The sequence below is a fragment of the Eptatretus burgeri genome, chromosome 11 (assembly GCF_056783735.1).
Source record: "Eptatretus burgeri isolate ZD-2024b chromosome 11, Ebu_testis_v1, whole genome shotgun sequence".
Classification (NCBI taxonomy): domain Eukaryota; kingdom Metazoa; phylum Chordata; class Myxini; order Myxiniformes; family Myxinidae; genus Eptatretus; species Eptatretus burgeri.
Window position 1 is genome coordinate 77,429,962 of NC_140971.1, and position 70,000 is coordinate 77,499,961.

The window sequence follows — 70,000 nt, forward strand, 5'->3', positions numbered from 1 at the left end:
GAGGTCATGGTGGAGACGCTCGTCGCGGGACCCGAGATTTTGTGAAATCCTCCTTTCCCCGAGCATCAGCAACCCCCTCCTGTTTCCCCCCACGCTGAGATAGTGCGACAAAAGGGGGCCCCCTTCCCACCCCCTACCAGACACTCCGCGAGGCCCGTGGAGTTGAGGCACCACCGCCGCTCCGCGTCTCATCATCAGACGGGTAGGCCCGACACGGTCTCGGCCCCAGGCCCGCCTACCCCCCTCATCCTGGAGGGTGGTTCTCTTTTCTTTTGCTTTGGGAATATGTGTTGTCGGCGCCGTCTGTGAAGTAAAATTGTATAAGTGTTGCCGAGTGCCCGGTAGTCGGATAGATCTGCATTGTTGCATTTGCTTTTTGTCTTCTTCTTTTACATGTGCTTTTGGTGGAATTGTATATGTGTGCTTTCCGTTCATCACGAAATAAATGTGCTTATTGTTGAACTGTTTTCCCGCTTCGCTTCGTCATTTCTTTCATTGAATCCCCATCTTGCTTCACGTAAAGGGTTGGTCGTGGGCTAAGACGCCCGATAATTAATCGAACCGTCGAGGCCGACGAATAACACCGCTCGGTTATCCCGATAGTACGGAACGGGTCGCTTAAGTGGCCCATGTCCGAAGTCGACCTGCGGCGAGGTGCGATCGCCCGGTCTACCCTCCGTGTGGGTACTTAGGTAGGTCGAATTTGGCGAGCAACCCTATCCCACGCGGGGGCCGATTGGCACGATCGCGGTGAGACCGAAAGGTCCACCCGTGACTGGTTCCCGGCGTTAGTCCGAGAGGGTCACGACTGGATTGTCCGTCCGGTGGGCGACGTGCCGCGATTCGAGTTACGTGGCCGTCAGCACGCCGGCGGGCGCGAAATCCGCAACAATATATATGTATATATATGTATATATGTATATATATATATATATATATATATATATATATATATATATATATATATATATATATATATATATATATATATATATATATATATATATTGTTGCGGTCTTCGCTCCCGCGTGCCATTACGTAACGGAACGCGTCATATCCAGTGTGACCCTCTCGGACTAACGCCTGGAACCAGTCACGGGTGGACCTTCGCTCACCGCGATCGAGCCAATCAGCCCCGCGTGGGATAGGGTTGCTCGCCAAATTCGAACTACCTAAGTACCCACGCGGAGGGTAGACCGGCGACGCATCACCCCGTCGGACACGGGCACTTAAGCAAGCGACCCGTTCCATACTATCAGAATAACCGGCGGTGTTATCGTCGACCTCGACGGTTCGACACTATCGGGCGTATTCAGCCCACTACCAACCCTTTACGTGAAGCAAGATGGGGATTCAATGGAGGAAAAGACGGAAGCGAAGAACAGTTCAACAATAAAGCACGTTTATTCTCGGCACACGGGAAGCACACAAATACAATTCCACCAAATGCACACAAAAAGAAAACACAATTCCATTTTACACAAAAAGCAAAGAGAAAAGTGAAAAGACAGTGGAGAGCTAATTCGGAGTACCGAGCAGACGGCAACAGTTATAGAATTCTACTTCAGAGAGGGCGGCGAGAAGACATACCCAAAACCAAGGAAAAGAAATACCCTCAAGAATGAGGTAGGCCTGGGGCCGAGACCAGGTCGGGCCTACCCGTCTGGTGATGAGACGCGGAGCGGCGATGGCCCCGCAACCCGCGGGCCTCGTGGACAGTGCCTGGCAGGGGGGTGGGAACGGGGCCCCCTTGGTCGCACTATCTCAGCGCGGGGGGAAACAGGAGGGGGGGTTGCTGATGCTCGGGGTATAGAGGATCTTTATTATGTGCGACGAGCGTCCCCACCTCGGCCAGGTCGCGCTGCCGGCCTCCCTCGGGCGCGCAGCGCCTTGCACGACGCGAGCACCCTTCGTCCGACTCGCCGCCTCTCCACAGCTCGTCCCCTCCGTTCCGACTCTCCTTCGCCTCGTTCCGACCTTTACGACTCCCTTCTTCCTCGTTCCGACTTCTTACTCCTACTCTTTTACTGACGAACACCGTCCTTTTATCCCCCCGTAACTTCGCCTTTGACCCCCTCCCTTTGACCTTTCAACTCGCTCCCCATTGGCCCGACAAAAAGTGGGCGTGAAGGCTTTTTGATCCACAAATTTGCATATATCGATCGCCCTGGGGGCGGGGCCAATTCGCCCCTCGCTCACCGATTGGACGGCAAAAAGTGGGCGTGTGTCGTTTTGGATCCGTTTTTGAAGCAGAAAATCCGTGATTTTGTACACGCTGTTCAACGTGCGCCCGACACGAGTCCAGCATCGGTGCCCATGAGTGGCGCGAGACGACGGCGATGCGATGGTGGCGAGTTGTGACGGTAAAGGTCGTGGCGGTTGTGGTGAAGCGGTGTTGTGGTTGGTGGTTGATGTTGTGGTTGTGGTGATGGCGATCGGTCCAAAATAAAGATAGTAAAAGAAAAACGGCTATCCTGAAGAGTCGCAGCTCGCATAAATGACATGTATTCCCACTAGACAACGGGTTCGGGCCTAACTACACATGTACTTACCGAGATACCTCACCTAAGGGACCTGAATGGTGGTTTGCGAATCTGGTAACCACAACACTACCCCCTTCCCTTTTTACAGACTCGTCCCGAGTCGTCAAATTTTCGTGTGCCATCATGTGTAGTTTTCCCCTAGTACACTTTACCTACGGATCCCTGAGTGCGACATTCATGGTATTCGTGTCCCCAAAATAAATAACCTAAGGGCTGCGTAACTATCTAAACAAACTCACTCACACGGACGACTTAAATAAAATTGCCGGCGCTAAGACATACATGCCGGGGGCGCACTCATATTTACAGTACATCTTACCTTAACTTACAAATTTTACACTAAACCATGGCCCAGGATCATTGAACTCTGCAAAAGAAAAGCAGTTAGCAGGGAGCCAGGCTGCCCACATGCAGTCTCTGGCTCAAAACAATGCAGGTGACAGGGAACGTGGCTGGCTGCTCACACGCAGTCCAAGGCCTTCCCTTTTGAACTGAACTCAGTGAACCACAACGGTGCATGGGCCGCACAAACGTAGTCTCCGTGCCAGCTCAAGTGGCACACGCAATGAGCACAACGAATGGATGCATGGACACAAACACGGTGCACGGGCCGCCACTGCAGGCCCGTGTTGTAGCTGCCAACAGGGCAGTTCTTGCAGCTTGCAAACTGTTGCCTTGCGGATCCTGGCGCACATGGAAATGAACAGGGGGGGGGGCAAAACAAAAATTGAACGGGGCTGGTGAACATGGGCAGTGGGCATGGCATGGCAAAGGCAGCAGGCAAACACAGCCCGCAGAAGAAGGCCGTTGTAGGCAAACACAGCCGGCAGATGAACTGGCCGGCACAGGCCTTGAAGAAAACAGCCAGCAGATGAACTGGCCGGTACAGGCCTTGAAGCAAACACGGCCAGCCGATGGCACAGGCCTTGCAGCAAAACAACAGCTGCCGATGAAGTTGGCCGGCCTCCGCCTTGAAGCAAAACATGGCCAGCCGATGAAGTTGGCCAGCCTTTGCCGTTCAATGGAGGTTGGTGGAGGGAGTGCGGTGGTGCTGGCCACTTGGAAGGCGGGCTCGGACCTACCTACCTGTCTCCCTCCCAACTATCGCCTTTGCCTGTCACTGTACATACCCACTCCCTTAATTTGTCACACCCCAATTTAGCCCCAACTTATTTTTTATTGTTTTTATTTTTACTTCCCCACTATAAATCGTCCCCTAACCCCCTTTATCGTCCTTGTTCGGCTAACCTATTCTGTCACCTAGCCTACTCCCAACCCCTACGTTCCCTTCCCGGAGGGGAACAAGGGAGAGCTAACGTCCTGTGCCGAGGCCCAACGAAGCCTCAGAATGGCCTCCCCAGAGTTCGGCGATCTAACCCAAAGTGGGTCCAGCGGCCCACAACGACAGCGAGGGGATGGATGGTGCGGAGGGGTACATCTCCTAATCTACCCTAACCATTTAACAGTTAAACTACCCCGGGGCTTTCAACAAGCGCCTCTCGCTTAAACTATTGGTTCTAACAACCCAGATTCCCGTCGCCTGTGTTGGTGTCCTTACAATTTCGGGCCTCGCCCCCCAATTTTCTCTCCGTGCCCTCACACGGTCTCCTGGCTGGGACACGTGGCTCCCTTTGGCAGGCACGACCCTCTGCCGAATCTCCCGCTATGGCACGCCCTGGCGCTACACTGAGTCCGAGCCTACCAGCGCCCTAACACCGGGAGTGCCCCCCTGGTACCTCCCCGGAAACGCGCACGTGGCAGGCCGGCCTCCCGGGCCCCTTTCCGAGGGTCACCCGTGCCCACAACACTGCCAACGCGGCTAATGGCGCCCCGGGCCCCCGCACCAAGCAGGCGCACCCGTGCCCACTACTCTATCCCGGCCCCCCATGGGCCCTTGGCCTACCGCGGCCGACTAGCCTGGTGCCCGGGGTACCCACTCAGCGATACTCACCTTTCGCAGCCACGCTCCCAAGCCCGTCAACAGGGCTCCTGCACCCCTCCAAATGGGTCTCGAGCCTACTTTCCCACCAACAACAAAACAACCTCCATTTTTCAATTTGACTAACCCAACTAACTCACTTTACTCTGACCCCGGGGTCCCTTGGGCGGGAGTCACTCCTCCCCCCAATCACTCATCGCACCATGCATTCCCCAATCGCTCCACACACACAGACCCGCTGGCCTCACTCACTCAACAAGCACATGCTTCCACTTCACTCACCAACTCTTCAACACACACACCACTGAACTCTGCCATCCTCCTAACTACCTCCCCTAACTAACTCGTGCTCCCACGTCGTCCCTTAAACTACAGCACGTTCCTTTTAACTCTACGTAGCTAAGCTACGTCCCCTCTACACATTCACAAGTCTGTCACTGTCTCCAAATTAATCCCATTTTATTTCCCAACCTAAATCTGGCTACAATCCCTCTAACTAATCCATTCCACGGACTCCATGAGGACTTACCCCTGCCCCATGAAGTCGGTCTAGCTAAGCTAACCCTTCCCCCTAACTAGTTTCCATCCTGTGCCCAGGTAAGGGGGTCTTCCACCCCTTGCCCAGGAATCCTGTACACCCGAAAGTGAGGCTTGCTGTTCTTTTTTTTTTTTTTCTCTTTACATGCGCAGCACCTGCGCGGCAACTCAGAGCTCACGCACTTTGCACCTGTCCGTGACGTCATGCAGCTGCACGTGTTCCTCGTCCCTCCTTGGACGCTACCATCCGGCAGAGATACCCCTCCTGCCGGATTCCAACCACACGTGCAGCCATGACGTCACCGTGCGCATAAAAAAACACAAGCCCCATGTCTCGAGGGGTTTCCCACGCGAACACATGTGCTTTGCCCGTTGGAGCTGAACACACGATCGCGTGGAGAACCCGTCCGGTCCAAATCCATTTACCTGCCTAAACTTTGTCCGTCCGCGGGATCGGCAAATCCACCGCGTGCGTTTCCGGACCGGGACTTCACTCTCGCAAGCGAGCACGCGGTGGTCTCGTGCGTTGCACAGCACGAACCGCGTGCTCACTGCTGGGTGAACCCGGCACGGTCCTCGAAACAACTACAGCCGCTACTCGGCTTTCTTTCCTCTGTCGCCGTCGTCGTCTCCATTCCACACACGCATACCTGCGTGTTACGACGCACACAGTCCACACCATCACATTCACACCGGGAGACGCGGCTGCGTGCTCCCGCATGCCAACCGACATCTCCCTCTCATACCGCTCTCTCACACACACGGTCTCCCTGGCACACAGCGACCTTGCACACGGCCGTTCACTCACGCGTGCCTCACTACTCTCACACCGTGCCTCACCCACACACGCGGGGGCACTCACCCGCGGTACCTCACTCATACACACGGCGACACTCACACACGCGGTCTCTTCCACACACGGTGCCTCACCCACACACGCGGGGGCACTAACCCGCGGTGCCTCACTCACACTCCGTGCCTCATCCACACACGGCGTGCTGGGAAGCACGTACTCTGGCACCATCGCCACCACACCACTCACACGGGGGTCGCTTCCACACACGGGGACGCACTCACACCTTGCACCACACACACAGGGACAACCACACTGGGGATTCGTGTCCCCCCCAAGGGTCTCCGGGGCCTCTATACCCCCAAGCTCTCCGTGCACCCGTCCACAGCACTCGTCCCCTCAACCTCGCAAAACACGACCGAACTCACCTGGTCGTGACTCGCCTCAAGGGGCATACTCCCTCCCCTCGTTCCTGGAGGAGGCCATCCCGCTGCTCGCACCGGGTCCCTGCACGCCCGCGAGCTCAACCCCATTGTCCTCCACTACCTCCGTGTGTGCGTGCGCGTCACTTACCCCGTCTTCATCGTGTAGTCTTCCCTCTATCGTTCCCATCTCCCGTGTCTCTGCCAACTCTTCACCCTTTACCTCCCTTGTCTCAACTATTATTTCTGTTGTCGTCACCTCGTGTCTCGTCTCACACGTTTTGGTCTCCCCATTTAATTTTTCCCTCTTGGTCACCGTCGCGACCCTCGCCCAACACGTTCCACGAATTATTTTTTTACCCGCCTCCACCGCGGGCCTGTCAGCCGTTGCACCCCCACCCAGCTCGTTTGCTCCCACACGTGGAGTCGCCATTCCCAGCTCCCTGGTCACGGCCTTCATGCCCGCCTGCAGGCTTCGGCCCATGTTCTGCGTCTCACCCCGTAGCTCTTTCATTTCTTCTTTCATGTTTGCTTCCATTCCGTTTATTTGCTGTGTATTCGCATCCATCGTCGTTTTCACTTCATTTGTATTTGTATCCATCTTTTCGATCATTTTCGCATTCGTCTTTTCGTTCATGCCTTTCATTTCGTTTTTTATTTCATTTGTCATTGCCGCCAGCATGGCGAATAGCTGGGCCATGTCGGATGCACTCAAGTGAGCCGTTTCGGCAGGGGTTGGGGAAGGGTCTTGGTGGAGAGGGGGGGGGAAGGTGTCATACACCGCGGCCGCTGCCGCACCCACCTCGGGCCCTGGGTTCAGTTGGGCGAGTCCGTGTTCCTGCACAATCAACATTTCCTGCTCGGGGATTCCATCCTGGGCCATGGACTCTACATTATTACACATACATTTCCCTAATACCCCCGGCTCCCGCTCGCCTTGAGACGCCATCTTGCTTCTCGTGAAGGGTTAATTTCGCTGCCGTAATTTGAGGGAATCGGGGGTCGCTTCTCTCACCCCTGGACCGATTCCCGTGAATTTCGCTGGAGACAGGAGAGCCTGTTGTCCCGCTCTCCAATACCAGTGCCGCGAGGAGGGCGATGGATTTGTATCCCACTCCTGACACCAGTGTTGCGGTCTTCGCGCCCGCCGGCGTGCGACGGCCACGTAACTCGAATCGCGGCGCGCGTCGCCCACCGGACGGACAATCCAGTCGTGACCCTCTCGGACTAACGCCGGGGAACCAGTCACGGGTGGACCTTTCGATCTCACCGCGATCGAGCCAATCAGCCCCCGCGTGGGATAGGGTTGCTCGCCAAATTCGAACTACCTAAGTACCCACGCGGAGGATAGACCGGGCGACCCCCCCTCGCCGCAGGTCGGACTCGAACACGGGTCACTTAAGCGACCCGTGCCGTACTATCAGAATAACCGAGCGGTGTTATCGTCGACCTCGACGGTTCGATTAATTATCGGGCGTATTCAGCCCACTACCAACCCTTTACGTGAAGCAAGATGGGGATTCAATGGAGGAAAAGACGAAGCGAAGCGGGAGAACAGTTCAACAATAAAGCACATTTATTCTCGGCACACGGGAAGCACACAAATACAATTCCACCAAATGCACACAAAAAGAAAACACAATTCCATTTACACAAAAGCAAACACAAAAGTGAAAACACAGTGCAGAGCTAATTCCGACTACCGAGCACACGGCAACACTTATACAATTCTACTTCACAGACGGCGCCGACAACACATACCCAAAACCAAGGAAAGAAATACCCTCAAGAATGAGGTAGGCCTGGGGCCGAGACCAGGTCGGGCCTACCCGTCTGGTGATGAGACGCGGAGCGGCGATGGCCCCGCAACCCGCGGGCCTCGTGGACAGTGCCTGGCAGGGGGTGGGAACGGGGCCCCCTTGGTCGCACTATCTCAGCGCGGGGGAAACAGGAGGGGGTTGCTGATGCTCGGGGTATAGAGGATCTTTATTATGTGCGACGAGCGTCTCCACCTCGGCCAGGTCGCGCTGCCGGCCTCCCTCGGGCGCGCAGCTCCTTGCACGACGCGAGCACCCTTCGTCCGACTCGCCGCCTCTCCACAGCTCGTCCCCTCCGTTCCGACTCTCCTTCGCCTCGTTCCGACCTTTACGACTCCCTTCTTCCTCGTTCCGACTTCTTACTCCTACTCTTTTACTGACGAACACCGTCCTTTTATCCCCCCGTAACTTCGCCTTTGACCCCCTCCCTTTGACCTTTCAACTCGCTCCCCATTGGCCCGAAAAAAAGTGGGCGTGAAGGCTTTTTGATCCACAAATTTGCATATATCGATCGCCCTGGGGGCGGGGCCAATTCGCCCCTCGCTCACCGATTGGACGGCAAAAAGTGGGCGTGTGTCGTTTTGGATCCGTTTTTGAAGCAGAAAATCCGTGATTTTGTACACGCTGTTCAACGTGCGCCCGACACGAGTCCAGCATCGGTGCCCATGAGTGGCACGAGACGACGGCGATGCGATGGTGGCGAGTTGTGACGGTAAAGGTCGTGGCGGTTGTGGTGAAGCGGTGTTGTGGTTGGTGGTTGATGTTGTGGTTGTGGTGATGGCGATCGGTCCAAAATAAAGATAGTAAAAGAAAAACGGCTATCCTGAAGAGTCGCAGCTCGCATAAATGACATGTATTCCCACTAGACAACGGGTTCGGGCCTAACTACACATGTACTTACCGAGATACCTCACCTAAGGGACCTGAATGGTGGTTTGCGAATCTGGTAACCACAACAATATATTGGTCCCCGTGGGGCTGGAACTATGAACCAGAATAGCATGAAGTTCCTTGACATTGCAAGAAGTAGTTGTCATAGGGTGGCTTGTTCATCGTTTCAGCACCCACGGGCTCATCGCTGCACTTAGTTTTCCAATTCTGGTGGAATGGCAAAGGAGATTGACCATGTGCTCATTGATGGTCACTGGAGGATGATCCAAAAACAGCAGGGTCTACCCGAGTGCTCAGTTCCTCGAAACCGACAACAGGCTTGTTGAAGCAACTCTGAAGTTGCAGCTTAAATCCAGGAGAATGGTACCATCCCAGTCTATGCTGGATGTTGGCAAGCTCAAAAATGAGAGGGTAGCTGAGGAGTTTGCAAACAGGTTGAGTGGGGATTTGGGGGGGTCTGGGTGCTTTGGGGTATCCTGAAGAGTTGTGTATGCCTGGTGTTGGTTTAGTAGTTTGGGTGGTCGGCTTGGGATCCCAGGATCCTGAGTTCAAGTCCTACTCGCTGTTGAATTAATACCAGGGGGGGTTGACTCTGCCTGTCATTCTTCTGAGGTCGGCAAAATGAGTTCCAGCTTGCTAATATCCTGTGTCAGAGTGGTGACCTGTTGGGGATTGTGCCCAATAGCCAAGGAGACTGCTTAGGTAGCACCAACGCTCTGCATTGAGTATGGTCCCAATGGATGGATGAAGAGTTGTGGAGTGCCTTCAAGACTACCATCCTTGATGTTGCTAGTAGATGTCTTGGAATTCACTGTAGGGCCAAGAAGAATTTTGTCTCTCAAGGGACACTGGATACCATTGGCCAGTCGCAGGGCCAGTCATAATGGTAGACCTGAGCTGTTCAGGAAGTTGAGGTGTAAAACTGTATGTGTACTGAGGGTGGACAAGGAGGCCTATGTGTGAGGAATCTGTGAGGGGGTAAAGCATCACCTGTGGTCAAGTGATTCTCGTCCTGCTTACAAGGGAATTCATACATTGCATTCCTCCAAACCCGTCCCTTGATGTACTGCAGTTAGAGTCGAGGGTGGTGGTCTCTTGACAGAGGAGTCCGAGGTGAAGGCCCACTACTTTGAGCGACTGTATCAGGCTGATCCATCAGTTGAGTTGGTTGTCAGGGGTGTTACTATCCCAGTTGCTGACCCTCCAATCAACTGTGATCCGCCTTCTTTTGTGGAAACCAAGCTGTGGTGAACTGGTTGAAATGGGGAATAGCTCCTGGGATACGTGGCATCCATGCCAAACTTCTCAAGGCTGGTGGGAATGCTGTACTCGTGTCATTGCATTCAGTTCTGTACTTTGTTTGGAACACAGGCATAATCCCAACTGACTCGAAGAGGAGCCTTGTTGTCCCTCTATGGAAAGGGAATGGTGATCGCCAGGACTGCTACAACTATGAGGGGTGATGCTGCTCTTTGTGCCGGGCAAGGTCTTTGCTAGGATAATTATTGATAGGGTTCGCCACCACCTGTTTAAGTACCAGCGCCCAGAGCAGTCAGGCTTTACACAAATGAAGTCAACGATTGACCGTATCCTTGCTCTTCGGATCCTCACCGAATGCAGATGAGAGTTTCGGCAGGGGCTGCTTGCAGCCTATGTTGATCTCTGTAAAGCGTTCGATTCAGTGAATCGGGATTACCTCTGGAGGATTCTTGGTCTTCGTGGGGTGCCACCAAAACTGATCGATCTGATGTCTGAACTATACTCTGGCACTGAGAGTGCTGTGAGATGTTGTTATTCCATCTCTGACGTATTTCCAGTTGTTATTGGAGTTCATCAGGGGGTGTGTATTAGCCCCCACACTTTTCAGCACTTGTATGGACTGGATTCGATGGAGGATGTTGGAGAGATCAAGCTGCATTGCATCGTTTGGGAACGTCAAGATCTCTGACCTTGATTTCGCAGATGATGCAGTCATCTTTGTGGAGACTCTGGATATCCTTTTGGGGGCCCTCGAGGTGCTGAATGAGGAGTCGGATCCGCTGAGATTCCGGTTTTCATGGGTCAAAACAAAGATCCAGGCTTTCACTGATATCTTGGATGCTGCTATCTTGTATGTACGTGTTTGTGGTGAGGATGTTGAGGTCATGGAGAGATTCACTTACATTGGCAGTGATATTCATATCTCTGCTGGCTGTGAGCCAGTGGTTAATGGATGTCTGGGTCGGGCCTGGGTCATCATGGATTCAATTAATCGTGGGGTGTGTCACTTTCTGTGCCTGTGCAGGATGACGAAAGTCCGAGTCTTCAGATGGCTATCACTGGTCTGACTTTGTGTCCAACGAGAGGTTGATGAGACTCAAATGAGATTTGTTGCGTGTATAGTCCGTGAGCATCAGCTGCAGCTGTATCGATATGTGGCTCGTTTTCCTGAGGCTGATCCTGCTTACCAGATTCTCTCAGCGAGGGAGCCTTGTGAATGGAGGAGGCCAATGGGGCCGACCAGGTGCCAGTGGGAGGTCCCTGGAGTACCAGCGGAAAGTGGACGCAGAGACGCGATGCTCCAGTGCATGCTGCCATACCTGACGTGACCTAACCACTAAAGGTGGACGGAAGTTGTTTTCACCGTCTTTGTTTGTTTGAGTGTTTGTGTGCAGGATATCTCAAAATGTTGTGAACAGATTCGGATGAAATTGCGTTGGCAGGTTGTGTGTGTGACGAGGACAAATTGTTGAGATTTTGTTGACGATCTGGATCCAGATCTGACTTCAAGAATTTTTTAAGTGATTCTTCACCATTGAGAGATCGGGCCAAAAATGATATGAAGCACGATATCTCAAAAAGTGGTGGACGGAGTCAGATGAAACTTGGTGGACACATTAGGTGTGTGAGGAGGAAGAATTGATTTAATTTTGATAAAGATCCGAATCCGATCCGGATACGATAATTATTTAATTTTAAAGGTGATTCTTCACTATTGAGAGATCAGGTCAAAAATGATTGATAGCATGATATTTCAAAAAGTTATTGGGCCTGAATGGTTCTGCTAGGTCAGGCATTGTGTGGCAGAGGGAGGTATGCGCTCTCCTGAGTGCCGGTCTCGTTACCTCCGCCACCGAAGGTGAAGGAGGTTATGTCTTCACCCCTTTCTATGTGTTTGTCTGGGTGCAGGATATCTCAAAAAATTGTGGACAGATCTAGATGAAATGTTATGGACAGGTTCGGTGTGTGACAAGGACGAAATGATTAGATTTTGGTGAAGATCCGTTCCGGATCCGACGAGTAGAATTTTTAAAGTAATTCTTCACCATTGAGAGATCGGCCCAAAAATGATATACAACACGATATCTCAAAAAATTGTGGACAGATTCGGATTGAACTTGGTGCACAGGTTGTGTGTGTGACAATACAATAATTGATTCAATTTTGGTGAAGATCTGAATCCGGATCCAGATCCGATAATTTTTTAAGTGATTCTTCACCTTTGAGAGATAGGGCTAAACCGATATGTAGCCCGATATCTCAAAAAAGTCGTGGACGGATTTGGATGAAACTTGGTGGACAGGTTGGGTGTGTGACCACGACAAACTTGATTTGATTTTAGTGAAGATCCGAATCCGGATCCGACTGCTAGAATTTATAACTGATTCTTCATCATTGAGAGATCGGGCCAAAAACGATGTAGTACTGTATGGCATGATATTTCAAAAATGTATCGGTCCCGATATGTTCTCGTGGATCAGGCATTACGTGACGGAGGTATGTGCACTACCAAGTGCCCATCTAGTGAACCTCCGCCACCCAAGATCGGAGGTTACTGTTTTCACCCCTTTCTGTTTGTTTGTTTGTTTGTTTGTTTGTTTGTTTTTGTGAACAGTATTACGGAAAAACTCCTCTACGGATTTCGACGAAACTTGGTGGGGGGGGGGATTAGGTATGGTCCAAGAATCATGCCATTAGATTTTGGACTTGGTCCCGCCCCCCCCCCCCCCAAAAAAAATTATTTGAGAAAAAAAATTTTTTTTTGCATTTCTACATGTTGTTTTAAGTGATTTCTAGCCCCCCCCAAATTGTTGGAGAAAATAACTATAACTGTCAGCACTGGACGTCATATTTAATGAATAAGATATAAGGTTCACTTGAGTGACCCAACAGTATTGGCAGCGGAGGTTTTGCACTCTCCCGAGTGCTCCCCCTCTAGTTTTAGCTGTTTTCATCATGTTTTGCATATTTAAGAAGAAGAAAAAGAAGAAGTCCAAAAACAAAGTGGACAGAGACTGGCTTTGCATGTTCAGATGCTTTCTTGTTTGTCTTTCTATTAAAATGACATTTACACCATCAAGCTGGTCTCGAAGCCCGGTCATCAAACTATTTCTGATATTGAAAAAGACCATTATGCCTTTATCGCACAGACAAAACAACTCATCCAGGGATGGCTCTCTGGGTGATACAACACATCCAGCGATGGTGGCGATGCAATCAATATACATTAGAACATTATGCTATTGTAGTCGTTGTGCCGTCGCTTTCAAATAAACAATTCGTGATGAGTATAGACCTGTGGAAATTCGTCATAATATAAAATGTGACTCCAAGTCCTCAACCCCACCCCCCTAACAACCCCAAATCATCAACTGACTCTCCCCACCGCAATTCCTGAAAGCCTCAAACCTGCTCTTCCAACTCTTGCCCAACTCCCCCCCCCACCACCACAACTCTCTGTCCCACCCTCCCCCTTCCTTCTTCAAGCCCTCAACTCCCCCACCCTCCACCACAGATTCTCAACACTCCCTCGCATTCTCAAAACCTCAACCCCTTCTCCACCAACTCTGTCCCCTCTCTACACCTCACACCTTGACTCTGTCCTCCTCTCCCCCTTTCATTTTCAAGTTCACAACTTTGCAACATTCCCACCCAACCCCACGTCATCAAATCCTACTCCCAACCCCAAGTCCTCAACTTCCCCCCACCCCGTGAAAGCCTCAACCCTACCCTCCCAACTCTAGCTTCTCTCTGCCCCCTTCCCACCCCAACTCTCTGTACTCAACTCTCATTCTTTTTGTTGTCCGTATGAAACATGGAAATTTCTCATCCACTGGCAATTCAATTCAAAAAGGGTGCATCACATCCTATTCACATGAGCATTAATCATGTGAATTGAATTAGTCACAAATGATAGTCTAAACTCTAAAATGAAAGGAGCACAAAGGCAAATGCCGAAACAATTAAAACATGTCTGTGCTGTTCTTAAAACAACCCCCTTCTCCCAACTGTACACTCAATTCGGACACTGAAGATATCTTCAGAGACAAAGAGGATCTACCCGGTTGCAGCATTGGTGGGTTGAATGCAAACAACATGAGATACGCAAATGACTGCATTGAATGCAGAGTCAGAAAAGGCTTAACAGGAAATTGTAAACAAAATGAAAGTGAGGAGTGAGGAGTGAGGAGTGAGGAGCGGAGTATGGATTAGGAATGTATGTGAAGCATACCAAGACAATGGTGATAAGAAAAGATGGAGTTCCAGAAATGAAAATTGAAGTCTATGGACAAGTCCTGGAACAAGTGAAAAGGTTCACATACCTGGGGCACATTATTACAGACGATGGGACACGTGATAGTGAGATCCCAAGGAGAATTGAGATAGCCAAGACCAGCTTTGTGAGAATGATGGTCATGTTAACGTCAAGGAATCTGGCAGGAAGACTAATGGGGACGTCCTGGAAATGGCTGTAGACAAGAGAAAAATTATTGCATCCTTACAATAATTCACGGACCAGTGTTTGTGTGTTTATTTATTTGTGGGTCTGCTTGTCGTGCTACTCCTATAGTTCTGGCACAATTACAGAGACTTGCTACAGAGGATCAGCATGCCCCGATTAATGTTTTGGGGTGTTTTATCTAACAGCTCTTGGTAGTGGGGCGGGGGGGGGAGGGTGGATGCAAATTCCCTATGTAAATGTGTATCGTGTAGTGCCGCCTCCAGGTGGGAGATGGTATTACAGGTCTTCACCATTTACAGTGCAGTGTTTCTGTCCCCACATTTTTCAGTGCAGTGAGATGTTTTGAATTACTAGTACATGCGTGGCCGTACGTGCGTGGCCTTGCGTGCAAAAAAAAAAAAACTTTCAAACCGCTTGCCAGAAACAACAACCACACAGGCCGTTCCTTCGCTCTTGCGTGCCCGTACGTGCAACAACAACAAAAAAAACTTTCAAACAAACACACAGGCCGTTCCTTCGCTCTCGCGTGCCCGTACGTGCAACAACAACAAAAAAAACTTTCAAACAAACACACAGGCCATTCCTTCGCTCTCGCGTGACCATACGTGCATGTCTGTACGTGCAAAAAAAAACTTTCAAACAACCACACATGCCGTTCCTTTGCTCTCGTAAACGACGACTGGATTGGGGCATTGTGTTTATCTATAAATGCGCATAAGAAATCGAGAAATTATTATAATACAGTAAGTGATCACTATCCGGAAGCCCATACGTTGTAACCCGTAATGGGGAACGCTGAGGGTGGACAAGGAGGCCATAACTTGGGAACCACTTGTCCGATTAATATCAAACCTTGAAAAGGCACATCCTCAGGTCCCCAGCAATATACCTTGCAAGTTTCAATTAGATCGGACCAGTGGTTGTCGAGAAACAGGGGTCACAGACACAGACACAAACACAGACACAGACACAGACACACACACATTGCTGGAATTATAGATAGATAAACAGTAGGTATGTTGTTGCTTCATGCACCCAAAGTCATGGGTAAAAGTAAATTATATAAATAAATCAATAAAAATACGTTTAATTTACAATCTCGTGAGATTGTGTCATCTTGCGGATCGTTCAGTAAAAATAGTGATAAATTAAGTTAAACGACAGCTTCAAAAAGCATATTAGGTCATTCGTAATCAAAAAAAATAAAAATGTAACCGCAACTCCTCGGAACAAAGACCTTGATAATGAAATGGTTTTTATGGTCCCTGGTTGAGTACTTTAAGAGTAAATTGTCGGCTCGACAGACAGAGAAACAAACACAACTTAGAACGGAACTCAGTCGAGTACTTACCTCCGCAAGGATGAACAGTTTACGTTGTGTAACCCACTGATAGGCCTGATTTGGATCCGAACCTGAACCAAATTCTAATCAGCTTGTTCTTGTCACCGAACCGACTTGGCCACCTCGTTTTATCACCATCCACCCACAACTGTAGAAACATCATGCTATATATCGTTTTTGGCCTAATCTCTCAATGGTGAAAGAATCACTTTGAGAAAAAAAAATATAAAAAACTCTGGATTCAGATCTTCACCAACATTGAATCAATTTTCCTTGTCACACACCAAACCCGTCCACCAAATTTTGTCTGCATCCGTTCACAACTTTATGAGATATCCTGTTCACAAACAGATGGACAGACAGACAGAGGTGAAAACTCGGTGGTGGAGGTAATTAATTAGCGTGTTATTATACGATTGGATTATTTTATGACGTCATTATCTGGTTATTGAGCGACATGGTGTTTGAATGAGTAAATAAAAGCCTGGTTGTATTGCCCTCACTGGTGTGGGTTCGATTCCACTGGATGTTCATTCAGAGCGAGGGGTTGCAGTTATATCAGTTCCCTGTGATGGAGTGGGTACCTGCCCAAGGTTGGTTTTGAGTCACAGAAACGTTCACGATTTGTTGGTGTCTCAGAGCTCTTCCGAAATTATGGAATTCCCGACCTCCCCCATCCCATTACTTCTCATGCACTGAATTCCTTCCCTGTCTGGCTGTGTGACGTACAGGGAGGTTTCACCCAAGCCAATCCCTTTCTTCTGACATGTTAAGGCACATAACTCACAATTGTCTTAAATCATGGTACTGACAGGTATTGCATTATTTTAACTCTTCCCATGACTAGCGTTCTTCCCTCATTTCCTCTACTCGGTCCCTGGTAGTACAGGTTTTACCAGCTGTCAAATCTTTGCAGGGAATGGAGAAAAAGACGATATTTTCAAAATTGTTGCAACAATGGTCGATTGTGATGCTTTATTGGGGCAATAATTTTATCATCTCTAAAATCGAGCTGTTTTCGTTCCATCACACCCACCAGATCACACCCCACCAGATCATACCCCACCAGATCACACCCCACCAGATCACACCCCACCAGATCACACCCACCAGATCACACCCACCAGATCACACCCACCAGATCACTCACACACACACACACACACACACACACACACACACACACACACACACACACACACACACACACACACACACAATAGAAATTCTACACCCACTTTCAATTTTTTTTCCTTTTGTTGCCTTATACCCTGGAATTAACTTGCATGAAATCAAACTTTTTCCACATTTATTGACACATCGTAACACACAACTTACACGTGAAAAACAAATTCTACAAATATTAGAAAATTCATTAAAAATACAAAACTAGAATATCTTGGAAACCAGGTGGTGTATCAGCAACAGGGGGTGTTCCGGAAGCTTGGTCTGCCTCAATCACTCCAGAATTTTCTTTGCTGTTAAGAAATATGATCATTTTGGAATTTGACACTGTTCCTATACTGTTTGTATAATAAGCTAATGTTGTCTCTGTCTCCCCCCCCCCCCCACATTCCCCCATCCCACCACCAGAAACATGGAAATGCTCCTCAGAGAAAATAAATTATGTAAAAGTTCCTTAAAATTAATCCAAATCGCCAGGAAAATTACAGTATATATAACGAAGTTGTACACAAGAGATTGCATCTTCACGCATATAAATTACATGTTCACGCTTCACGCATATTTCAGACATTAAATCCTTCCTCTTCTCAAATGGCCTGATTTCCGATCATCAATTTGGTTTCAGACCAGGTCACTCAACCCTGGATATGTTGCTTCTGCTCTCCCAACAATGGATGGAGGTCCTCAATGCCAGACAGGAAATCCGAGCCGTATCCCTGGATACATCACGTGCTTTTGACATGGTCTGGAACCCTGCCCTGCTCACCAAACTCTCTTCCTATGGTATCCAAGGCCATCTCCACTCATGGCTCGCAGACTTCCTCTCCTGTCGCAGTCAATGTGTGGCCCTAAATGGAATTCTTTCATCCCCTCTTCCTGTCCAGGCTGGAGTTCCTCAAGGTAGCGTTCTGGGCCCTGTTCTTTTTCTGGTTTTCATCAATGATCTCTCCGACTCTCTGGAAAATCCTCCATATCTCTTTGCTGATGACTCCACCCTCTGCCGTACCATCTGTCATCCCTCAGACCGGCAAGCAGCAGCTTCTTCGCTCACTGCAGATCTGAATAAAATCACAAACTGGTCCAACACGTGGAACATGTCTTTCAATCCAGACAAATCTCACACTCTCACTATGTCTCTCCGAAAGGACAGTTTGGAAAAACCCCCCCATCCACTTTCTCAACATTCTTCTGGAAGAAGTCCTTTCTTTCAAGCTTCTGGGTCTCACTATCTGCCATGAACTTTCCTGGGAAAGCCACATTTCAAACCTCGCCCCCAAAGCCAGTCGCCAACTGGGAATCCTCCGTCATGCAAAGTCCTTCCTAGGACTTTGGACCACCTGAGCTCCTGACCACTTACAAAGCTTTTGTCTGTAGCCTTATGGAGTACTGCTCTCCCCTCTGGGCTGGTGCTCCTGCCTCCCACCTTTCTCGGTTTCACGCTGTGGAAACCAAGGCATTTCGGATCATCGGCATCTCCCGCAATGAGGCTGAGTCTTTGGGCCTCTCACTCTCTCACCGCAGGCTGGTCGGTGGTCTTTCTGTCTTCTACTGTCTCCTCTCCAGCCTCCCCCCCTGCTCTCTCTGCGATTTGTCCCCACCACATTTCCGCAGGGCACTCAAGGTCCACCAACAACCCCCTTCTGGTAAAACTACCAAAATCACGAATCACTGCTCACCTTCACCCTTTCATTCCTCTTTTTTCCCACCTTTGAAATAAACTCCCTCACTCAATTCAATCCCACTCTTCCCCCCAGGCCTTCAAAACAGCTGTTCACCACCACCTCTTATCATCCCCAACCCAAATCCTCGATATTTCCTTCCCCCGATAATCCAACCAAACCCACCTCCTTCAAATTCCCTGCTTTCCTTCTTGAAAGTCCCTGTAATGTGCATCTTGTATTCCCCATGTTCCCCGCCCTATCCCTCTCCCTTCCACAGATCTCCTAATGTCTCTGTTCCCCACTGTTTTGTCCTTCCCTCTCCCACCCCTCTTGACTCATGCCCCCCTTGCTGTGCGTTGTGTGTTAGCTCTCACACGAGTCTCGACAAGGTATACAAAAAAAAAAAAATAAAGTGCATCTCGTGCAACCTTTCTTACCTAAACCTTCCCCAGTCGATGGACTGGACGTGGTGGGGGCAGTCCCGTGGCCTCCATGGTCTACCGATGTGCCACCTTTGGAGTTATTACGTCAAGGATCGTTTTCCAAGCTTCTGTTGCTGACATTGAAACATTTCGTGCAAGGATAACCAATTGCATCATCAGTGTTCTGAGGGTTATGTTGGCCAACACGTTGGTTGAAGTGGATTATCGCTCGGACGTGCTATGTGCCACTAAACGTGCACATGTTGAGGTGTACTGAAGAACACAAGAAACTTTATGAATTATGTGACGGAATACAAAAAAACCGCATCATTTTATCACTTTTGGTTTGGTTTTCATTGAATTTTAAAACCGAACAAGACTTTGTGGACAGCCTGTACTTCATTCATAAGCCGAAAAGTATCTTCGTGTAATCCATGGTAAGGTTACCCAATCTAATGTTTTGAATACATCAATAAGTTGTTAAACTCATTTTACTCTGTTCTTTTCTTTAAACACTAGATACATACAGCAACTCAAGACGTTCTGTTTTTAACCTCCCATTGTTGAGAGGTTAAACCTCCCATTGTTGAGCTCTTTCGAGCAGTGTAAGAATCAAAGGCTTCCTTTTTCTTTTTCTCTTTTTTTCTCTCGTGCTATTTTACCATGGGCTTCCGCTAATGTAACAATACTTTTTATACTTCCAAGAAAACTACCATTTGATATGGTAGAGATTTCTCAGAGGTGAAAAGACTATTTTGAAGAAAGAATGTCCAGAGATAAACATTGCATTAATTACCAAACTTGATTCTCTCTTTAAAGGACCATTATTGGTCCATTGAAGTAAACTTTTTCAAAGAAGTTTGTGTTGGTAACATATTTTGACATGTGATGACATCTAATGTCATGCTTTAAAATGAAATGTTTGATGTGTTGATTCACACACATATATTTAACCGCACTGTGAGGTTTCAAGGCTTTCAGTGGAAAAAAGTTTTTTTTTACAACTAAAACGACACTCGGTCGAGCACACCCCCGCCACTGATCGACAACAGGTATGCCTCCTGACCTTAACCAAAATCTTGTTCTTGTCACCTACTGTACCTAACTAAGCCTGGTGTTGGCTTAGCCATTAAGTTGGCTGACTTACGATCTGAGGGTCTTTGGGTTTCAGCTGCTTTCATGCCGTTAAATAATTCCAAGTTGACTCAGCCTGTCATCCTTCCGCGGTCTGCAAAAAGAATACCAGATGACTGGAAATGGGGCACTGCATCAGTGGCACAGCTGCACTTCCATCAATGATGCAAGCAGCAGCCACAGGCTCCATACAAAACAATTTTAAAAAAGGACTCATCCACCAAGTTTTGTCATAATCCGTCCACAACGTTTTGAAACATCATGCTATGTATCATTTTTGACCGTATCTCTCAACGCTGAAGAATCACTTGAAAATTTTTAAACTTCTCGTATCCGGCTCCGGAACCGGATCTTCATGAAAATCGAATCGATTTGTCCTTATCACACACCCAACCTGTCCACCAAGTTTCGTCCGAATCCATCTATTACTTTTTGAGATATCCTGCTCACAGACAAACAGACAGGGGTGAAAACAACCTGTGTCCACATTCGGTGGCGGAGGTATCCAGATAGAAACAATTTAGTCTAATTGTGTTCCCGTCTTAAGCTATCGCTCATGATGAGAGATTACAATATTATATAGCATATTAAGAATATTCTTGTAACTCATGGAAAAGTACGTATGTCTACTACTGTATTTGTCTTGCATATAATTTATGTGCAAGCTCCTCCGTGAGGCACAGATATATTTAATGTAATTTAAAACTTCTTTTTTTCAGAAAAGGTACTAAAACACCGCTCCCCAAAACTCCCAAAATAAAATTTACAAAACACAACTGCCAGGCTCCTTTTTTCTGAAATTTCAAACATTTGGGGCCAACTGTATAAAAAGCATCGTTCCACCTCCACCCTCGGCAACCATCTCCAACAGGTGGTGATGGGAGTAAAACATCACAGTCTATGCCACGAGACAAGTAATTGTGGCATTAGTTAATCACAACGGCGTTTCTCAACTGCAAAAGAATTGTATATTCGCCAAGCATCTTCGCTTCACTGCTCACCAGGTCCACCTGTCGTTGCGAAATCCATTTACAAATCCGATCCCATATTTATCATGCAATTCACAGATACTTCGTACAAATCATAGATTAGAGAGCTTGTAATATAAAGGATAAGAAAGCCTGTCCATTCTCAGTTTGATTTTACCAGCAAGTTGCCCGTGCCTGCATGGGATTGTAAACGGGGTAGAGGGAAGGGGGCAAAAATGCAAATGGCCATCTTCTGTCATCAAGCTGGCAAGCTGAGAGCAACAGTTCACATTTATTTCTACGTCTGATGCTATTACAATGCTCTAATGGTGGTGAGGTGCTCCATTTGAAACTGTTCGATAGATGTAGCTTTTTGTTACCTTGGGTCCCTAATAAAAAATTTGTATTGGAGTCAAAGCCAGTGACCAACTACAAATTAATAGTAGGATGATAAAGAACTAAGTAGAACTACTCGAGGTGTTTGTTGAAAAAAATGAAGTCTTTTGCATGGATTTTGATGAGATAATAGTAAAAAATAAATACATGTTTAATGGTTCTTGGGTATTAATACCTCTGCCACTGATGGTGAAGGAGGTTATGTTTTCACTCCCTTTTTGTGTCTGTTCCTCTGTTTGTTTGTGTACAGGATATCTCAAAAAGTTGCAGACGGATCCGGATGAAATGTTGTGGACAGGTTCGGTGTGTGACAAGGACAAACGAATTCGATTTTAGTGAAGATCCGGATCCGGATCCGACTACTAGCATTTTTAAAGTGATTCTTCACCATCAAGAGATGGGGCCAAAATCGATATATTGTTACGAATCTGGAAGCCATTTCCACACCAACAGACAGCAGTCCCCGCAGTTCAGTTATTTCGATAAGTATGTGTTTATAGTCAGGGTCCCGTCCTTCTGTCTAATGGGTTAATTTCATGTGTGCGCTACGAGTTACTTTTATAGTCAGGTTTTTACATCTTCAATCATCCTTCGTTTTCGCACCATCGCCCACGTGCAACGTGTCACGTCCAGGGGTGAGGTTCCCTCCGCCCACCGTGAGCTCGTCCAATCGACGGCGGCCGGCCCGACAGCCGACCTGAGATCACCACTCCCCGCTACGAGGGGGGATGGAGAATAGGGTGCTCCCCTGGTTGTTCCGTCTGGGTTCTCAGACACGCACAGGGGAAAGGTGGTCATTGCCCCCTCCTACCGGACCACCCCTTGTCCAATCAGGAAGCTCATCACCTCAGGGCTGGCTCCGCCTTAGCCAGATGGAGTGTTCGGCCCGACCAATGAGGAGAGGCCACCGATCGCCCGACAACCCCTCGTCCAATCCGGAGGCGAGTCCCTCAGAGCGGTTTTCTCGACCCGGCGGGGGAGGGGAAGGATAAGAGTCGGTGGCGAGCCATTGAGAAAGAAGAAGCCTCATCTTGCCTGCTGGCGTTCTCGTCTACCCGTGGGTGCTCGTCTCGTCTGGTCCGTTCTCGTGCTGGCTGACGTCCGTTGCATCGTTCCTGGTCCCTGGTGCTTGGTGCGGTGACAGAGGTGTGGGTTCGAGTCCCCCCCCCCCAGAACCAGCTCGTCTTGACCAGACCGCACGAGGCGGAAAGGTGCCCAACCGGCTCCATTTCGTGTGTGTGTGTGTGTGTGTGTGTGTGTGTGTGTGTGTGTGTGTGTGTGTGTGTGTGTGTGTGTGTGTGTGTGTGTGTGTGTGTGTGTGTGTGGCGCCAGTCTGTTTGGTATAATTGTTATGTGCTTTTCGCTCAATGTACATTGCTTGCATTTCTTTTATTCAGATAACTCTGCTCTGTGTCCCCCTCCCTTATAAATAAACCCCCAATTGTTAAATGTTCCAGTTTGTTGCCTGTCATTTCTACCATTGACCCAGCACGGTGCGTATTGGGAATTAGTGAGGCCGTCGGTGCCGTAAGTTGTCATTGGGTCTGACGGACTCTGGTAATTCCGCTCGGTTACACTGGACCAAGGTCGCTTGAGCGACCTGGTTCGACAGAGTCCGTTGAGGGTGTGACTTCCCCAGTAAAATGACGACGTGGGTACTGAGGTATATTGAAATTTGGCTATTGACCCTACCCCACACCGTCAGAGAATTGGCGATCATGGTCTTTACGTGACCCTTCGGAGTTGTCTGAGAGTCACGACCTAAATTCCGGGTTTTCGGTGGGAGACAACTCTACTGCTCCACCTAGTGGTCGTTTATTGCCACCCAACTCCGGCCCACAACAATATAGCAAGATATCTCAAAAAGTTGTGGACAGATTCAGATGAAACTTAGTGGACAGGTTGGGACAAGAAAGAATTGATTCGATTTTGGTGAAGATCCGGATCTGGATCCAACTACTACAATTTTTTTAAGTACTCTAGACCTTCACCATTGATAGATAGGGCGAAAAATGATATCTAGTAAAATATCTCAAAAAGTTGTGGACGGATTCAGATGAAACTTGGTGGACAGATTGGGACAAGGAAGAATTGATTCGATTTTGGTGAAGATCTGGATCCGGATCCGACTACTAGAATTTTTTTAAGTACTCGAGACCTTCACCATTGAGAGATAGGGTGAAAAATGGTATCTAGCACAATATCTCAAAGAGTTGTGGATGGATTCGGACGAAACTTGGTGGACAGGTTGGGTGTGTCGCAAGGGCGAATTTGTTTCGATTTTGGTGAAGATCCAAATCCGGATCTGGATATGAGAATTATTTAATTTTCAAAGTGATTTTTCACCATTGAGAGATAGAGCGAAAAAGGATACAGTACTATATCACATGATATTTCAAAAACGTAATGGGCCTGATATGCTCTCATGGATCAGGCATTACGTGGTGGAGGTATGCACTATATCAAGTGCCCTTCTAGTTTGTTTATGTTTTGTTTAATAAAAATCAGTCTCGCAGTCAGTCCATTATTTTTACAACATGCAACTGTATTAACGTCTGTTCTGGTGATGCATGGATCAGAGGTTAATTACATCATGTATCCGAAAATTTGACGGGACATTCAGCCTGACATCCGATATTATTTGCAAACATTCTTTTTGTCGGCCTCTTATTCTTTTATAAAAAATACGAGTAATACTAAAAGTTGCGAAGTCGGTGAGTTGAGTGTACCTTTGTGGATTATTTTCATGAAAGTCAATTTAAAATGAATTCTATACTGTATTTCCTCATGCCAACTGATTATGTTCATATTTTACAATCATTCAGTTATATGCAATATATCCTCACCCACTGCCCTGCCCCATTGACCTCACTCCATTCTTATCCTTCCTCTCATTTGAATGGCCTTCATAGAACCTAAAGCTACCACTACTGCTTTAACAGCCATAAATATTCCTGCCTTATTGTGGGGTTGGCCAGGGAAAATTTTGGCCCAAGTGTTTCACGAACTGGCTGGCCAGGACTGATGTTTGACAGGAGTTGATTTGGGTAGGATTTGTAATTTATTCAGGGTGTCGATAAATAACTTGTCTGCTGTTCCACAAAAGACACCATTACATATTTAACATCCACCAACTAATACTATCAGATGGACACCCAGCTTAATGTCCATCCGAGAAATGGCACACTTTGTGCTGCAACGCCCTCCCTGCAAAGCACTGATCCAACACTTTATTAGCCAGGTCGGGATCGAATCCAGACGAGACGGGTCAAAGGTAAGTGCATCACTGTACACAGTTTCGCACAGTCAAGGTTAATTTTGCTTCAAGTGATAAAATTTGAATGATTTGCATCATGGAGAATGAAGTCCTGTGCAGGTGACATGTAGCTTCTGTTCCATCTGCTTACGCATGGGGTTGTGAACGTTACATATCTCATGCTATCTTTTGCAACTGCTGATCTTTGAGGCTGATATGTTAAACCAATGCAGAATGCCTGTTTATGGAGGGTTAAAGTAAGGTTTACCCATTCTGCCTCATTCATTTTTAAGAATCTCAAACCATCAGTCTCACTTGTGTCATTGCTGTCAGTGGTTATCAAACCCTGAAGATCCTTCTTTATCCTCCTGAAGATCGAACTTTCCTTTAAGTATGAATATCTATCTCTATCTAAAGAGAAGACTGCTTTTTAAACTTTAACCATCAAGCATTCCTCTGTCGGAGAGAAAAAGGATCAGAAGATGTGAGTTGAAGACTTTGTTCCAAGTGGTGGGTCTGAATCTAATCTTCTCTCGATCAATGCATGAGCGAACATGGTGACTATCAATGTGGTCTGACATCGATAATATTTACTCACAAATTTTGGTGATATTTTGGCGAAAAGCATTTGAATTGTCGAACTTGGGGTCAGTAGAGCAGAAAAGCAGTTGGTGTACCAACATCTCATATCATTCCCCATCCATACCCACAATTTGTATTACCCCCATGAACCCTTCCTCATGTTGCGGATTTGGAAGCTTACTGCACACAACAGCCAGGTCCTATAGATCAGCTATATCGATAAGTATGTGTTTCTAGTTAGGGTCCCGTCCTATGTTTAATGGGGAATTAATTATACGTGCGCTGAGTTATTTTATAGTTAGGATTTTTAAATTTTAAACTTCAACAACAACAACAACACCCATCTTCACCTCTTCACCATCGGCCTTTCCCACGTGCATGCGTGTCAAGAACATCCATGGGCGGAGTCCAATGTGCCAGGCGGGGTTTCTTTGGACGTTGGTGTCTTGGATTTCACTCCAAATATGGACATGGTGCCCCTCTCAGCCAATCGGAGGAGGGCGAGCACGTCTGCCACCTCTTGGCCAATGGGGAGCCAACGCAACATATTGGTGCTTGACTTCCTAGTCGAAGGGTGGAGACATGAGCACCCCACCCCTCGACCAATCTTGGACGGCCGGGAGATCGCCCGACACGCCTGTCCAATGAGGAGGGGAATGACAAGAAACGGATCCCTCCCACCTGTCAAGAAAAGAGATAATTGTGTGGGGGCAACTGGTGAGAATCCTGCCGTGAATCGCCTGCCTGTGAGCCGGAGGAGAATCGCTTGCCTGCCTGCCGAGCTGACTTGCTTTGCCTGCCTCATCGCCTGTTTTTGCCGGTGGAGATGCCAGCGCCCGACACTACCCTCCATACCTGGTGCTTGGAGCGGCATCGTGTTGCGGGTTTGAGTCCCGCCGGGCCAGATCGTCGAGAACCGCACAAAGCGGAAAGGTCCAAGCCAGGCTCTTACCTCCAGCTCACCTTCCCTCCGAGCTGGGGGTATCAATAAAGGCCGCGGCCACCATTTGTTTTTGGAGGGTGTGTGTTTGTGTGTGGGCCCGTCTTTCAAGTAGAAACGTTTTAGTGCCGTGTGTGTAAATTGCATTCCTTTTATTTGGTTAACTCTGCCTTCTTGCATGCTCCCTTGCCCCATTATAAATAAATATCACTTTTGTTAAATGTTCCAGCTCGTTTCTGTGTTTCTTTCATTGGCTTAGCACGGTGTGTGTTGAGAAATAGCGAGGCCGTTTGTGCTGTAAAATTGTTCATTTGGACCGACGGGCCTTGGTAACCTCCGCTCGGGTTACACGGGCACGGTAGCGGCTTCCGCTCGAGGTCCGTCGAGGGTGTGAATTCCCCGGTAGCTTTGCCCACGTGGGTAATTGGGTATATTGAAGTTTGGAAATTGACCCTACCTCACACGGTCAAATTATTGGAGATTCATGGTCCAGTAAGGGACCCGTGCCTTTCGGACTTATCCGAGAGTCACAACCTAAATTCCGGGTGTTCGGTGGAAGACGACTCCACTGCTCCACCTAGTAGCCGTTTATTGCCACCGAACCCCGGCCCACAACACTAACCCATGGCTCATACAAGCAGGTTATGGTGTTTCCTTCCCTCCTTTCTATCCGTCTTCTTGTTTGTTCATACCTTTGCATATTGTGCGTAAGAGTTTCCCCGCTCCACTACTGCCAGTCCACACCCTCCTCACCTTGCTTTTCCATGAGCCTCGACCTTGTAGAGAGAGAGAGGGAGAAAAAAGCTGTTGTTAGTCAAACAACTGTCAGAACTCGAATTCTCTGATATTTTTGGTAAGGCCATGTCAATGGCTCCCATTTGTTTTGTGTGTCAGTCTGTCGAGTGACTTGTTGGTTCGACACTTTCAGCTTTAACCATGCTGAACATAGTGTATAGTTGTGGTTCTAAACTCTTAAATTACTTTAGTGTAGGATGTCAGAGTTTCAATTATCCAATTTTGTTGGTCATGGCGTCATCTGGCTTCGGTAAAGGCCACCGCAGATGCTGTTTACCGAGCGAGGGTCATGACCCAGGATGAAAATTCATACTTGGTACCGAGTTATTTCATCTCCGCACTTGTGAGAGCAAAGTGCTCCAATCTTATCTGCTCGCAGGAAGCATGGTTTGCAGCCATGCCTCCCTAATCATTCCGAGTATTGTGAGGCACGCAAACCTTGTTGTTGTGCCTTTGGTTGGGTGAAGCTGCTTTCCAGCATCACCTTATTTGCTCGGATTTCTGTCCACAGTCGCAGTGCCTCCCTAATCACGTGACAATTCCTTGTTGTTTTGTTCTCCTTGTGTTGATTCCCCTTTCAACAGCAATTGTTTACTCGACATAATTTTGCTGTTAATTTCTTGTTTGTAATGATCTTATCAGTCGTTTATACACATCCATTTGTAGTATCGTATTTTGTAATAACATGTTCTTGCATTAAAAAAATTAATTGTTCTTTTCTAATATATAAATAAACGGGATTACCTGATTGGTGGAACCATAGAGCATCATGAATAATGATTATCCAGAAATGAAACATCGTGAATGATGATTAGCCAGAAATAAAACATCGTGAATGATGATTAGCCAGCAATGAAACATCGTGAATAATGATTAGCCAGAAATGAAACATCGTGAATAATGATTAGCCAGAAATGAATCATCGTGAATAATGATTAGCCAGAAATGAAACATTGTGAATGATGATTATCCAGAAATGAAACATCGTGAATGATGATCAGCCAGAAATGAAACATCGTGAATGATGATCAGCCAGAAATGAAACATCGTGAATGATGATCAGCCAGAAATGAAACATCGTGAATAATGATTAGCCAGAAATGAATCATCGTGAATAATGATTAGCCAGAAATGAAACATTGTGAATGATGATTATCCAGAAATGAAACATCGTGAATGATGATCAGCCAGAAATGAAACATCGTGAATGATGATTAGCCAGAAATGAAAACCGCGCCCCTAACCAATGATCATAGCCGCGCCCCTAACCAATTATCATAGCCACAACCCTAACCACTGATCACAGCCGTGCTCCGAACAACTGATCACAGCCGTTCTCCGAACCACTGATCATAGCCACACCCCTAACCAATGATCATAGCCACACCCCTAACCAATGATCACAGCCGTGCTCCGAACAACTGATCACAGCCGTTCTCCGAACCACTGATCATAGCCACACCCCTAACCAATGATCATAGCCACACCCCTAACCAATGATCATAGCCACACCCCTAACCAATGATCATAGCCACACCCCTAACCAATGATCATAGCCACACCCCTAACCAATGATCACAGCCGCACTCCAAACCAATGATCACAGCTGCGCCCCTAACCACTGATCACAGCCGTGCTCCTCACCAATGATCACAGCCGCACCCCGAACCACTGATCATAGCCACACCCCTAACCAATGATCACAGCCGCGCTCCAAATCAATGATCACAGCCGCGCCCCTAACCACTGATCACAGCCGTGCTCCTCACCAATGATCACAGCCGTGCCCCGAACCACTGATCACAGCCGTGCTCCTAACCAATGATCACAGCCGTGCTCCTAACCACTGATCACAGCCGTGCTCCGAACCACTGATCACAGCCGTGCTCCTAACCACTGATCATAGCCACACCCCTAACCAATGATCATAGCCACACCCCTAACCAATGATCATCGCCACACCCCTAACCAATGATCACAGCCGCGCTCCAAACCAATGATCACAGCTGCGCCCCTAACCACTGATCACAGCCGTGCTCCTCACCAATGATCACAGCCACACCCCTAACCACTGATCATAGCCACACCCCTAACCAATGATCACAGCCGCGCTCCAAATCAATGATCACAGCCGCGCCCCTAACCACTCATCACAGCCGCGCCCCCAACCACTGATCACAGCCGTGCTCCTCACCAATGATCACAGCCGTGCCCCGAACCACTGATCACAGCCGTGCTCCTAACCAATGATCACAGCCGTGCTCCTAACCACTGATCACAGCCGTGCTCCTAACCACTGATCATAGCCACACCCCAAACCAATGATCATAGCCACACCCCTAACCAATGATCATCGCCACACCCCTAACCAATGATCAGAGCCACACCCCTAACCAATGATCATAGCCACACCCCTAACCAATGATCATAGCCACACCCCTACACAATGATCATAGCCACACCCCAAACCAATGATCATAGCCACACCCCTAACCAATGATCATAGCCACACCCCTAACCAATGATCAAAGCCACACCCCAAACCAATGATCACAGCTGCGCTCCGAACCAAAGATCACAGCTGTGCTCCTAACCACTGATCATAACCACACCCCTAACCACTGATCATAGCCACATCCCTAACCAATGATCATAGCCACACCCCTAACCAATTATCATAGGCACAATCCTAACCAATGATCATAGCCACACCCCTAACCAATGATCACAGCCGCGCTCCAAACCAATGATCACAGCCGTGCCCCTAACCACTGATCACAGCCGTGCTCCTAACCAATGATCACATCCACGCCCCTAACCACAGCCGTGCTCCTCACCACTAATCACAGCCGTGCCCCTAACCACTGATCATAGCCACACCCCTAACCACTGATCATAGCCACACCCATAACCAATGATCATAGCCACATCCCTAACCACTGATCATAGTTGTGCCCCTAACCAATGATCATAGCCACACCCCTAACCACTGATCATAGCCACACCCCGAACCAATGATCATAGCCACACCCATAACCAATGATCATAGCCACACCCCTAACCACTGATCAGAGTTGTGCCCCTAACCAATGATCATAGCCACACCCCTAACCACTGATCATAGCCACACCCCTAACCACTGATCATAGCTACACCCCTAACCAATGATCATAGCCACACCCCTAACCAATGATCATAGCCACACCCCTAACCAATGATCATAGCCACACCCCAAACCAATGATCATAGCCACACCCCTAACCAATGATCAAAGCCACACCCCAAACCAATGATCACAGCTGCGCTCCTAACCAAAGATCACAGCTGTGCTCCTAACCACTGATCATAGCCACATCCCTAACCAATGATCATCGCCACACCCCTAACCAATTATCATAGCCACAACCCTAACCAATGATCATAGCCACACCCCTAACCACTGATCACAGCCGTGCTCCTCACCAATGATCACAGCCACACCCCTAACCATTGATCATAGCCACACCCCTAACCAATGATCACAGCCGCGCTCCAAATCAATGATCACAGCCGCGCCCCTAACCACTGATCACAGCCGCGCCCCTAACCACTGATCACAGCCATGCTCCTCACCAATGATCACAGCCGTGCCCCGAACCACTGATCACAGCCGTGCTCCTAACCAATGATCACAGCCGTGCTCCTAACCACTGATCACAGCCGTGCTCCTAACCACTGATCATAGCCACACCCCTAACCAATGATCATCGCCACACCCCTAACCAATGATCATAGCCACACCCCGAACCAATGATCATAGCCACACCCATAACCAATGATCATAGCCACACCCCTAACCACTGATCAGAGTTGTGCCCCAAACCAATGATCATAGCCACACCCCTAACCACTGATCATAGCCACACCCCTAACCACTGATCATAGCCACACCCCGAACCAATGATCATAGCCACACCCATAACGAATGATCATAGCCATGCCCCTAACCAATGATCATAGTTGTGCCCCTAACCAATGATCATAGCCACACCCCTAACCACTGATCATAACCACACCCCTAACCACTGATCAGAGTTGTGCCCCTAACCAATGATCATAGCCACACCCCTAACCACTGATCATAGCCACACCCCTAACCACTGATCATAGCCACACCCCGAACCAATGATCATAGCCACATCCATAACCAATGATCATAGCCATGCCCCTAACCAATGATCATAGTTGTGCCCCTAACCAATGATGCAACCAGCAGCCAAAAGGCTGTACACGATCGGAACTATGCTGTTCAACCACGAGTGATTTTTACCACCTGCAGGTTGCTTCCATCAGTCCAAAAACATGTTCTTCCTGCCTCTCATATAAGTAAGATTATTTATGAATTTCAGTGCCAGTGTGATGCTAGGTACGTGGGCAGCACATCATTGAGATTGAAGGATCGTATTGAACAACACGTCCCTTTGGGGATCAGACGGGGACAGTCATCCGAACAGAGACAACCAACTCGGCTTGTAAGAATGTACATAGTCCGACAACTATTCCCTGTGCCTCTGCAATTGGTCACCATTTACTGAATAATCCTCAGTGTGCAGAGTAATATCGTATTGGCTGGTTTAAAATCCTGAGCAGAGGACACAGTTTTACTCATCTTCGTGCAATGGAGGCCACATTTGTCTGGTCAACCAATCCCATTCTTTGTGGACAGAAAGAACTTGTCTCAACTTTATATCTATTCTGACTATGATGGCTTGACTGTGTGACAACTCCACTACAGTCAACAATGAGTCATGAAAACCACCACCCCCCCACCCCCCATTTCCACCAACTAGCCCTCAGCTAATTACCATTATGTTCCTGCCAGTACGTTTGTGATTCTTCTCCACCTTATCATTATTCATGATGGTTCATTTCCACATTATTCGTGATGCTCTATGGTTCCACCAATCAGGTAATCCAATCCTTTCTTTCTCTCAACCAATCACAATTGAGGACATTACATTGTAACTTTATAAACGAAAGTTTGGTGCTTCTTCTTCAGCTGCTGGCGGTTTTATCCTGAGGAGTGCAAGTCAAAAAGCTTTCATAATGTCCATTTTATTGAAATGTATATACAAACGAAAAATAAAAATAAATGGGGAAGAAATAAATGTAAATAAATCAATGAAAAATCAAATGCAGGTCAGTGACCCAAGACAATGGGGGAGCACACTAATTTTGTGCACCGACGCACATTGAAGCTGGTACACCAGGAAAAAAAAATCACAGAACCATCTGAAAGCATCCATAAATGAAAAAAAATAAATGAAAAATCAAATGCAGGTGAGCGACCCGAGACAATGGGGAAGTACGGTTCGTATGCTTACACTATATGTAAGCACACCCCGCTAGTATATATAAAAAGTTACATTCCTATCTGACTACATGACAGGCATGATCACAACAGCACAAGCATAAAGATCACAACTTTGACAAGGACCGCAACTTTTTACAGATATTTGCTTGTTTGTTTGTTTTTCCTTGAGAAAGAAGAACTTACCATAAATATAGACACATTGTCTGGAGTTAGTGACAATAAGCAGAGAACTTTTTAGCAAGTCTCTTCAAGTCCTGTTGAACTGCCTCACCAAAGCATTACATATAAAAAGAAATTACTGGGCATTGCATTTATAATCTCTTAATGAGTTTTGTCTCCACTTTGACTCTTTGGTGTTACCTAAAACTCAGTACAAGGTGCTACTTTAATGCAAATATTAAAAAAAAAAAAAATCCTTGAAAAATAAATTAAGTTCCCAAGGTTGCAGCTGAAAGTTGCTTTGACTCACTTCCCACGGTATGTGGGGCATTCAAAATGTTCTTAGAACGATATACTCGCAATATTCCATAAGACACCAAAGTTTTTTTTTTCTATTTTTCAATTTTGAAGTTGAGGCAATTAATAAGAATTGAGGCCCGTCCTCTTGGCAGATCTTTGGGGGTGTTCATGACAAGTCGAGAAACGTTTCTGGACTAAAACTAAGCACTGACTCACTCACTTGACTCACTGATTCACTCACCGATATCAATGTTTAATACCTTCGAGGTTGCCTGGAAAGCTGAAATTTTGCCGACTGATGCAACTCAAAGTCAACATCCCAGGAAAAAAAAAATCACAAAGCCATCAGAAAATTTCCGTAAACAGAAATATCCAGAAATATAATGTTTGCCGATGCAGCCTCAGTCTGCTTACTGGAGATCACGTGACCCAACACAATGGAGCTTACACTCAAACTGGTCACTAGGCAACACCAACATGTGCATCTTCCGCCTCTTATTTTATAACTTTTGCCATATTTACATGAAAAATTACCATAGCTAAAAACTTTCGAATAAAGACCTCGTTCTAATCACTAATTATTGATTTCCTTGAGTTATTTAACTGTTTGCAGCATGCAACCACAATCCACTTCATCAAATAGATAAACGCTTATACTTATTATGTATGCACATAGGCTGCACCTGAGTACAGTAGTTGCTTGCAGTGTGCAAGCATGCCCCATATATATATATATATATATATATATATATATATATATATATATATATATATATATATATATATATATATGTATTTTTTTTAAAATATATTTTGTGGAAATGACTGTGAGGGATTAACATATTGCTCAGAATAGTTTCGTTAGTTCCTTCGTAAAAGTATTAGAATGAGCCTAAAATAAATAATTGTGATATTAGATATGCGTCAATACACGTAATAGATGTCCATCCTAACACGTGTGTCGAAAAAACGAAAACCCTGGGAGCTTTCAATTTATGTTTTACCATTTATAATCTGACACTTGTGTGGTTTTTAGCTCGCCTGTTCGAAGAACAGAGAGCTATAGCGATACCCCCAGCGTGAGCGTGAGCGTCAGCGTCAGCGTGAAAATGTTAAAATTTTTGGTGCAAGTTATTTAGAAGCTTGCCATTCATTTAATATGTGTACTAGGATACTGATATTTGGCATGGAAGTTCCTTCAGGGTATATTATTGATGTAGTGATGTTGAAATTAAAAAATAATTTCAAATGTTTTAAATTTTTGACCTTTTTTGAAGCACATCAACGTTAAAGTTTTTGGTGCAAGTTATTTAGAAGCTTGCCATTCATTTAATATGTGTACTAGGATGCTGATAATTGGCATGGAGGTTCCTTTGGGGTATATCAATGTGTATCAATATCCTTTGGGGTATATCAATAGATATTGGTGTAGTGAAGTTGAAATTAAAAAATAATTTCAAATGTTTTAAATTTTTGACCTGTTTTGAACTTAACTTTTTTGTAGCACATCAACGTTAAAGTTTTTGGTGTAAGTTATTTTTAGAAGCTTGCCATTCATTTAATATGTGTACTAGGATGCTGATATTTGGCATGTCGGTTCCTTTGGGGTATACTATTGGTGTAGTGAAGTTGAAATTAACGAATTATTTAAAAAAAAAATTTAAAATTTCAACCTAAGATGGTGTCAAAGCCACCCAATGCTCGCCTGTTTATACTAGACGCTTGCCATTCATTTAATATGTGTACTAGTTTACTGATTACAATATACAAATACATATATTGCTTTAAAATTATTTGGATCAGACTTCACTGCAATGCTTTATAAAAAATATTATTAGACTAGTCTTTTAAAAACGATAAATGTATAAACAGGTGAGCATTGGGTGGCTTTGACACCAACTCTCTGGTTAAGCATCCGGTAGGCCTAGAGACACCAGTATAGATGGGAAATTTCCCCGCACCTATGCAACCAAACTCGCACCTCTGCAATAAGGCTGTGCGAGGGCCATCCCGAGACATAAGAAGTAGGAGGACAGCAGTCCTTCACCCATCAATCACGACCCTTGATCAATAGTGAGTGAGAGGGGAGGGGAGGGGCACGGCACATCATGGGTGACATATGGGGCAGTGTCTATAAAGGTGGGTGCACTGGTCGGAACAGGAGGAGTTGCCCAGATCTTGGGGAGAGGTGCAGTGAATTTGCTCATGTTTCCACACCTAAGCCATGCTCTGCCCAGCTGGAGCTACGCTGTCTCCTCTCCTTCCAAGCGCATGGTATGTGGTGGTCTGTTCCCTGACAGAGTTGCCAGGACCTGCCTTCATCTTCTTGCGGTGTCCTGCTGGACATCATATGATATTTTCAGTCATGTGATTCCCTCCATCTCTCTATCATGGTGTGCATCATTGGGCCCGATAAGGCTAAGATGGTTAAGGATCTCCATTCATTCATTGGTTCTTGGGCCCATATCAGTAGGGGTGAAGGAGTTGCATTTATTACTAATTGTGATTGCTTCTTATATTACCTTCTCCCATGCACAGTTACAATTAAACATACCTGGTCTTGAGGTGAATTTGAACTGTTGTGATTGTTCTTGCGATTGGGGAAAGTCCATTGAGGATTAATTGGCAACGACCATTTTCCCAGACCATGCCACATGCCTCATCAGCTCAATGGGCCACTAATTGGAGATGAGGCTGTAACACCAATTAGCATAACGCATCGGCTGATTTGATGATACCACTAGCACAGTATCAGAGTGGAAAGACTGATAATCTGGCCCGGGATGGCTGAACCAGCTGGCTGTTATGGATGCAGTTGATACGGGCTGCAGGAATTCATACCAGACAACTGGGATGACCTGTGGCTACAACATTGGTGTCAGAAGTGGGATTCAGACAAAAGGAGCAGGGAAACCTCTCCTCAAAACAAAATTGAAAAGTGCATGAATTGGTGTTAATTTTTAAATTGTGATGAGTGATGAAAGCCATTCAAACCTGGAGGGCACACACTGGACAGACCCCACACCCTCGCAGCCCCAGTTAGCCCGGTACCCTTGATTGAACTCATGGCAGGGAGCAGCAGGTTAGCATTACAACAGCAGCAGAGGGTTAGCCCAGACATAATGACAATGCTCACGTGGCTGATGGCTGGTATGGAGGCTAGTCAGGTGGAGGTGATGGCATAAATGAAGGGACAACTCCACGAGGACCGGTGTTTGAGGTTCGAACAGTTCCTCTAGCAACTTTTGACAGTAAAAACGACCTGGGGCATTTCTGGTACAATTTTATTGCGTAGCATGCGAGAACGGCTGGGGCCAGGACGAAGGCGGGGTACAATTGGTGGCAGCATTGTGTGAGATGGTGGCAGAGGCCATGCCCAAAGGCCCAACAACTTTGACCGGCCTCATTTTGGCCCTGAGGTCCACTTGTCGATGTTGCGCCCAGACCATGAGTGAGGCGGCCAATACCACAGCCCATTGGGAGGCAGTGGGCCATCCACAAAGGAGGGGTGAAGCGCCTGCCGGTAGCGGTATGACAGGTGGGGCTGATGGGGTCCAATGGGTCTGGGAAAATGGTCATGGGGTACGGGGACCCTCACTGCATGAGATTGTCTGCATTATAATTGAAGAGCAGTCAATGGGAGTGAAACTATAGCAGGGTCCTCCGATGGTGGGACCTGGCAGGCCATTAACGGTCACAAATTCCACACCCCAGGATGGGAGGGGGGGTTTGGAATTCATAAGGAGCGCACCTTACCAGATGAGGTGCTATAACTGCGGCCGAGTGGGTCATAAATAGAAATACTGTAAGTCTCCCCACAGGGAAAAATCTTGACCCACCAGACAGACAACTCCAACCAGCATGCACCGCACAAGCCAGCCACTGACACCCCTTACCTCCCACTCCTTCCCCCACCAGAACCAGGGAAACTAGTAAGTGCCAAATATATAGGGCCATTTTCACCAAAGATAGATGATATAGAGCTATCTTCATTGCAACAAATAGTCTTTTGTGGACAACTTGGTACCCGTAGTTTGGCAATTCAGTGTAAAATCGAAGACGTAAGGGTAGACACTGTACTAGACACAGGAGCTAGTGCCACAATCAGCCCAATGGTCCTGGATTGAAGTGCACATGGTTGGGATGACATCCACTGATTAAAATATCATAGCCTGCAGTTTGCTCCAGGAGGAACGACTCCCATCATAGGGATTGATTTTGTAACCCTAAATTGGGTAAGGTAAAGTGGAGAGTCGAGGTTTTGGTGGCTGAAGTTTGCAACCTATGCATGCCTAATTGGGTTGGATTTGCTGGCTGCCAGCGGCTGTTAATCAATCTGGGTCAGGGCATCCTGCAGGTGGGGTTGGAAGTACTATCATTGTGGGGAGTGAACACCAAGGACAAAGTGGAGGTGGAGGGTCCAGACTTAGTGGCTATCCCTCTAGCCAATAGTTCTGGTGCAGTTACAGGCTAACCCTACCAGGCAGGAGTCTTGCACCCCAGTTATTAATCTCACAGAGTTGAGGGACACGAACATCCGGATGAACCGACCACAGGGGAAATCTCTAGATTCTGCAGGAATTTGCCCCGATCCCATTTGTGAGATAGTCGGCGTAGTAGCGTAGATTTGGAGGAAGCCCAGCGAGAGGCCTTGCACAAGTTAATTGATTGCAATTTAGGTACCTTCCCCTTGTCCTCTGAAGACAATGGACACATGGGCCTGGTGAAACATCAGACCAACACTGGAGAGGTCCAGCCTGTTGGTCAGCCTGCTCAACGGCTACCGTGGGTGAAGAGGGAGAAAGTCGATGAGCAGGTGAAAAAAAATGATTGATGCAGGAGTCATCGAGCCCTCGGTAAGTCCTTGGCTGTCACCTGTTGTACTGGTTTAAAAGAAGGATGCGACCACGGATTTCTGTGTGGACTGTCGTCAACTGAGCAATGTGACTTTCAAGACTCTTATCCCTTGCCAAGAATTAATGATACCTTCGATGCTGTTTTGGGCTCAAATTGTTTTTCTACATTGGACCTTCAGAGTGGGTATTGGCAAGTGGAGATGGACTGGGCAGGGAAGGTGAAAATGGTATTTTCCACAGGTGAGGGACTGTATCAGTTCAGTGTGATTCCAATTGGCTTGTGTAATGCCCCTGCCACCAACAGACTGTTGGAGTATATATTGGACAGCATGCCATGGCATTCATGCCTCGTATACCTGCATGACGTCCTGGAACATGCTAAAACAAATCAACAAGCCATCACTAATTTGGACCAGGTGTTTGGACGCCGAAAGCAGGCAGGCTTGAAGTTGAGTATAGGTAAGTGTACTTTCCTAAATAGGTGGCCTATCTTGGCCACGTGATCAGCCAGGAGGGAGTGAGAACTGACTGAGCTAAGGTGAGAGTGATAGAAGAGTGGCTTCAAGAAGTGGAGTGTTTTTTTGGGGGGGGGAGGGGGGCTCTGCTTTTACTACTCACGCTTTGTGTCAAAGTTTGCAGAAATTGCAATGCCTCTTCACTGGCTTACATAGAAGTGGACCCAGTGTCAATGGACAAAATACTGAAATGAAGTATTTGTTAAATTGAAGGAGAGTTTGACATTCTCACCCATACTGGCATACCCCACTGATGACGGGATATTTACCCTGGACACAGATGCAAACCAGGAAGGTTTGGGACGGGTCTTGTCTCAGGTGCAGGGGGCATGGAAATAGTGAATTTTGTGTTATAGCCAGGCCATGAGTTGGCCCAAGTGAAATTATTGCATGACTCGTAAAGAGCTATTGGCTATGCTGTCTGCAATGACCCATTTCCACTCCTATTTATATGGGAGGTGATTTGAAGTAAAAACCAACGATTCCTCTCTACAATGGCTCTTACGGTTCAAAAAACCCGAGGGCCAAATCGCACGGTGGTTGGAGAAATTGCAGCAGTATGCCTATAAAGTCGGGAAGGCTCACAGGCTTGCTGATGCGTTCTCTCAACGTCCTTGCCTGGGACAACATTGCAAATTCTGCATGTCATGAGGACAGGGACCAATTGGCAGACACCTCCCAGAAGATCCTCATCCGCACAGCCCAAATGCTGAAGCCAACCTTGCCACTAACCTCAAGGATTCATTTGGTACTTTGGATTGGAGTATGGCCAAGCAGGAGGACCCGATGCTAGGACCAGTCCACAATTGAGTAAGGAAAGGAAAGAGACCCAGTGGGGAAGAAAACACTCCTTTTAGGGCACAGACAAAAGTTTTTTGGGCTCAATGGAAGGCTTTGGAATTGAAAGACACCATCTTGTATCGTAAACGGGTAGACATTTCCTCTGAAAGAACGTATTGGTTGGTGATAGTCCCCACCAAGTTGAAGACCATAATTTTAGAACAGGCGCATCGTACGCACCCCGATGTTTTTGGGCAGAACAAAGACATTTTGGGTCCGTTGGAGGTTCTATTGGGTGAACTTTGAGCATGATGTTCAAGACTGGTGTCAAGTGTGTAAAGACTTTGAGGCGACGTAGTTTAGTGCAATAGAGTAAATGGGAAGTGCTTCATATAAATGGATGACAGGGCAAGCATGAGTTAAATAGAGGGATTAGTGAAGCAAGGTATGACACCACTATCTGTCTTGCGTGAAGAATAGTGTGTGAATTATGGTGTGATCGGGATGGAATATGATCTCTGCTGGGGGAGATTCCAGATTCACTAGAGGAATAGATAGCAGGGATCCAGCTGTTACGGAACGGGATGCCGCTCTGGTGTTGGTACTGAAAGAAGCAATGAGACCTTTATTTTGGTGCAAAAGTTAATTGATGGGTTGGGGTGTGACTCATGGTGAGTGGTATCAGAAAGAAGGCCATCCCAGTCCTGGGTGTGTGCCGGGCCAGCAGGCCACGGAGTCCAGAGGGGCAATACATTTGCGAAGTGGGCCAGGGTGTCCAAACAGAGAACCGGAGTGCCACGTGTCAGTACGAGCACAAGTGTGGGAGCCAGAGAGGGTTCCCAGGATTCGGCATAGAGCAGGGAAGCTCGGAGGGTGGCCCTAGTGGCTCTGGGTGCCCCATCAAGAAGTAGGCAGGGACCTGCAGTGGGAGCCACACAGCACAGCCATGATATTGTGCAAAGGCACAGGAAAGAAAAATTCCAAAACAGCCCAGGCCCAAACCGATTAGGTCACCAGTATGCAGAGTGGATATATAGAACTATACTTGGGGGGGGGGTGTTAAAAGTAAAAAGAGGAAATGTTTGTTCATGTTATAACAAAATGGGGATGCTTCCTCCTACACACCATCAATGCGGGGCACCACCAACGTCTTTGAGATCACTCTCTGCCACCTGGTAAGTCATATCTTTGCAAGCTGTTTCACTCGTTACCTCTGGGTCATTCTCCTTGAATGCCTGGATTTCCTTCTTGGAGCTGGGCTACATAAATGGGATGAGAGAGTCCAGGTGGGGTAGATCAGCTTGGAGGGATTAACCGGGCAGCCAGCACAGAGTAGGTTAGGGCCAATGCTGGCCATTTCACCTGCTGCCACCGCACACTCCTGCCACCATCAACAACATCTGGTGTTGGCTCGTTCCATCTGCCGGCTCATAACATCTTTTGGCTCACGTCACCGGCCTGTCCAGCTTTGACCGCTTGCTTGTCCAACCATGCTACCCACCTGCCAGTTCTGCCTGAAAGCCATGTCATCTGTCCAGCCATGCTGCTCACCTGCTTTACCACTCACCTGCTGTATCAATGTTCATGGGCCACAAAGGGCCAGTTTGTTGCTCATGGGCCAGAAGAATCATTGCTCATGGGCCAGAAGAATAATTGCTCATGGGCCAGAAGACTCCACTCATGTTTCAAGGCCAAATGGGCTGTGTCTTTTGATTGTTATTTGGGCCACAAGGGCCATTTTCTTTGTTTGTGTATTGGGCCACGTGGGCTGAAGTCCTTGTGAGAGGTTACATGGACCCTTTTGAGCAATTTTGTAGGGCTATGTGGCTTGAAGAACACCAATTGTGGAGAGGCCTTTTGTGTCAGGGGAGTTCTGCATGGCCTACATGCTCATCTCACATTCCTCAGCTGCCTTATGGGGCTCGCAGGATTGCCTGGACCGAGAGGTATGCATACTCATCTCGAAGCTGTCTCATCTGGATTTGATTGTCGACCCAACTATAAACTGTCATCCTGATTTCAGTTTCATGTCATTCCGGGTGTCACTGGTTTCACAGACAGGGTGATTCCTCAATATGTGTGCTGTCCCTCATAGGGACGGTAAACAGGTGTCTCATCTGCCGGCATGAGTCGGTGGACGTTAAAGATCCCACGGTGTCCTTCGTGAAGAGTCGGTGGGCTATCGTTGGCGCCATGAACAAATTCCAAATTCCTGCCCCAACAAGCCGAGGGTGCTGCATCAACAGCACAGGTGCACTTCTTGTAATGACGCAAACCAGTAGCCACAGGCTGCACACGAAATGTATGTATGCAGTATAAGTTGATTTTATACCCCGAACGTGGATTATGGCCAAGTTAGCCATATCTGTCTGTTCCTCGAGACATTTCTAAGACACTTAAAGCAATGAAATAGGGTTGCAAATTTTGTACCTAAAATGCATTTTGAAAATTATAATCGTGTTTTTAATGTACCAGTACGTGCCCGTACGTGCGTGGCCGTACGTGGAAAAAAAACCTTCAAACCGCGAACCAGAAACAACAACCACACAGGCCGTTCCTTCGCTCTCAGGTGCCTGTACGTGCATGCCCGTACGTGCAACCCCCCCCTCAAAAAAACAAGCAAACAAAAAAACTTTCAAACCGCGAGCCAGAAACAAACACACAGGCCGTTCATTTGCTCTCGTAAATGACGACTGGATTGGGGCATTGTGTTTATCTATAAATGCGCATAAGAAATCGCGAAATTATTAGACTACACGAAGTGATCACTTTCCGGAAGCCCTACATTGTAACCTGTAATGGGGAACGCGGCTGAGGTTCTCTTCCCCATCGGCCATGCCTACGCAGCAACGTGTCCTGTCATTGGTTGGTAAATAAATGGCCATAACTTGGGAAGCACTTGTCCGATTAATATCAAACCTTGAAAAAGGCACATCCACAGGGCCCCAGCAATATACTTGGCAAGTTTCAATTAGATCGGACCAGTGGTTGTCAAGAAACAGCGGTCACAGACACACACACACACACACACACACACACAAAGACACACACACACACACACACACACACACACACACACACACACACACACACACACACACACACACACACACACACACACACTGCTGGAATTATAGATAGATGAGGTAGTTACACAGTAACTTGTGTCGAAGGGGATTCTTCGAGGTCGCCATCAAGGCCCTGCATTATTAAATGTTTTTAATGCACATATCAATGCTATTCCTGCGATTAATGTTGTTGTTTTCATCTCTCCTTCATTTGCCTGTTTGTCTGGGCCCCCCTTGTCCACTGTTGTCTGCCTGTGACTTCATTATCAGCCCATTGATCTCTGACTTTGTCATTTAGCTCTTTCCTGAGTCTTAAACTCAATGTAAATAAATAAATGATCAAAAAATAGCTGGTGGTATACAGATCCACCCATCCTGTTCTCCGTACCCCCACCATGCTCTACATATATCCCACTACCACCCAATTTGCCCTGGTAGGTAATTTGGGGTTTACATTTTCTTTGGGCGTCGGGTTCATTGAGCAATTACCGAGGACGACCAATTTTCTCTCCACGCCCTCCATCTCATGAGAGTACCTGTCACCGATCTGGTGGCGACGCCTTGGAGTGAACACAACAGCTTTGTTACGTCGTCCCTGCCATGTGTTTCAGTAGATTATGCAATTTTTTTTTTCGTGGATTACAGTTTGGAGCCAAAAAAAGAGAATGTCATGGAAAATGTGGCCAAGGCTTACATTTGGTGTAACGGTCATGTCAACAAAAGGTGGTTGCACGATACAAGAGCCACTCAAAAAAAAAGAATTTTCTTTAAAATGTTTCAATATATAATTATCATCTTTATGCGAGTCTTCACTTCACTACCTCTGCCACCAAAGGTGGACCGAGCTGTTATGTTTTCATTACTTGGCCAAAAAATCTTCAAGTATGTTGGTCTGTTGTGTTTGTCTGTCTGTTTGTCACACGATTTTTGACCACAGTTTTCAAGCAATCGTTCTGAATTTTTTTGTGTGTGTCGATGACCGGCCAAGGACAGTGATGCTTAATTTTGGTGCAGATCTGAATCCGGATCCGGATCTGAGAATTTTTTAAAAAGTGATTCTTCACCATTTAGAAATATTGCAAAAAACGATATGTAGCACAATATCTCAAAAGGTTATTGATGGATTCCACAGAAACTTGGTGGACAGGTTGGGAGTGCCACGAGGAAGAATTGATTCAATTTCGGTGAAGATTCGAATCCATATCTGGACACAAGAATTATTTAATTTTTAACTGATTCTTCAACATTTAGAGATGGGGCAAAAAACGATATTGCTTGGTATCTCAAAAAGTTGTGGACGGATTTGGATGAAACTTGATGGTCAGGTTGGGTGTGTGAAAAGGATTAATTGATTCGATTTTGGTGAAGATCCGATTCTGGATCTGGATCCGACAATTTTTCCAAGTCATTCTTCACCATTGAGAGATCGGGCCAAAAACGACATATAGCACAATATCTCAAAAGGTTATGGATGGATACCACAGAAACTTTGTGGACAGGTTGGGTGTGTGAAAAGGACTAATTGATTCGATTTTGTTGAAGATCTGAATCTGGATCCAGATTCGAGAATTCGGATCTTCACTAAAAGATCCAAATTCTTGATCCAAGGGCAGCGAAACTTGGTGGACAGGTTGGAAATTTTGGTGAAGATCCGAAACTGGTCAAGGACAGCACCACTTAATTTTGGTGAAGATCCGAATCCGGATCCGGATCTGAGAATTGTCTTAAGTGATTCTTCACCATTGAGAGTTTGGGCCAAAAACGATACATAGCACAATATCTCATTAAGAGTATGGATGGATTCGGACGAAACTTGGTGGACGAGTTGGGTGTTTGACAAGTACGAATCGATTCAATTTTGGTGAAGATCTGGATCCGGATCTAAGAGCTTTTCAAGTGATTCTTCACCACTGAGAGATGGTGATTATTCACCATTTTGAGATAGGGTAAACTGATAATATATCACGATATCTTAAAAAATTAATTTTCGAGTTATTTGTACCAATGCTGTTTATTTTCAGTTCCTCAGTGTGATAGTTCGGTGCCTCTTCTGTAAGTTCGATTTCACGAGATAACCATTCAACCTGCTGTGCTAAAACCGAGGGAGGGGGAGTGGGGTTCCATTACCAATGAGCTTGACTTTGCCAAACCAGACGTTCCTTCCTCACCCTGTCGTTGGAGTGCTTGCTCGAATGGTTAAGCCACTCGGTGAGTGCTCTCCAAGCTGACTGGTCGTGGAGCACACCCGATTTCTTGTTCATCCCTTACAGTCAGATGTACCACGCCATAACGGTTTTAAACACTGCCTCTCGAGCCTCTGGAGACCCAATGATCAATGTCCGATGGTTGCTGTTGGCAATAACTTCTCCAATTGTTTTGTGACGTTTATGGTGCCATGTAATTATTCAAAAGTCTAATTCATGACGTGCCATTAAATTAATGTTTGTTCATTAATTCAAACATTGGCCGCACGATTGCTTCGCTCGAGCTGCTTCTCTCATTTGCAAATCGCAAAGGAATTCCGATCTGACGACTGCTGTGTGCTGCAAGCTTGGGGAACTGCATCGTGGAGTATGTCGTCGTCCTCCAGATGGAGTTTGTGTGTGTTCGTCGTGTGTGTGTGTTTTATTTTTTTATTTAAGAACTAGTCCTTGGCAACAATAAATATTAACAATGACAACAACAAAACTGTTGCGCAAGGACTAAAGCCATTACCATAGTTTATATTAATCCCGAGGGTTTAGTAAGAGAGAGCCGTTGATTGTTGAGTTTAACAATTAATGCAAATACATATTACATTTAGTACATTATAACTTGTTTCATATATGTATATATACTGTATATCAAAATTAATTTCTTCTCTCGACCACATGAACGTTCACCTCAGTCAGGTTCACTCGTTCAGGATCACCTCAGTCAGGTTCACTCGTTCAGGATCACCTCAGTCAGGTTCACTAGTTCAGGTTCACTCGTTCAGGATCACCTGAGTCAGGTTTACTCGTTCAGGATCACCTCAGTCAGGTTCACTCGTTCAGGTTCACTCGTTCAGGATCACCTCAGTCAGGTTCACTCGTTCACTCGTTCAGGTTCACTCATTCAGGTTCACCTCAGTCAGGTTCACTCGTTCACTCGTTCAGGTTCACTCGTTCAGGTTCACCTAAGTCAGGTTCACTCGTTCAGGATCACCTCAGTCAGGTTCACTCGTTCAGGTTCACTCGTTCAGGATCACCTCAGTCAGGTTCACTCGTTCAGGTTCACTCGTTCAGGATCACCTCAGTCAGGTTCACTCGTTCAGGTTCACTCGTTCAGGATCACCTCAGTCAGGTTCACTCGTTCAGGTTCACTCGTTCAGGTTCACCTCAGTCAGGTTCACTCGTTCAGGTTCACTCGTTCAGGTTCACCTCAGTCAGGTTCACTCGTTCAGGATCACCTCAGTCAGGTTCACTCGTTCAGTTTCACTCGTTCAGGTTCACCTCAGTCAGGTTCACTCGTTCAGGATCACCTCAGTCAGGTTCACTCGTTCAGGTTCACTCGCTCAGGATCACCTCAGTCAGGTTCACTCATTCAGGATCACCTCAGTCAGGTTCACTCGTTCACTCGTTCAGGTTCACTCGTTCAGGTTCACCTAAGTCAGGTTCACTCGTTCAGGATCACCTCAGTCAGGTTCACTCGTTCAGGTTCACTCGTTCAGGATCACCTCAGTCAGGTTCACTCGTTCAGGTTCACTCGTTCAGGATCACCTCAGTCAGGTTCACTCGTTCAGGTTCACTCGTTCAGGTTCACCTCAGTCAGGTTCACTCGTTCAGGTTCACTCGTTCAGGTTCACTCGTTCAGGATCACCTCAGTCAGGTTCACTCGTTCAGGTTCACTCGTTCAGGTTCACCTCAGTCAGGTTCACTCGTTCAGGTTCACTCGTTCAGGTTCACCTCAGTCAGGTTCACTCGTTCAGGATCACCTCAGTCAGGTTCACTCGTTCAGTTTCACTCGTTCAGGTTCACCTCAGTCAGGTTCACTCGTTCAGGATCACCTCAGTCAGGTTCACTCGTTCAGGTTCACTCGCTCAGGATCACCTCAGTCAGGTTCACTCATTCAGGATCACCTCAGTCAGGTTCACTCGTTCAGGATCACCTCAGTCAGGTTCACTCGTTCAGGATCACCTGAGTCAGGTTCACTCGTTCAGGTTCACTCGTTCAGGATCACCTCAGTCAGGTTCACTCATGCAGGATCACCTCAGTCAGGTTCACTCGTTCAGGTTCACTCGTTCAGGATCACCTCAGTCAGGTTCACTCATTCAGGATCACTCGTTCAGGATCACCTCAGTCAGGTTCACTCGTTCAGGATCACCTGAGTCAGGTTCACTCGTTCAGGTTCACTCGTTCAGGTTCACTCGTTCAGGTTCACCTCGTTCAGGTTCATCTCGTTCAGGTTCACCTCGTTCAGGTTCACCTCAGTCAGGTTCACCTCAGTCAGGTTCACCTCAGTCAGGTTCATTCGTTCAGGATGACCTCAGTCAGGTTCACTCGTTCAGGATGACCTCAGTCAGGTTCACTCGTTCAGGTTCACTCGTTCAGGTTCACTCATTCAGGATCACCTCAGTCAGGTTCACTCGTTCAGGTTCACCTCAGTCAGGTTCACTTGTTCAGGTTCACTCGTTCAGGATCACCTCAGTCAGGTTCACTCGTTCAGGTTCACTCGTTCAGGATCACCTCAGTCAGGTTCACTCGTTCAGGTTCACTCGTTCAGGATCACCTCAGTCAGGTTCACTCGTTCAGGTTCACCTCAGTCAGGTTCACTTGTTCAGGTTCACTCGTTCAGGTTCACTCGTTCAGGTTCACCTCAGTCAGGTTCACTTGTTCAGGTTCACTCGTTCAGGTTCACTCGTTCAGGATCACCTCAGTCAGGTTCACTCGTTCAGGTTCACCTCAGTCAGGTTCACTTGTTCAGGTTCACTCGTTCAGGATCACCTCAGTCAGGTTCACTCGTTCAGGTTCACCTCAGTCAGGTTCACTCGTTCAGGTTCACTCGTTCAGGATCACCTCAGTCAGGTTCACTCGTTCAGGTTCACTCGTTCAGGATGACCTCAGTCAGGTTCACTCGTTCAGGATCACTTCAGTCAGGTTCACCTCAGTCAGGTTCACTCGTTCACTCAGTCAGGTTCACTCGTTCAGGATCACCTCAGTCAAGTTCACTCGTCCAGGTTCACTCGTTCACCTCAGTCATTCCTTCAGCCATTGATTGAATGATCTATTTAATCACACGTCGTCGACGCAGAGGTATGATTATTCCAATGTGTGCAACCATGAATGTTACCTGTACCTTCCTTCCAAAAAGCCTTAATCCCAAGCTCGAAAATGGGCTTGTTCGTTGTTGCCATAGTAACCCAGATTAATCACGTGGGGAGTGTCTTCATTTCAAGCTGAAAGGTCTTTTCTTTATTTATTTTTCTTCCTGTTTTTTCGTCACGAAACTCGCCTCTCCATTGGTCACTCAAAGCCACGCCCTTGCGTTCACACGATTGGTTGAAACGTTCGACTCCTCCACGTTCAATAAAGGGCGTCGTGAGAAACGCTGTAAAGTTTGGAAGTTCATCATTTGGTTCGTTTAACGAGCTCCTTCTACAAATGAGCGACTTGCTGCCGGTACGTTTGTGACGTGCCCCCCTGGGGATCGTTGCATCATAATCAGGGTCTTTGTGATGCAAGTCGCAGCCTTTTATCGATCTTATTTTGTCTTCTGTCAAGCTTCCGTTGCCGTCTTTTTGTGTCTAATGGACGCCACGTTTGATCGCGTGAGCTGTACGCCAGTGTGCTGTCTGTCGACGACGTGGTAGATAGGTACAGCTCCAATTTTGGAGAGGGTCGATTGTATTTGTTTTTTTTTCTTTAAAGCCGTATCCCCACATTTTCCCCCCACCCGCTCTGTCCCTTGAGTTCTATAACGTGTAGTTTGTGCGGTGTATAAAGTATCTTTTGTTACCCTGGTCGCGTGAAGCAAAAAGTGGGGTGACGCAATCCACGCACGGCGGTTTATGATTGAGGAACAACTTCACTTAACCTAAATTTTATATTTTGAACACCAGTTGAAAAACCAAACGTGCAGCTTAACGGGTCTGGCTCTGAAAACTGCAAACTGTGAACAAGATTTTAAAAATCATTCCCAACAAGAAACTTGCTGTTTTTAGTGACGTCATAAAGGACACGAGCAACAAGCGCGAATAACTGTGTGTGTGTGTGTGTGTGTGTGTGTGTGTGTGTGTGTGTGTGTGTGTGTGTGTGTGTGTGGTCGTATGGCAGCTTAGCTGCCAGGGTAGCTATCATTTCTTGAAGCGCGACTGTGTCGCTGATTCAGTGCCCCTCTACCAGTACACACACTGGAACTGGTACTCGTTTCGCCGACCTCAGAAGGATGACTGGCTGAGTCAACCCCCTGGTGTATTAATTCAGCGGCTGACGGGGCTTGAACTCAGGACCCTCGGATCCCAAGCCGCCACCCAAACCACTGAGCCAACACCAGGCTCGAACTCAGGACCCTAGGATCCCAAGCCGCCACCCTAACCACTGAGCCAACACCAGGCTCGAACTCAGGACCCTCGGATCCCAAGCCGCCACCCTAACCACTGAGCCAACACCAGGCTCGAACTCGGGACACTAGGATCCCAAGCCGCCACCCTAACCACTGAGCCAACACCAGGCTCGAACTCGGGACACTAGGATCCCATGCCGCCACCCTAACCACTGAGCCAACACCAGGCTCGAACTCAGGACCCTCGGATCCCAAGCCGCCACCCTAACCACTGAGCCAACACCAGGCTCGAACTCGGGACACTAGGATCCCAAGCCGCCACCCAACCCACTGAGCCAACACCAGGCTTCCGCGAATAACTAATGTAACATCTAAAAAAAAATAAGGCGGTGTAAAAGACGGTGCATCAACTTTGGTAAACTTGAGAAAAGGTTGCTTTTTTATATTTTATTATAATTTTAATAAAACCATTTATTTTATTTAAATTGAAATATATTTGAACGGTGTAAACACCAATCGCCTTATTGGCACCTTCAAAAACCTTCCGTTTGGCAGTACTGGGACAAAATATTTATTCCATATTGTTCCCTCACGGCAAGCCTGAGTTGGCTTAGTGGTTAGGGTGGCGGCTTGGGATCCTCGGGTCCCGAGTTCAAGCCCCGTTGGCCGCTGAATTAAAAAAATACACCAGGAGGTTGACTCAGCCTGTCATCCTTCCGAGGTCGGCAAAATGAGCACCAGTGAACTGGTAAGGGGGACACTGCATCTGCGTCCCAACCAATGATGCAACCAGCAGCCACAGGCTGCACGAGAGAGTTTGAGAGAAGGAGTTCGAGAGAGTTCGAGTTCCCTCAAGGCAGGGTAATTGTGAGATTCAGCAATCAGACAAATATAACTGCACCGAGTGCTGTTTGTTCAGTGCAAAACGTCCTTTCAAATGTCCTCTTTCTCGAATGCGTGGGGTAAGGTTTTCTCTGAACCCTCCAGTTTGAACTTGGATCCTGTCAATGCACAAGTTGTGTAAAGAGTTTGAAAATTCAAACATTTGCCACTTGACCATCGTTGTTTTAAGCTGTTGTTTGACATTGTGGTAATCCTGATGGATTTGCCCCTTTTTAACCCAACCGAGATGACTTGTACAGTAAAGAGAACGATTCGAAGTGCGGAGGACTCTCTGCGTTAGGATATTAAGGTGGCGTTTGAAGAGTAATGCTATGTTTACTTAAATTTGTGTGTTGAGTAATTGTTGCAGGAAAAACGGGTTCAGTTAGAATATTTCTCACTGTCCTTGGTCTTTCGGAGGGGAAAAAAAAAACCCTTGAGGTGCCCTGGACTTATTTATTTTTATTATTATTATTATATATATATTTTAAATCTCTATCTTTTTGTCAACAACAAATTTTATTTCAAAAATTCTGACTTATTGATGTACTTGCTGTGAAAGGACTCTGGGGATTGCTGCTGTCTCTGGAATTGATGTGGAAAATAGGATTGTTTACAAGTGAAGTTGTTTAGAGATTTGGGTCTGTGGGATAATCTGAGGAAACTTCCTGGCCAGCAACTCCGAGTCCTTCCCTTTCCCCTCAACCCTTCCTCCTGCCCTGTGGATGCCCCCCCCCACCCTCCGTGTTCTCGGCCATGGCTCTATGTTGCCAAGGTGCAGCTTCCTTAAACAGAAATGAAATTGATGAGAAGTTGTCTGTCCAAGTCCTGATTGATTATGTTTGATTATTGTTTGTCTGAATGATTGATTCCTTGATCCCAATATGGCTTTTGTATTTATTTTGTGTTCTCCTTCAAAGTGTAGAATGTCCACATTCCTTTGGAATTTTTTTAGGCCAACTCTGCCAGTGTAAATGTTTGTTTTGTTTGGAGGTCCTTTGGCTCTGCAGTGATTACTAAAGATTAAAACTTCATAGTTACAAAGTAAATTTACTTAGCCTGCCCTCCCCTCCCCCTCTCTCCCTCTTGCAGACATTTTGTACATAGAATTGTCTCGTCCATGAATTATGCATGTACAATATGCTGTAGAGAATGCTGCCAGGAGTTTAAGTACCATGAGCCAATTGATGATGAAGCCACAAGTTGGAACAAGCATGAGATTTGCATCCACCACCTCACCCCCCCTTCCTATCATACCTTGCCTCAGACTAGTTAATTTTATCCAAATGAAAAAAAAATTGTGGGTTAAGATGTTGCTGTGTTTTATTTATATTTATTTATTTATTTTCTTTGTGGACTCGTCATTTCATGTACAGGAATTCGCCCCCTGAACAAGTTTTGTGTGTGATTTCATAGTTCCTGTACGTGCACCCAGGATTAACTTTTTCACATTCACAGTACTGTATATTATTGTCAGATACCAACTTGAAAAAGCTTAGATGAGAATGCAATTCAATTTTGGCTTTGGGTGTTTTGACTTAATGGGAAGGATGAAGCAGAGATGATTGAGTAAGCTTAGTCACAAAGGAAAATGAATTACTCAAGACCTCCGTTTGTATTACAGAGCGGCTGGTGCTGACTGTTGATCAAGCAGGAACTCGCAAGAAACAACGCAGCCATTTATTGTGGCTCTTTGTTGTGACTCACATTTTAATTTCTGCGGTGAAGTCGACATCAAGCTGATCATCCTTCAAAATCGATCTATCCTTTAACCTCTTCCAAAGCCCTTTTAACTTTGCTGTATTTGCAGTCTGATCTCAAACAAAAAACATTTCTAACAGTTGCAGCGTTGGAAGCTTGGGACGACCTGCAATTTCCAAAAATGCCAGAACTCTCGGCTGAGCAGAGCCTGGCTCGAATTTTGAACCGTGGACCAGAATACTTCCGCCACCGACTCAGGGATGAGCGACCTGGCAAGCTGAGTGTTCGTGAACGCCTTGAAGCTGACCGGGCAAAGTATATCAAGGGTCGGACCCAGCCAAGTGCCCGCATGACTAGAAATGGCATTCAGCCTGTAAGGCGGATACAAGACAAATTGAGATCTTCGGAACCCAGCCATGGGTCACCCAGTACCTCGGCACTGAATTGCTCAAAGAACCTAAATCTCCATACTCCTTTTGCCCAATGTGAATCACACAAGAGCAGGTTAGATCGCTGCATGGCAATTCGAGACGAGGCAAGACCTCCACGGCTATGCCCCCAGCCCCAATGGTACCATGAACAGAAGTCACCTCTGACTGATGGAAATGGCAACAGTTACTTTTCAGAGGTGTCGTGGCAGTGCCGCAAAACCAACGCAACCACTGTGGTCAAGTCTCCGCACCACACTACTGTAGAAAGAGATCGATTGAACAGCACGACGAGCAGCGTCGACCGCTTCTTCGACTCGTGCGGCCTTGCGTTCAGCTTTCGTCGTGGCACCGGGAGCTGGGCTGGTGGCAGCAGTGTCCGCTGGGATGACCCGGTGTTTGATGGACTGTCTCTGCAGAGCCACAGTGGCGTGGCAGAAGACGATGCGAGCGACCAGGCCAAAGCGGGTGTGTCGGTGGTGGAACGCAATGCAAGAATCATAAAATGGCTTTTTGAATGCCGCAGTGCTCGGCGTGGAGTACAGCAAAGCTGACCTACTTTGATGACATTTGCATTTTACAATTTTATCTTTGATGAACATCCTTACTTTTGTTATCTCTTGGCATTCTTGCTCTCAATTGAGCTTCCTAACAGGTCTGCAAATTAATTGCATGACAACTGCGGACATTTAACAGTGTGCTCGTACGAGGATCACAGTCCAGGCTTTGTTTGCATTGTTCAGCTACTCTTTGTAACCTTCGGTGAATGACATTTCTGAACAGTGGCAAGCTTGACTTGTGAGCGCCTGTCTCTGAGTTGAAGGAGTATTTTTGTGGGGGTGGGGGAGGGGAGAACCTCAAAAGGGGTTTAATAAGCATTTCCTCTTGGTTATGTAGCAGTGAGAAGAGACAATCTTTGCTTCTGCTTATCTGAAGAAAATGAAGATGGATAAATGATTTTTCTTTTCTGTTAAGTTATGGACACTTTTATTTTTACTTGTTTAGCTGATTGCTGTCTGCCGTTTTCGTCAGAACTTTCGGGGTGGGGAAGATGGGAAGGAGTTAGGGGGCTAAATTTTGTCTTGCTATCCTCGTCTTAAATTGTGACCCAGATTGATACTTAGGCAAGGGGCCGTCTACAATTACTTATATCATTAAAAATGATGATTTTTTTTACCCCCACCCCCACATTCCTCCTGCTTTTGCTATCCTTCTTCCATCATTCCTTCCCAACTCACTTATCCTCCATTGTGTGCTCTCGCACTTCCCTCACCCCCTAATCCCTCACCACCCTCTTTTCAATGACCCCAACGTCATTAAAACAGACTTGATTTATTCGCACATCTTAACTTTTGATATGAAATGCAGGTATTGTATTTTAGTTTTTTAGTTTTGGATCAAACAGTATTTGTATTTGTTGAAAGCAGTGTACAAATACTGGAGGGTCTCTCTTATTTTAGAATTTCATGTTAATTCGAACCTGACTGTGAATACGAGTGTTTTTGAATAAAAGTGCCATTTTGAAATGGGTTCACTCGTCTCTTTTTGGTGACTGCTCACTTTAAACGACCAATCCATTCCAATAATGTTTAGTGCGGTCATCTATTTATTATGTGGCCGAACGTCTACTTTAAATTTCTTTCCAAAGCAGTGTGCTTCACCCCTCTTCCTTTGATCCTCTCTCAAATTTCTTTCCTTTCTCCCCTCTCATGCCTGATTTTGTTTAACCCGATGAAGTATCAACAACCTTTCTTGTCCGATGATTTGTGGGCATGTTTTACTAAAACGGTTTCCTTCAGAGGGCTAATTAAACAGCAGGTTAATTTTATTCTTTTTTTTAATATATTTTTTAGTTTTCTTTGGATTACGTGGTGTTGGCTCGAAGTTTGTATCGTGTAATTATATCCTTTGAAGTCGGTGGGTGTAGCTGTCGTTTGCACTAACATAATTGCTAAAATCCAGAATGAGTTTGTGCTAAAATTGCTACAGCTATGTGTAATGACATTTATTTGGGAGTAAGGGCAGGGTCTGGGAATCCTCGTTGACAGCCCATGCACCTTGAAGGTGTGCTCGAGTTCTATTTTGTTCAGATACGCCGAGTGTTTACCAGATCTAAACTATGCGTATTCTGCCTGCGGGCTTCAGGATATGTTCCTGCATGTATTTGCATTGATTTGTAAAAAGACTTTTTTTGTTGTTTTTGACATTCCTGAAAGATAAGATGTTTTCCAGCTTTTACATGTGATGCCAAGGTTGAATTCTCAAAACAAGAATATCCACAAGCAGTGAATACAGGCCCTTTGTTAAAAAATTTTTTTCTTTTTCAGAATGCACTTGATTGTTTGGATCATCTATTTTTGGCCTCATCCTCTCCCGAAGGCTATGATGACGTCGGGAGGCATATCCGGCCTATCACTAGGATACAAAATGTAAACATTTCAGCTTGGTGGAGATATGCGATCTTCCGTTCTAGTTTCGAGAGATTCTTGCCAGATTTACGAGATCTCATGAGAATTGATGGAGAATGATTATACCTTCAGTTCTGTCATATGCCAATGCATTAATTTTTTTAAAAAAGCATTTGTCTTGTGATTATTTTCGGTTTTATCAAACTGTTTGGAATGACATTGTCTCTGCTGTCTGTTGACTTACCTCCCCAAAAACTGATGAAGGGTTTTATCAGTTTGGATCCCAACAAACCACATGATGGTTCACTCAGTCACTGAGATACTGACGTTCACCACCGACTGATTCGATCTGACTTGTACAAGGAACTTCAACCACTGGAAAGAGGCCGTTTGGCCCTTCATGCCAATGCCACCCAATGCAGACTGGAGGAAATGCTTCAAAACCCATTTTCAGCTTTAGGAATATAGGAGGTATCACAGGATATTTACCATGTACTTTTCGAACAACCTTGTTTTGGTCGGGAAAAATCTTTTTCTTTAAAAAAAAATGTATATGTGTATATTTTAGCTCATAAAGGTAATACATAGACGAGAGCGCCAAACAGCCGATTGATTGAGCTCATTGGAATGAAGCCGCTGTGGGGCATGGCCGCCATTTTATTGGCCGTCAACATGACATGTGAGTGTATATCGGCCTATGTGTATACAGTGTACTGAATGTCGGAATAATGGACGTTGGAGAATATTTTTGGGCTCTTATGACTATTGTCTTCAGCAGTTGTGGTATATCAATAATAAATATAGTTGGTGAGAACGATGTACACGCACAACCCAAACAAAAGATGCCAATTCCATTTAAAACCCATGGAGGTCACTTTTGATCGAAGTGTAATATATATATATATATATAATCAGTGAACACTTTTTTTTTTTTGCATTGGGTACGGTTCTGTGATCAAGGGGTGCCTGTCTACCCATATTCATGTTACCCATTTAGTATCAAGAACAATTTGAGTCACATTATTCTATTTCTTCATGAACCAATCACCAACTTGGCTGATCATGTCTATATGTTATTCCAATTTGTGGGCATTTTTTTTTTGCCTTTCACTGAATTATACATGGTTATGCTCATAAAATGCATTGCAATATCTAAAGCTATGAAAATCAGAACAACTTTAGTGGAAACTGTAAATGCTTTTATTTAACTACGGTTGTGTGGTAATTCAACCAAATATAAATGGAAGACACATACAAACACAATTATTAATATAGAATAAAATGAAATATTGACTTCAGCATCAAAATGTTTGTCATAATTACAGGGATATAAAATTAAGATTAGATGCAAATTTGTTGGTCACTACAGAAATTTGTTTAATACAAATACATGAAGGTACAATCAAGAATGCATAATATTGAGATGTATTTAAAATGTCAAAGTAACCAACGTGCTTTCAAGCATCCTGTAGTTTGGATAAATGAAAGCTACTAGACTGATTCGCATTTAATTTTCAGTGCAAAAAACTATAAACTAACATAATCTTTCCAAAGAGGATATTTTATATAAAACCTTGAATAACCAGCATTGTTTGGAACGACTAAATCACCGATGCTTGAACACTGTGAGTTTCGCAGATGGATTACAAGTTCTGGCTTCCAACTTGTTAATAATGTCATCAGTATAAATCTTACCCCGATACTTTAATCGAATGGTAAAGAACATGTGTAGTATTTTATTTACCAGCTGACCCTCATGACTTCTCACCTTGAGCCAAAGGATTTGCACGTGCTACCTGAACAAAGATGGGACTTGTATTCTCATGAATCCACCTTTGTGTTGCGACTTTTAATTTAAGGAGCACATTACCACTGGACATGGGCTTATTCACAACCACTTCATGGAATATTTGTTCACAATCTTTAAAACTTTGAATACCTCTATTGTAGCAAAATACAGACCACCTCTATCCTTGACAGCCACCAACCTAGCAAATTCATGTGGACTCTCACTATAGCTATGATCAGAGGACACAACAGAAGGCCCCACCAGTAGACCAACACACTTTGCATAGGAAGATTACTGACTAACCTCCTAACAATATAGCCTGCAATGTAGTAGATCAAAATCATGACGATTCGACGGCCGAAAACATGGCGGCAAGTGTCCAGGGTGGCGTCAGGCCACGTGACCTACTTAGCGCTCTAGCTGATGTATTACCTCTGATTTTAGCTCGCTTGGAATGTAGTTCCGGGGAGTTTATGGGTCGGCGCGTCCGTCTGTCCATAAATACTTGCACTTCATCTCTGAAACTACACATACAATTCGATGAAACTTTGCCACAACTTTCATCACCCTCTATGTACCAAAGTTTGTTCATGGCATTAAAAAAAAAAAAAAAAATCAGGCCCTAAGGGGGTCTATGGGAGTTGTCCCCCAAAATAGGTATTTACTTTCTTCTCAGAAACTACACATGCATTTCTGATGAAACTTGACCATAACCTTCATCACCAATGATGTACCAAAGTTTGTTCATGGCATTAAAGAAAAATGAGGTGGAGGTGGGGGGGGATGCTCTCAGGTTCCATTTTCTTTTGCCCATCCATGGCCTACAGGAACCTTCATTTCTGGATGTGGTACAGTATATGACTGGCATCTAATGGAGGTCTGGAACATGTCCCTCAAGACGTGTTGCTTGAATGTATCCTCAGTTGGTGGGAGCATTGCTGGTGTTTTGGCTTTTGTTAATGCCAATCAATACCAACTCATCAAGAGGTGTGATGTTTTTGCTTTTCTGTCCATCCAAAAGCAGCATATTTTTTTTTCAGTACAGAATGAGGGTGCTTGAGATGGTGAATGCAAATAGCGTCAGACCCCGCGAATAGCAGGGTCTGTTGGTATACCTCTTCCAAGTGCCATCTTTTTGCCAAGAGTGGCAAGCATGCGTGTAGACAATGAAGGACAAACTCCCTTCACTGTAGAAGAAGAGCAGAACCACCAGAATGTCTTTATAATCACGATGTATAATAATTATCCGAGAGTGGTTTTCAGCAAGGTCGATGGCATGAAAAACAATTCTGGTGTCTGCTTCTTCTTTTGTGGAGAAGAGATGCTGAAACATCATGACACCAGAGTTCTTTACTAACTTCACACCTTTACCATCAGCAAACCCCCAGCAAGTGTTTGTGTTTGCCCCCCAAAATATGCCACTGGGGAAGCAGAGAGGGAGGTGGGATGCACAACAGGCATCATGTAATGTGTCAACATGGTTTAAAAAATAAAATCCTGCTAATCTGCTGCTCTTGCTCACCCTCTCTCTGTTCTATTCACCCTCTCATTTGCTCAATGTCATCTGCTATCTGCTTGGAAATCAGCAAACATTACCGCTCTGCAACTACAGACCAATCGGCCTTCTCCCAATCATCAGCAAGGTTATGGAATCCATCATCACTTCAGACATTAAATCCTTCCTCTTCTCCAATGGCTTGATTTCAGATCATCAATTTGGATTCAGACCAGGTCACTCTACCGTGGATATGCTGCTTCTGCTCTCCCAACAATGGATGGAGATCCTCAATTCCAAACATGAAATCAGAGCTCTATCCCCAGACATATCGCATGCTTTTGAGACTGTGTGGCACCCTGCCCAACTCACCAAACTCTCTTACGATGGTATCCAAGGCCATCTCCACTCATGGCTTGCAGGCTTCCTCTCCTGTCGCAGTCAAAGTTTGGCCCTTGATGGAGTTCTTTCATCCCCTCTTCCTGTTCAGGCTGGAGTTCCTCAAGGCAGCGTTCTGGACCCTGTTCTTTTTTGTGGTTTTCATCAATGATCTCTCCGACTCTCTGGAAAATCCTCTTTATCTCTTTGTTGATGACTCCACCCTCTGTCATACCATCTGTCATCCCTCAGACCGGCAAGCAGCAACCGCTTCACTCTGCAGATCTGAATAAAATCACAAGCTGGTCTAACACACGCGGAATATGTCTTTCAATCCTGACAAATCTCACATTCACTATATCTTTCTGAAAGGACCGTCTGGAACCCCCCTCCCCCCACCCCCAATCTATTTTCTCAACAATCCTCTTGAAGTCCTTTCATTCAAGCTTCTGGGTCTCACTATCTGCTATGATCTTTCCTGGGAAAGCCACATTTCGAACTTGGCCCTCAAAGCCAGACGCCGACTGGGAATTCTCCGTCGTGCAAAGTCCTTCCTTGGCACACCTGAGCTCCTGACTACATATAAAGTTCTTGCAACATAATAGTGGACCTGCATTGAAGTTGTGCACCTGATATTTAATTAGTGTCTTTGACCTACTCTGGTGGGTTGTGACCTTATTGACAAAAATCACCTTTTGATCATAATTTCAAGAATCTTCCTCAGATTTTTTTTTTGTGATATTGCAGATGGGGACACATTATATTAATTTACACTCTATCCCTAAATGTTGAAGGTCAAGGTCATATGGAGGTCTGACCAATATATGCCATCATTTGATTGTGGGCTCAGGGTGAGCTGGAGGAGGCTTACCCTTGGCAATTGCTTTGTGATGGCAGATATCTAGTTGTCTTCCTTGTCTGTCATACCTGTTAAACACCATTATGACATTGCCAATTTTTGAGGTCCTTATTCTCCAGCAATCTCAAGATATTTTTTGTGGCTTGCTCTGAAAAATTCTCGAAAGTCTTGAAGCAGGTTTCTTTCAGTGAGCAGAGATAGCATCACCATTCCATTGATGATGTTTGCAGTACTGTGGTTCGTCAGGAAGATTTGACAGGATATGGATTTCATCACAGAGAGATTCTACTTTCCCTGCCATATCTGACTTGTTTATTTTGCACATTGACCCATAATCGTTAAAGAATGTTCATGTTATAAGACCATATTAAGGTCATCATCTTGTGTCCTGGATAACAAACTTGTATGACAAACTTGTAAACAAGACTTTGGTACAGCAAATCATCTTCTGCTTGTCAGATGGCAAAGATTTACACAAATCTGTGAATGTTGTTTGTTTGTTTTTTTTGTCTTGTATATTGGCAGGGTATTCCCAATATCTGGTGTATTTGCTTTGCTGTAACCATATTTTCTTGACAAAGGTAACTATCTTATTTGTGATTTTATTGTTTCCTTCGATGCTGTCGAGCAGTCTTCTACATCCTTTGTTGCAACCTTTACAGTTAATGTTGACTAACTTGGCACAGTCTCCATATCAAAAGGATTCTGGTACCGGTTCTCAAGAGCATTGACTATCTTCTCGACATTATACACATGTCCTGCTAGCTTAGTGCTTCCTAGTTCCTCATGCATTTCAGCTTGAGATGATATTGCACATTAGGTTCATGGCCTCTGAATAGTATCTTGTGGCATGCCTTGTCAAAAGTCAAAGGATTATACTTCCCTTGCATAAAATTAAATCAATGACACCCACCCCACTCACACCCACTGGTTTTTAGCTTCACACTTCACTGTCTGATCCAGTGCCTTGTCAGTTGGCTGTTTTGATCAACGAACAACAAACCCTCCATTGTGCAAATGTCTGTTGGTGTCGAGGTGTTCAGTCTCCAGCTGTCTCATCTCAGCTTCATTAGCATAGTTGTTCCTCCCACCGACAAAGAAATATGGAATTGTCTCATTAACAGCACTAAGGTGAAGGTCGAAATCTGCATCACGATATGCGCAACATCCATAAAATTTTTTTATTTTTTATTTTTTTTGCAGACTGTGATCTGCCCGTGGCTTGGAATTTCTGCAATGTTTCTGCCACTCTAGAAGTGTCGAGACGGTCAATTATCTCAACACTGAAGTGTTTGTTCCTTGCTCGAAAGGTGTAATGTAGGCCTTTCAGATCCTATTCAGTGTTTGTGTCAATTCATGGTAAGCCCTTTTTTTCACACCATGTCTGTGCAGATTTGATATGGAGGTAAGATGAGGCTTCCAGTACCAGTTTGATTCCTCTGACAGCCCGAGTAAGTTTGCTTTGAAGCACAAGACAGGCTTTCACATCTGAATACACCTCTGCCACTTAGAGTAACTGTAGAAGGCCACCATCTCCAAACAACTTTTCGATGCTGGGATTGAATGCAATCAGAAGATGCATGCCACCCAGTCACATTTTTACCTTTTCCTGGTAAGTAACTCTGTTTTGTTCCAAAGTATTTGCTATTCCTTGCATGAAATAGCCAGGTTTTCCATGACTAGAATGTCAGTTTGGCCAAGCTAGCTGATGAGAACGTAAGCTTCAGCAGGGTTGTATGTATATTGTAGTCAGATCTGCTGATGGTGCATGTATGAAGGGAAGATATCTGATGGTTCCAACTGGCCATTGGTAACTGAAGTCAGAGCATTGAAGTCACTCCATGGAAGAATGGTGAGGGTACCTGCACTATCAAATCTTGGACATGCTTTTTTGTCCCGCTCCCCTCCAACAAGGTCAGAGACTGGGGATATTAAAATGAGTTCCATCCAACCGACTGCTCATCTGTCAATGTACTTTTGTGTATGCGATATTTCAAAAATCTTTCAAGATTTAACTTTCGTATTACACAGATCTTCCTCATACTACTCAAAAGGTTGGGGACCGAGAGTATCAGCTCCTTGTTGATATGTCTGAATCATTATCCAGATTGGAAATTTCTGTCACAGGTGGTCAGAGGCTCTGGTGTTTTGTGTGGAATAGCATATCAACGAAGGTGTTTTACCGTAAATTCTGTAACATCTAAACTAAAGGTTTCTTTGCAGTGCATGGAATATGTATCATTGCTTGGGATTTACAACTGTGATATAACACTATGGTCATCGCATTGTCATTTTCTCATCAAGAGTGTCTTAATTTTGGTTCGTTGTCAATTTGCAGCATCAACAGATTCATTCCGCATGGTATGTTAACGTCTTCTGCCTGTGAGATGTGGTGTGTCTAAAGGCCCAGTCACACCTTGACGTTTTAGCCAGCAATGGCAACGTATTAAAATGTATGTAAAACACTGGCTTACGTTGAACTTTTGATGTTTTTTTTTTTTTAAAGACTTGGTCGTATGCATAACGTATTAGTAACGGACACAGAGCGTTTCGTTGTGTTATAGATAACTTGTACCAACGAATGCTGAACCTGTTGTCAGCCTTCACAACGATAGTCTAACTTATGCATAGCGTTGCACGCATCGCCGACGATGACGTGGCGTAGGTTATGGAAAGGCTGCCGCACAACGATTTAAATCATAACCGCCGCAGAAATGGAAGTGTCAACATCGCAGTCACACCTTGGCGATCTTGCCAGCGTATGCCGACCTCTGAAAAATGCGTCTAAAATGCTGGCGCACCTCGAATACGGTATGGGTAAGTTTGGTATGCGTGAGTAGAACGCTAAAGTACGCTATCATACGTCGTAGTAAGTGGAGTACGTCTTGTAATTTTGAACATGTTGAAAATTTTACGACGTACTTGCCGTATGACACACGCTCCGCATGCGATGGGAATAAGTTGTACGCACGATATGTGATCGTTGACACACATCGACACACGTTACTTGTAAGGTGCTCATAAGTCGAAACGCGTCAAGGTAATGGTTAGCGTCAGTGTTCCAGACTCCCAGTTTTTTTTTTCTTCTTCGGTATGACTGTGTTCAGTGTACAGTGCGGTTATGATTTAAATTGTTGAGCGGCAGCCTATTAATTATATTATATTATAACCGCACTCAAAATCAAAGTGTCAAAATCACCATCATACCGAAGGAAGGAAGAAAAAAAAACAAAAAAAAAACAGGGAGTCTGGAACACTGACGCTCACCATTACCTTGATGTGTTTCGACTTATGAGCACCTTACAAGTAACGTGTGTCACCGATCGCGTAACGTGAGTACAACACGTAACTCATAGGTTAGAAATAAGTTTCGGGTACGCTAAACATTACCTCAACGTGTTTCGACTTATGAGTAACTCACAAGTAACGTGTGTCAACGATCGCGTGACGTGCCTACAACTAATGGCCAGCATTATGCGGAACGTGCGAGTCATACGCTGGCATAAGTCTTAAAATTTCAAGCATGGAAAATTTGAGGACAACCGAAAAGTACGTTTAAACCAGCGTACTACGACGTATGGCAGTGTTTTCAGCGTGCTCTCAATGTTATCAAAACGTACCCATAACGTATTCGACGTGTACCAGCGTTTTAGACAAATTTTCCAAAAATCGGCATTGGCTGGCTAAAACGTCAAGGTGTGACTGGGCCTTTAGATATGGGTTTTTTTGTTTTTTTTTCAAACTGTAGATAAAATGTTTTTATTTTCTTATTTCCGGTACCTCCGCCACTGAAGGTGGATGGAGGTTGTTTCCACCTTTGTTTATTTGTATGTCTGTATGTTTGCCTGTGACCAGAATATCTCAAAAAGTTGTGGACGGTTTTGGAGGAAACTGGTTGGACAGGTTGGATGTGCAACAAGGACGAATTGATGAGATTTTGGTGCAGATCCGGATCCAGATCCGACTAGTTGAATTTTTTTTAAGTGATTTTTTTTTCACCATTGAAAGATAGGGCCAAAAACAATATATTATCATATCTCAAAAAGTTATGGATGGATTACGATTGTGACAACATGTGGATGAGTTTGGTTGGTGACGAGAACAAGCTGATTCGATTTAGGTTCAGTCCGAATCCAGATCCAGCCTCAGTGGGATACAAAACAATATTTTATACCCTCGCTAAACCGCATCCCAATCCCCCCTCCTCGGTGTTTCCTTTTGTATCCATCTTGTCCACCCCATGCATATTCTACTGTCCCTCATTCCTCGCCACACCTATGGTTTGTCCACCTCCCTCTGTCTTGGCCTTTCGCTCTGCTGTTGGTGTTTGCCCCCGCTCTCTGTCCTGTTGCTACATGATCCATTCAGTGTTTTAGTTCTATCTCTTCCACAAGCCTTGACTTGTGTGTACAAAAAAACCCTGTTCAGCCTGGTGGAGAGGTATGTACTCTTCCAAGTGCTGTTTTAGTTTTGATTTGTGCAATCGGAATCTTGAATGCTAAAAATAAAACAAATTCCCTGCTCTTCTTACACAAGCACAACAAATGTCACTGATGGGTACATATAACTCATTAAAATACCATTGCCACAACCACACTTTTCCCAAGCTTTTATATATTTATCTTTGAAAAGAAGAAGAAGAAAAAAAAAAAGGTTTCATGTCGTACATGAATCGTACATGATCACCCTGTCACTCCGAAAGAACCATCTGGCAAACCCTCCCATCAACTTCCCAAACAAACCACTTGAAGAGGTGAAGTCACTCAAACTTTTGGGCTTCAACATTAATCTTGATCTTTCTTGGGCAGGCCATATTTCCAAGATAACCTCCAAAGTCAGCCATCGACTCAGCAAGTACAGTTGTGCAATGTCTTTCCTTGGCCAATCTGAACTTTTGACAAACTACAAGATCTTCACTCGCAAATCGATGGCATTATTGCTCTCCCCTTTGGGCTGGCATCCCTGCCTTACACCTTGCCATTCTTTATGACGTGGAAAGCAAGGCCCGTGATCATTGGGTCTCCCATGGTGAAGCTGAATCAAAGCCTGTTACTTATCACATCACAGACAGGTTGGTGGCCTCTCTATTCTACCACTTTAAAAAGAAAATTTTTTTTGGTCTTGCACCCTCAACCCTCCTCTTGGTTCTGTCCATCCCAGGTTTCTTCAGGGTGCACATGGTATGCCAGTAACTCTCTTGTTAAACCCTCAAAATCCAGGCTCACTGCTCACCTAAACTCATTTGTTATTCATTTCTCTCAGCTGTAGAACCAACTTTCCCAGTGTCAGTCCTATTCCTACCTCCAGGGCTTGAAGAAGAGTTGTTAACCATGACCTCAGGTCATCCCCCATCCATAATTATGATTGGCCCCCAAAATATGTATTTCCTTTCTTCTCTGAAATCACACACACAATTTTGATGAAACTTGACCACAACTTTTATCACCTGTGATGTACCAAAGTTTGTTCACGGCATTAAAAAAAAAAATCAACATCCATAGGTCTTTACTTTCTTCTCCGTTACATAGTTTTGTGGGTCATCTGTGCCTACCTGTGGTTCCCTGGTTATCTTATCCAGCCACTACCAGGTGAGTGCCCAGGGTTATTGCCCCATGTTTTCTTGTATGCCACCTGTTATTTCCTTCATCGATTTGACTCAGACCTCCTCCAGCTCTTAACTTTATCCTTGGTCACTCTCGTATGTCCTCCAGCATATCTCGTTTTTTAATGACGAAGGAGTCCCATTTACTGTCCATGTGTCCTCACTGCCCCCTAGCGTGAAGTCAGAATGGTTTCCGAGCTTTTAAGAGTTCAGCTCTTAAAACTTTTTTGTCAATTGAAGAGTTTTAGGAAACTGTTAGATTTTCTCCTGAAGGCAAAGCGGAGAGCAATACAGAATTATTTTTATTTATTTATTTTTAATCTCTGATATCTCTACCTCCAGCACTTCATCAGAACAGTCAGTGGTATTGGATGTCTGGATGATTTTGATAAGAGGGGAGGTGGGATAGGTCAAGTATTAGCGTGGTTGCCTCCGCCTTGCCCGGACTTTCATTCATTTGTTTTCCTGGTGAGTCGAATCTGATTAAAACTGCAATTCTGATGCACTTTCATAAGGTGGTGCTGCATGTCAGAGTATGCTGTTCTTTGGATGGGCTGTGCTGTATGTATGAAGGTTGTGGAAGTTGTCATCATTAAGGAAACCCATGATATTTTAAAAACAGTGGGCACAAGGGATTCGGTTGCTCAGTTTTAAGTTGATGGTAAAAAGGTTTGGCATGACAGCCTGGAGGTTTGGATACTTGCATTACGCACACACGGAAGGGTGTCATCAATGTGTGTGCCGTCTGTGGGGAGGGGAAGTGGGGTGTTTAAGTTGAAATGACCAATTCTTCCCCTGCTTGACTTCTGAGAAAGCAATGGCAAACCACCCAGCATAATCCTCTGCTGGTGGAGTGCTTTGCTATCATCAACGCTCTGTTAAAAATGTGGTATATTGATAATGAATAGTAACAAGGGGGTTAGTAAGTGGAAGATGGGGGTGTTCAAAAAATTTCTGGAAGAAGATACTCGTAATGGTTCAAGAAATGCCCACATCTTGAATTGTTATTGCTACGCGAATAACCAAATCACGTAAGCCATCAACCAGTCACAGCCACCAGCCGAGTTTGATGCTCTAAACTCGGGTTACCGGCCTTCAGTCCCGATACCTCGTCGGGGGCACGAAGCAGAACGAGGCTTGCATAATCGCAAGGTACACCAGTCAGATATATAACTGAGTGGTTGGTTATGACGCACCATACAATACTGAGTGCATGTCGCTTTTACCCAATTATGCACCTTAAGGGCACCGATTGTGAAAACTCAACTACTCGTACAGCAAGAATGGAGGCCATACAGGAGTTCCTCTATTGTTATGAAAAAAAAACCACAGCAAATTGTCAATAAACAAGAAATATTCCCCCAATTACCCACAACACGATTCCAAGTGACAGATTTCTTCACGATTCTTATCTTGGCCCGTTCACTCACTCGAACACAACACACACAGTACAGTACAAGAAATACAAAAGCAATGTCGAGAGGTCGCTTTCAAACCCAGAGACAAGCTGTGCAGAATTCTTGGAGCAGAATTCAACATGCAGCTCTCTGGTATAACTGTCACTCCCCTCAAAGCCCTCTTTGCTTTTTGGAAAAAAAAATGTTCACAGCACTGACACACTCAGTTCTGCACACTCAGATTCAGGCATTCTTCTCCCTTCTGCACGACAGCCATTCCTCCAAACAGCTGCCTCTCCTCCGGTGTAACAATCGCTCTCTTCAAAGCTCTCTGGCGTTAACATATTTCTCTCAGAGCAGCTGTAATGGTCAACCGCCCCTCTGTGTGAGCTGGGTCGCCAACTGATAACTGCCGCTCTGGCCTCGTGCTGGGCCACGTGAGCTCCCGTGATGAGGCTAACTGCCGACTTTCTCTGCAGATCCCCCACACCTGCACATTCTCCTTGGTTGCATATTGCACTTTTTAAGGACGTGTAAACAGTGGAACAGAACATTAAACAAGTAGCAGCTAAATTCAAAGTACACTGCCCCCATCAAAAGTACAATCCTGTTATTTCGGCAGTGCAACACGTGGAGATGGAATTGGGAGGGAGCAGTGCACAATAATTGATTGATTAATTGCATTATTAAAGTAAATAATAATCGTAAAATAATTAATTTCTTCTTCAATTGGCAAATAGCTAACCTAAACGACCATAGTTTCATCCGAATCTGGAATTTAAAAAAAATTAATGGATTAATTAAGATTGTTTATAACCAAATCATTTGTTCACTGTCATGTCCAAATATCAGCTTCTTCATTCAAAAGGTGCTTTAGATATTGGTTGCCCAGATGAGAAAGAAAATAAATAAATAATAATTAAGTCGTCAATTAATTGATTAATCAAAAAGATTAAAAACACCTTTTTGCCAAAGCACGTGTTCATGGTTGTGCCCAAATTTCAGTTTTCTATCTCAAAGGATGGCTGAGTTATCGCCCGGACAAACAAACAAGAAAGATGTCATGCATAGCAGGAAACTTGAGAAATCCATAAAACAAATTTGACCTTAAAAATAATTGGTGGTTGAATTCAACAACCCCATTTGCAACTCCTCTTCAAATTTCAAGTCAATGGGATGAAAATTTGGGATTTTATAAATCTCACCTAAGTTGGTGACCTTTGACCTATGTTGACCTTTTGACTTCAAACGATAGGCTTCTTGCTTATGATGAACTCTACCAGGTGGTGAAGTTACATGAAGATAGGTTTAAAATTGTGAACTCTAAGTGATTGATAAACAGACAGATTAAAGCACAAGACCAACCAATATACTTGAAAAATCTTCAATTTTCGCAAGAAAACAAACGGAGTGAAAACTGAGTACCGTATGCCCTATCGGCGCCCGGTGATGATGTCGTGCATTGCCTGGAGATGGAATATTGAGGGGTGGTGTACAAAGTGCACAGCGAGAGGTTTCATTAGGGGAGGACAACAGTACGAGAGTGAAAACAGACATCCACGTATCTGAACATGCTGAACGCATATCTTGCACAAACAGTATGCACTAAACGTATTTATTGCATCAAATAAATATGATGAAATTTTACTTTTAAATACATAAAGTACGAAACAGTTTTTATTAACCCCTAAAGAGCATTCCCACAACAATATATTTCAATATTCAAGTACAGTATATATTTTATTTACACATACAGCTCATTAGATTTTTTTTATTTTTTTTTGTTTGACGGTATGTATTGGACGATTGTGAGTCGTCCAAGATGTATATTACTAAAGGGAGAAGCATCGTTCCATTTGTGACTTCAAACAAAAATTCGGAACAAAACATAAAGATTCTTGTTTTAAAATCCCGTCTTTCTGGGATTGCAGAAGTAGAAGAAGAACAAGAAGAATACACAGTATTGGGAGCATCATGTTGCACTTCCAACATTAACATTCTTCTTCTCTGACAGCAGGAACCCTTCAGAATAATGCGTGACTGACAGACGGGGAAGGGGTACACAAAATTATGTATCATAATACTTCTCGAAGCAATAGAAAAGTACAGTGCAGTGTATAAAAGTACATGGAAGGAGCACACAAACAATGACAGCAGGAGCAACAACAATTGTGTGTTATAAAATATCCTTTTATTTTTTTTCATGCTTCACACTTTCACTTCATTTTACATCCTCATTGACACTCACAGATAGACGTGCTGTATTTTGATTACACCCATCATCAAAGCGACAGATCGGCATGCCTCATGCCCCTGAAAACTTTATTCGTTCGAAAAACTTTGAACGCCGCTCATACAAAGCAAATTGATCTGAAAGATTTTAGAGTTGAGGATGTGCCACATGCAAGTGTGTTGCACTAAATATTAATATTGCTTATTTCGAAACAATGGTGGACTCGATGTCCTGTGTCTAGGTTTCTTTGTTCCGATCAACTGTTTGCACATGACACAAAACTGTATAGGGCAGTTGATACCCAGGCTGAAGCAGAAGTCCTGCAAGAAGATGTGAATGCAGCCAAAGGGTGGTCCTGAAAATGGCAGCTTTCCGTTCAATGAGACTAAATGCAAAGTGGCACTATGGGAGGAGCAACCATACGTTTGCCTCCACCATACAAAGTGATTTTAGTACAAATGAAATGAGGATGGAGAAAGATTGGTGTGTTTTGTTTGACGCAAGTTTGTTAGTCAGCTCTCATGTTGCAAATGTAGCAAGGGGAGTGAATATGAAACTCGGAATAATCAAAAGATCATTCTCAGCATTGGGGAAGAAAGGGCTGTTCCAATTGCATGAATGAAACGATAGTGAGACCAACTCTTGAATATTGCCACTCGGTATGGTGCCATATATATATATATATATATATATATATATATATATATATATATATATATATATATATATATATATACAGTCAAAGCTAGTTACTATGCCACCCGTCGGGACCGAGCGAGAGTGGCATAGTAAAGAGATTTTGTAAAAACGGCCTTATTTTCTCAAGTTACCCATCTGTAGTTAATCTTTAGACAAAATTTATTCCAGCAAGTAAAAGGCACGACTGTTGTATAAGCTAAGTGAACGGAGAACATACACACACTAACAGAGTTCACACACTAACATATGGCATGGCGAGAAATTCACGACACACAAAGCTTTCAAGAATCGTCGGCTGGCGCATCTTCTTTCGGCGGATCTCGTGCATCTCGTTGTCTAGCCGATCGCACGCTTGCATCACACCGGGCTTCCCGCTTCTCTGCTGCATGAACTTCCGGACGGTGCTACAAGCGCGCTGGGCTTCCTCGAACGGAACGATGTCCTCCTCGACAGTTACCTCGTCATCTTCGCTTTCCACCGGCTCCTCACTGCACAGAATCTCCTCCGCAATCTCCTCCAGCGTGAAATACCCGCCAGTCGCGAGGCGCTTGTCGGCTTCGAGAAAGTCAGACAGCTCGATCTCCTCGTTCTCGTGCATCTTTTCCTCGGCAGGCAGAGCTTCCCAGATGTCGGACAGCTCCGCATCCTGTGGCTCAGTTTGGATCTCCTCTTCGATGAACTTTGCCTTCGCGAAACAGTTCCTGATCGTCGACTTGCCGACCTGCTCCCAAGCACGCCGGGCGACGTGTAGAGCGTCAAGCAACGTGAACTTGAACTCCTTTCCCTCGTCTATGGCCTCAAGCCGGCGGCATAGCAGGAGCTTCTTGTAGTGGCGCTTGAGGTTCTCTATGATTCCCTGATCCATTGGTTGCGAATTGGCTGTCGTGTTGGGTGGGAAGAAGACCAGTTGGATGTTGTTCAGCTCGAGCTCGGGAGGGTGGCCAGAGAAGTTATCGAGACAGACCAGCATCTGCGTCTCTGCTGGCCGAGTCGTCCGTCCCACGCACGCAACATCTCCTCAAAGCTCCGCCGTCATCCACGCCTTCGAGTTCGCCTTGTACTTGACCGGGATCTCTTTGTTCTTGAAGGCACGGGGTTTCTTGGAATTGCCAATCACCAGAAGAGGGAACTTCTTGCTGCCGCTCATGTTTGCCCCAACCAGAAGAGTGATCCTTTGCTTGCTTTTCTTTCCTCCAGTACACCGCTCTCCCCTGAAAGCCATGGTCTTGTT

General features: G+C 45.6%; 1 protein-coding gene and 1 long non-coding RNA gene across 2 annotated transcripts; one reads left to right on the plus strand and one right to left on the minus strand.

Annotated features, from left to right (window-relative positions):
* Positions 1-17,298: 17,298 nt before the first annotated feature.
* On the minus strand, positions 17,299-47,825 carry LOC147017429 (uncharacterized). The gene is made up of 5 exons (XR_015049497.1): positions 47,693-47,825; positions 27,243-27,326; positions 20,422-20,502; positions 19,290-19,547; positions 17,299-17,484 (listed from the first exon to the last, which is right to left on the minus strand). It is a non-coding gene; the product is annotated as an uncharacterized LOC147017429 (long non-coding RNA).
* Positions 47,826-47,833: 8 nt separating this feature from the next.
* On the plus strand, positions 47,834-53,439 carry LOC147017430 (protein FAM110B-like). The gene is made up of 2 exons (XM_085847088.1): positions 47,834-48,015; positions 51,405-53,439. Exon 2 carries the CDS (start codon positions 51,663-51,665, stop codon positions 52,461-52,463), a length of 801 nt encoding a protein of 266 aa, XP_085703214.1. The 5' UTR covers positions 47,834-48,015; positions 51,405-51,662; the 3' UTR covers positions 52,464-53,439.
* Positions 53,440-70,000: the final 16,561 nt, after the last annotated feature.

Bases quoted from the DNA above. Each gene is read 5' to 3' on its own strand.
- LOC147017430 (XM_085847088.1), top strand. From the start codon at position 51,663: ATGCCAGAACTCTCGGCTGAGCAGAGCCTGGCTCGAATTTTGAACCGT.